The sequence below is a fragment of the Panthera uncia genome (assembly GCF_023721935.1).
Source record: "Panthera uncia isolate 11264 chromosome A3 unlocalized genomic scaffold, Puncia_PCG_1.0 HiC_scaffold_12, whole genome shotgun sequence".
Taxonomy (NCBI): domain Eukaryota; kingdom Metazoa; phylum Chordata; class Mammalia; order Carnivora; family Felidae; genus Panthera; species Panthera uncia.
In genome coordinates, this window is record NW_026057579.1 from 30,096,147 (window position 1) to 30,168,235 (window position 72,089).

Sequence of the window (72,089 nt, forward strand, 5' to 3'; positions counted from 1 at the left end):
TATTCTAACTTCTGGCAGTTTGAATTTATACATTTCAATTTAGGCTCAATTTTTATTCTGTATAGTATAAGATAGAAATACAGAATCTTTTTGTTTGTTTCTGGACCAAATTATATCAATTTCAATTACTAAAATGACCATCTTTTCAACACCATAGTGTCTCATTTTCATGTGTCAGGAGGTTGCTTGTATGTGAAGTTGTGAAATTGCTTCTTTGCTACTTTTCTGCATTTCATTGGTCTATTTGTCTATACTATCACGAATTCTAAAGAGTCTTAATTGCTAAAGCTTTATAATAAATCTTGATTTAAACTGGAGTAGGTCATCCAGTTTTGTTTTGCTTCTTGAAAATAGTTTAACTGGGGTGCCTGGGTGGCTCAGTCGGTTAAGCATCCAACTTCTGCTCAGGTCATGATCTCGCGGTCTGTGAGTTCGAGCTTCGCGTCGGGCTCTCTGCTGACAGCTCAGGGCCTGGAGCCTGTTTCTGATTCTGTGTCTCCCTCTCTCTCTGACCCTCCCCTATTCATGCTCTGTCTCTCTCTGTCTCAAAAATAAATAATAAACATTAAAAAAAAATAGTTTATGTAAGACCCTTCTAAATTAACTTTAGAAAAAGCATGTCAATTTCAACAAATACAACAGAAAATCATACTAGTTTTGATTTATAAAAAATTAAATTTGAGAAAAAAATGGCATCTTTCTAATCTCAAGTATTTTTATCCAATCAAAATGAATATCATGTATGTACATATATGTAAATGTATATATAGTTTTGTAGCTCTAATTACTTTAATGTTTTATATGTTTTAGTGTCAAGGTTTTAAAGATTTTTATTTATTTGATATTGTAAAACCATTTTGAAGTTCCATTTTCTAATTCTTATTGCTAGAATATACATGTAAACTTTTTGTTTATTTTTTTAGTTTTACAGAACTAGCATGCTAAATTCACTTAGTAATTTCTGGAGTTTGGCAGAAGATACTCTTGAATTTTTCTATATATAATCAAGGGATCTATGAATAATGAGAGTTTTCTTTCTTTCACTCAATTTTATACTTCTTTTTGCTCTATTACATTGGCCAGGACTTTTTGTAAAATATAAGTGGTGAGAGCAGATATGCTTATGGCACTGTCATTTCAGTGGATGATTTTGATAATTCATGGAAAAATACAAAATTAACAGTAAATTTTTAATTATCATAGTATAAATTCCCTTTTACATCTATATTGCTTTGAAACTATTGTGTGATTAATTTCATCAAATACTTTTTTGAATATATCAAAAATATCTTCTTTTTTATTCATATGTGATGAGTTATAGTGATTTTAAAAATGTTAAACCACCCACGGAATGCCAGGATTGCTCAGTTAAGCATCTGATTTCAGGTCAGGTCATGATCTCCTGGTTTGTGAGTTTGAGCCCTACATTGTGCTTTTCCTCTGTCAGTTCAGAGCCCGCTTCAGATCCTCTGTCCCCATCTATCTCTATCCCTCCCCTACTCGTGTTCTGTCTCTGTCTCTCAAAAATAGACATTAAATAGGGGTGCCTGGGTGGCTCAGTCTGTTAAGCGTCTGACTTTGGCTCAGGTCATAATGTTGCGGTCTGTGAGTTCGAGCCCCGCGTCGGGCTCTGTACGGACAGCTCAGAGACTGGATCCTGTTTCAGATTCTGTCTCCCTCTCTTTCTGACCCTCCCCTATTCATGCTCTGTCTCTCTCTGTTTCAAAAATAAATAAACATTAAGAAAAAAATTTTTAAATAAACATTAAATTTATAAAAAAGAGTTAAACCACTCTGGAATTTTTGGAATAAATTCCAATTGGCTGTAATATATAATCTTTTCATATATTTTATTAAAAGTATTTATATCTATGTTAAGATATTGTTCTGGAATTTTCCTCCGATGTTCTTGTCAGATTGTACTATGAAGAGTAACTTAACTTCATTAAAGGAATTAGGAAATGTTCTCATGTTTCCTTTTTTGTTTTGTTTTGTTTTCTAAAAGCATTTTTTATATTGGTGCTATTTCTTAACATTTAGGGAAATTCATTTAGAAACATGTGTGCATAAAATTTGAATTGTTTAGGGTATTAATGAATTTATTTTACATAGGACTATTTAGGTTTTCTGTTTTTTCTTAAGTCATTTTTTGTAAGTTTCCATTTTCAAGAAATGGGTATTTAATCTAAAAGTCAAATTTAGCCTTTAGATTTCATAATATTTTTTAATGTTTGTAAGATCTGTATTGATGATCCATTTTTAATTCCTGATATTGGAATTTATTTTTGTTGTAGGATTTTACTTTTTCTAATGAAAAATATGTGTATATGTGTGTGTGTATATATATATATATATCTGTGTGTATAAATATATATATATATGTATATATATAAAATCTGAAACCTAACTACAACAATTATCAAGTCATGATCAATCTTATTTTTTGTCAGTACTCTCACCCACTGACAGGACAAGGCCTATATTATTTTGGTTTAAATCATTATATGATTTCCTCTATAATATGTGTATGTGTATCTCTAAAAGCTGTGAATTCTTATTAAATATAACCAAATGATTATTTTGCTACTAAACAAAAACTAATGGCAATTTTTTTAATATCATCAAATCCATCCAGTTCTTTTTCTCAATTGTATTTTACATTTTTATAGTCTCTTTGTTCAAATCAGGGTCCCCAGATCTATACATAAAAATTAAAAATTGATTGGTATGACTCCTATAGATCTTTAAATGAATGGTTCTCACATCTTAATGTGTATCACCACTGAGCTAAAGGTTTTGCTCCTTCTCTTGCCTTTTCTCTATCCATTTCTGTACCTGATAAATTTCCCTTCTAATTCTAACATGTTACAAATATGAGATGCTCCCAAGTTCTAGACTGTAAGATATTTTTGGCAGGCTATTCCAGATATGAATCATTATGTTCTGATGGTCCACCAATCAGGAAGACTTCAGCCTCAGCCACTATACAACTCCTATTTGTCCCTCCCCACTCTTTGAATAAATGTTATTATTTTTTTTTGAGAGACAGAGTGTGAGTGGGGGAGGGGCAAAGAGTGAGGGAGACACAGAATCTGAAGCAGGTTCCAGACTCTGAGCAAGCTGTCAGCACAGAGCCTGATGCGGGGCTCGAACTCATGGACCGGAACGTGAGATCATGACCTGAGCCAAACTTGGATGCTTAACTGACTGAGCCACCCAGGTGCCCCTGTCCTTCTCCACTCACTCTTGATGAATGAGTGAAACTGTACACCTGTTAGAATTGACACATCCCCATACTGAATGTGTCCCCCTTGTTCTAGTCCTCTCTTCTGTCTATTGGTAAAATATACTTCTGTGGCATGTAATGCATATTGGGTTGTCTTATCACCTTGCTTCCCCTTGATGTACATCCACAGATGCATCTATCTTGTAGTATGTGTGTCCCTGAAGGGCAATGTGTGACTTGCTTTGTGTGGACCTCCAAGCTCTGTCAGAGCCAAATGTAGGGGATACTTAAATGGTAGTTAAGAGCCATATGTAGGGGATACTTAAAGGTGATAGTGGATCCATTTCACTTTCCATGTTTTAGGTCTTTGTATGCTATTGTATTTATTTGACCATTAGTTTTTTGTATATGCCCTACCTCCTCTCCTCCTTATTCTGACATTCAAGAAATTTCCAAGTCCTATCAATTTTATTTCTTAAATACTTTGCAAGACTCTTTTTTTTTTCTATCTTCATTGCCATCCTTTGATTGAAAGAAAGAAATGATTATCTTTCTGTGATTTTAAATTTAACATACAGGAGACTTACCCATTTTCCTAATCTTTAAAAGAAGAATCATTTGTTTTTGTGAATTTTCTGTCACTGTGGGAGTCAGTTGCATTGGGAATATTGACTGAATTTTGTTTTGGTGTTTATACTTTTTTTGTAGTCCTCACCTCTTAAGTTCAAGCTTATGACTTGCTGTTATGGACTGGATGTTTGTGTTTCCCCTAAAATTTATGTGTTAAAATCCTAACCTCCAATGTGATGGTATTAATTGGGGATCTTTGGGAGGTAATTAGGTCTTGAGGGTGGATGCATGAAGGGGACTAGTGCCTTTATAAAAGAGACCCCGGAGAACCTTCTCTCCCTCTCACTCCTGCGAAGATAGGAGAAAGACCTTTGCAACCCAGCTAAGGATCCTCCCCAGAACCCCACCGTGGTGGCAACCTGATTCTCATTTTCCATCCTCCAGAACCACGATAAATGTGTTATTTATAAGCCACCTAGTCCATGGCATTCTTAGAGAGCAGCCTGAATTAAGGCACTTTAAGGATAGAATATGGCAAAAATGTCACTGTGCCAATTCTTGCCTGAACTTTAAGAAGGCATACCTTTGTAAAGCTTCCATTTCTGAACCTAGAGAGCCATGTCTTGTAGAATTCTAGGTGAGACCATGTTAAGAGAAAATATGCAGGGCCTGTGTGGAGAGGAAGGGGCCCTGATTACTTGGGGGAGAACTGAAAATCCACACATGACCACAGCATAGCTCTTCGAGGTGGCCATCGACTATTTGAACTTTTCTAGTAGAGACATGAGACACAGGACTGAACCACTGCAGAATTTCCAGCCTTCGCAGGCCATTGGGATGAGAACAGGTAAATCCACTGCCCTACGTGAAATCTGGAGAAACCATAAAGCAATTGGTATTTTATAACATACTAAGTTTAGAGGGTAGTTTATTGCCTGGAAGAAGATAAAAATGAATCGAAATTGGTGCCGCAGGAACAAACTCAAAATACGAAGCTCTGGCTTTGGGATCCAGAAGCAGGTATGGGGCTAAAGAACCTTGAGGGAGGAGACTGTTAACTCGAGAAAGACCGTTATGATGTAATACCAGGTTAGTGAAACTGCCACGTATAGTTCCTTGGAAGGTGGAAAGTGTACCCAATGAGCTTGGGAATCTGGCTAAGGAAATTTTCAGGAAGAGGGGTCTATATTTTCTTCTCTATTTTGTCTATATGCTAAACAAAGCAAGATAAGGTCAAGGAAGAACCCATTGAGTTTTCATTCAAGTCTGTCTCCATACACTCTAATCTAAATGCAATATCTCAGGAGTTGTTGGTTTGAGAGGAATGGAGGTAAGCAATGGGAAGCCACTCGGGGAGAAATCACTGCACAACACAAAAGGATGGCTTTGGAAGTTAGGGTTTCCTAGCGTCGTCCTAACTTAATAATGAAAGGGACTTTAGAGGTCTTCTAGCCTTCTGGAAGCAGGTGCACTTTACACATATTTGACATGTTAGAAGCTACTCAGAGCAGAAGAATACATTGCCCGGGGTCACACAACCTGGCGAGGGGGAGGAGCTGGACATGAAATCTAGTTCTCCTGACATCCTTCTTGCCACACAGCATCGAAGCTTTCTTCCCTTTGCCAAGTGAGACAGGCTAGCAGTAGAGACATCTGAAGGCTTAACTGTCAAACTGCACCCAAGCTGCTTAGCAGTGTCATGGGGAGAAATAATCTAATGGGCTGAAATGAGGAGACGAAAATAGTTTTCAGCAGGCAGTATCAACTTACTTGGTATTTTTCTCCCCCTTTATTGTTACAGACCTGTTAATGGCAACTCTGAGAAGGTTCTTTTGTGAATCAGGTTAGGGCTACAGTTGTTCAAAAAGCTCATTAGCAATTTGTGAAGAGCAGCAAAACTCATTTTCCCTTAATGTGAAATCACTTCAGCCTGTCACTAGAGGAGAGGTTGTTGAAAAGTGAATTGACCACCTACAGATCCATTCTTAAAAAAAAGTCATCCAAATGTCTTGCCGTAATAAGGTACGTTCAACACTCAGTTAAGCCCTGGTTAATACAGTTTCTGAATTGAACTACTTTTCTCATTTGCCTACTGTGGACACCACAGGTAGACTTCATAAACCTAAGTTATCCATTCAAGAGCAGCAGAGCCTCCTGAACTCAGAATTTCATTAAAACAACAAAGAGATTTGTGGGAATGACCGAATTCACACGCTGGAACGAGAGATACACGGAGCGGACTGTACTCCGGTTTCTTCCGTAAATGAATAAGGTGACCAGAGTGGGTTTTGATCTCAATTCCTGGTTTCTTCCACCTTAAACAATGTTTATCACCCAGAGTGGCTGGTGGGATATCTCGTGCTGGGTGAGAAGATTTTGCTGTATTCTGTGTATGGTTCCTCATCTCCTGTTTTCTCACTCAGCATATCTGGATCTTTCTCCAGAGTCTTTCAGACTCCTAGTTTTCACACCAGTGCATTTGGCCAACGTTCAGCATTTAAGCATTAAGTCTTCATCTGATATTTTGTGCACTGGAAATTTCTGGCCATGTGTGTAATCCATTAATCCCAAGAGAGGCTGTATGGCACTTCAGCTTTCTGATTATTCTAGACATGAATATTATCTTCATTCTTTCTGCCAGATCATTGTTGTTCTGACTTCGGGCTTTTGTTTTTGTTTTGACTTTGGAAGCTTTATTTTTTTTAACCTCACGCAGACACATTTACCTGCCCCAAGACCTGGCCTGGCCACCCCTGGACTGCAGATCCACCCAAGAGCCTTTGACATGTGAGGGTTTCCATTTCCGTAGGTTGTCTTGGAACTTAAGTTAGTTTTCTAGGTATTGAAAGCGCTTGCCTTTGGTAAGTACCTGGTGAGGTCATCAGGTAAATTAAAGGACTTTTGAAAAAATTCCCATTAAACTAGTTTGTGTGTCCCCAGAGAAGAATGCTGCTTGTCATAGGCAGCTACTATATAAATCAATTTGGTCTTCATAAAGCAATAGCTGTATGAAATCGATTTATATAAAAATTATCATTAATGTGTTATAGAATAAAAATGCATATTTTTTAAAAGATTAATGAGATTTCAAAAGCCATTGTTTGAAATCAGCCTTTCACTCTTCTATCCACTAAGGAAATTTGATGAAAAAATAGGTATTGTTTTGTTATCGTGATTGTTCTATCAACAGGTTAAATTTTGAAAAGTTGTTAAATCCTGTTTCTGTCCAAAATACTATTGCTCATTGTTATATTTGAGTCATAGGATGATAGATTTAGCCCCCTTTTTTTGTGTCTTAGTTCATATCTATAAAACTTCATTTAGTTGAATGTTTCTGAGTGGAGTTGTATCAATCTACGAGTAGCTCACCAGTCTGTGTAATTGGACATGACTTAATACTCAGATGCTGTTACCTAAGATATTTATTCCAGTATGACCACTATTCCACTTTCTAGATATTTATTGAAGATGAAGCTAGTTGTCTTAGTCCATTTGGACTAATGAACAATGCAATGAACATGTGCCAAAGAGCAAAGGAGGAACTGAAAGTCTCTGCATCACCTCAGGAAATGTACATTTGTTCCAATCAGACCACTTTTTGCCTTACATGGGCATAGGCACCATCTGGGTAAGGTTGTATCCTCTGTGGTACTCAGCCAATGAGGAATCAGGGGAGGAATTTGGCACAGTAGGAGATACATTGTCTGTTGTGCTTGCCCCGAGTGTGTGCCTGTCAGTCAGACACCCCTTTTGTAAGAATGTTGATTAAAACCTCACTTCACTGTGCTCCTAGTCTCTGCGTCCCTCCTTTGATTGGGCCAGTGGATTTGTTTCTCACAGTGGTTATCTCATTTTATAGGTGAGGCACAGAAAAATCTTCCCTCACACAGTGTCAGGTCTGTTCTTATTAATGCATGAGGTCATGTTGATTACAATGAAAATACCATGTTATTGTAATCTAATGACTTCCAATCAATTTAATGGGATATAACAAATAGTTCCGAAGCCATCATTTGATCTCCGATTAGGTGAAGTGATCACAACACTTCCATGTAGTTTTAAAAAATTCCCAAAGGTGAAAAGTCAGAGCTTCTATTGTATTTCTTTTTATAACCATCTTCCCAAGAAATTGACTGGAAGAATAAGTTTTGTATGAAAAGTTCTTAACTCCCCAATCCACTGATTGAAGGATATCTGGAAGTTTATCAAATGTTGAGCATCAGTTAATTGGGAATTATACGGCATGTTTTCATAAATACTTGCAAAGAGTGAAGTGGATATATGTGAGGTCTATATCAGTACTTGGTCTTTGTTTTCAGAATTTGGGAGATTCACCTTCAGCTTCAGCCCCTGAATATTCTTCTTTATCATGCTATCTTGGTTGAGTGTTTTTTTCACTCTTTTTTTTTTTTTTTTTTTTTTTTGGATTTTGACAAAGTTCAATTCCATATTAAAAACTGGCTATGAGAGTTGCCTTCACTACTAAAGAGAAAGTTTAGTGGGTATTACTGACTCATCTGACTAAAATGAAAGCAGCAAGTTGAGATCAAAATAATAATCTTTCCTTAGCATGTTTGCATTTCGCTATGTAAGCATCTGAGTGTGAACCATATAATTAGTGCTATCCAAGACAGCTGTAAAGAATGAAATTTTAAGAGTGTAGGAACAATAGGATTCTCATCTTTGTATCATATCACATTCACTGGTGGCAGATCATAGTCCTATATCCACCATTGAATTAGTTTGAATGGTATGTGTTGTGCAAATACTCTGGGGTGGCCAAATGTCTAGATTAGGACAGTCAACAGAGTGAAAGGGGATTCTACTTCTGAATGAGGGTGGGTGGGGATTGTTATCATGTGGGATTAAGCCTATATGTTTACAAACCCAAATAATGTCTCTGATAGTCTGGAATAACCTCTGCTAAAAGGGTAAAAGTAGCTGAGGCAAGGGTTATAAATGGTTCATTGGTATTTATGGTTTTTAAAACCAGTGATTGATAGACTATAGCCCATGCACCAAATGTGATGGCCTGTCTTTCTGCTGACATTACAGCTAAGAATGTTTTATTTTGTTTTGCATTTCTAAAGGGTTGTTTAGAAAAACTTAGAAGAATATGCAGCTAAGACCACATGCAGAAATTGCGTTTACTATTTGTCCTTATAGAGGAAGTAGTCACCAATTCTAGGTTAAGACTAAGGAAGGAAGACCTGAGGACAACTTATGTCATTAACTAATACATTCAGGCCCTTACTGAGGGCATCACCAAGATCACTGCGACACATTGGGTCCTAGAAATTAATGAGATCCACTTTCTCTGGGACCTCAAAACCTAACTGAGAGATACCTGAAAAAGACAGCTGTTGTACATTTTGATACAGGCAGTGGTCAACTTAAGCACAGGAGGCAATGAGAGAAGGCATTTGTCTAACATGGGATGGTGATGAGGGACCAAAAGACTGGGTAAGGAAAAGCATCCAGCAGGAAAGAATCCTCACACAAAGCAAGTAGATTTCCTATCAAAAGGCCAAGGAATCCATTACATGAAGATCTTTGGTGATACCATCTGAAGGTAGAAAAACATCACACATATATAACATGCACCCATAGACACACACAAACCTACAGAGACCCTTTATCTTTTATTGCAGGACCATAGCCATGAATTGGGTACAATGATCCAAAACTCACATGTTTGTAAAAGTTGAATCCAAATGGTATCACTGGCCGATGAAACAAGGTTTCCTGTTCAAATGACTAAAGCTTTTTGGTAATATTTGTGGAGAAAACCTTTAGGATTTGTATTTGCCCTTGACAAAGGAGCTTCTGTAACAGTCTCTATTTTTAATAGTGTCTCCCCACCCCAGAATTTTTCTTTTTCTTCTTTGGGCATAAGCAATGGAGGTCCCTGTTTTAATTATCTCCTGGGTATTTACGTTTCAAAAACATACGATTTACATCCTCAAGGACCAGAGAAAGAATGGAAGTTTCTTCCTAAGAATTTTGGGGTATATTTCTCTGTCAGCAGTCTAGAGCGATTGCTATTTAACATTTTCCTTCGTAGCAGGGATTGTACAGCACGGGGCACCAGTTCCGTTTCACCATCCGTCACCATTCTGTGCCCCCTCTTTGTTTTCACTGTCCCAGGGATTCCATCTCTTAGTGTCCTGATCTGGCTTTGTCACAGACTCTTAGAGCTTAATCCATGGCAGCTTGAGCTCTTTTAGGTTTGCACAATAGCACAGGGTGTCTAGTTTATTCTGTTCTCCCACTTCATCTGCTAGCCCCAAACTAGCAGAACGGTGGGCATCACACATTGTTGTCTAATCTCCGCTCTTCTTCTGGCTTTTTAACCCAAGCCTCTAATTGGTATCAGTGGCGGCTGACTGCCTGCAGTAGAGGCCACCCCCTGCAGTGACCAGGCATTTCCCTTCCCTGCTGCCCTGTGCAGTTAAAGAGTGTGTTAGGCCCCGCTGGCATTTTCGTGGCATCCTGATATTCACATAGCCATCCCTAAGCATCTAACACATGGGCCACCCTTTTCTAGAGGCTGGTGCTAACTCAAGATTCCTTTCACTGCTGCTGCTCTCCCAAGACCCATTTCTTTGGTCTCCTGGCTGACCTGCCAATCGTTAGTTTGCAACTTTAGGAGTTCCCCTGGTGGCCTCCGGTACCCAGAGGGCAGGGAGAGACTGAAGGAAGAGGCAGACCACTCCAGATTGGTAGGTGCAGGGTTTAGTAAGCAAGGGAACTTCCGTACGAGGCTTGTCTTGAGAGCCATGGGTGGATGGCTACCCCTGCCCACCAGAATTTTAAAAGTTTATATTAGAGGCCTTCACGGGCTTCAGTCACATATGCAGTCCAGATGGTCTCAACAACACCTTATTCTCTCAAAACCATGTCCTTGGATCAGCTCTAGCTGTGAGAATGGTAGGTGGAATATGCTTTCCAAGGATAAGGAGGTGGGGGGAGGAGCCTTGATGGCCTGAGTCCAGTTTGAGGGTCAACCAGTGATCACATCCTCTCAGTGACCACCTCCAGCAACACCAAATCCTACTACCCAGAAAAAAGCCAAAATAGAAAACTACTTATACCTTGTCAAATGCTATGCCAAGAATTTCTCTACTTATGTAGAGATATATAAATGTATATATGTATGTACTTATGTATAGATATATAAATAGAATGGTAAGCTGATACAACTGATTATACATATTGGATTCTATATCACCCTACATATTTTTTTATTTTTAGAATACTTAATGGAATAAAATGAACCAGAAGTAAAATGACATTGTAAGTAAATTTCTATTCTATCAAGAGAGATTTTAGTCCAAAAACAGATTTCTAAATTAAGAGCAACAAAAACATAAGATGATAAATAAGGTAAGACTTTGGGATCCTTTTTTTTTATGATTTAGCTTTAAATGTTTCTCCTCAAGTCCCTACTTAATAGAAGGCATGATATTTTTACCTCTGTTCTCCATATGGATTGATATTTTTGGTTATGCTATAAAGCTTACATTGTCAACGCTTTAAAATGTTATTATCTAATTATAATTTACAAAGTTCTGTTTTAATTTTACTTCCGTATTTATAGAGTTCCTGGCATCATTCATTTTACTAAGTATTCATATTCTTGGTCTTTTAATTTCTGTCTGGCTTGGCTAGCTTTCATCATTCAGTAAGATTTTAAAGTGAAACTCATGGGTGTTTTATTCCATTCCATTTGCAAGACCACAGGACTGATTTCAGAATTATAGGGTTACATTTTTTCAGAATTTTGTAGTCATTGCTTCATTGCCTTTTGGTATCGAGTGTTGCTGTGGACAATCCACCCCAGAGGCAACAATTTTGACTGTTTCTTCCAAGAATGTATTAGACCTCCAACTGTTCTTATTGAATATTTTACTTTAGCAATTGTAGTTCGTAATTTTCAAAAACTCTCATTTCTCATAGCTTCCTCCTCCTTTGAGCTGTATATGATGCCAGATATTTTCTGTCTCTGAAGATAACTGCACATCACTTTTTGAAATTTTCTTCTGTTCCTCCCTTATATTGCATCTTTTATTATGAACTTACTCATAATTATTAAAGTTAGTGTCAACTCTTGTCTATCTATTCCTATTTGAGAGGGAAACCACAATGCTTGTTGGAAGGAGGATGTATGGGAGGTTATAAATCTGTTTGGTAAATTTCTCTGTGGAGAAGATCCTGGATGGTTTTAAATTTTAGTAACCATAGAGTCACCTGGGGGGCTCAGTGGGTTAAACATCTGACTCTTGATTTCGGCTCCAGTCGTGATCTCACAGTTGGTGGGTTAGAGCCCTGTGAGCAAAGCCTGCTTAGGATTCTCTCTCTCTCTCTCTCTCTCTCTCTCTCTCTCTCTCTCTCTGCCTCTCCCCCACTCATGTGCATGCACTTTCTCTCTCTGGCTCGAAATAAAATTTAAAAAGATAGTGACCGTAAATGTTAGTATTTTGGCGTTTCAGCTTTAGCATGGCGGTACAACGATCACCAGCAAATGGAAGTTATGAGGGTGGCATACAATTAGTGTCAGTAGAGTGGACCCTTCTTCTTCTCAGTCTGCATCTTGCTCTTGTGCTGTTTGACTTGTGTCCTCAAGGCTGGCACTTTCCTTGTCAAACTCCTCTAGAGAATACATACCCTATCCGTGGTTCCATAAAGAATAGGCCCTTGACTTCTTGAGGTGTGGATGGAAAATGGAAGATCGTTCCGTTTTCACACGAGTCCCCACCAGCTGCCGTAGTGCTGGTGTCTCATTCCTAAGTTGTATTGGTTCTGCAGAGTTTACTCACTTTTTCTTGCTCGTATCTGCAGACATTTGTAATTGTCCTCTGGTCCACAAATAAATTAAGAATTTTCTCATCGGCATTTGCCTCTCACAAATTAGACATTAAGTCTTCAGCTATCACTTTGCTGTGTTGTCTTCTTGTTTTCTGTGCTTTTTGGGGGAAGAAAGAGGCCCCCAAAGCTCCTTGCCATCTTAAAGACAGATACTCTTATTTGTTATGCTATTTTCAAACTCATGAACTTGAGGAACACTAAACTTCTTGATTTGTCATCTTTTTTTTCCGTTTTGTAATGTGTGGTAGGCAGAATTCTAAAATGACCTAGAAGATTCCTGCCCCCTAGTGTACATGTAATTCCCTTTCCTTGAGGCAGGGCAGGGCCTGTGAACACTGGATAGTCACTTGCAAGATTACGTTGTTCTGTAAGACTCTTTTGTAGCAGATCCAGAGAGTTTCTCTTGCTGGTTTTGAGTAAGTAAACATCCAGTTGTGTGTCAGGAGCTGAGACTGTCTCTGGCCAGCAAGGAGCAAGAAAACAGTGACCTCTGTCTTACAGCTCTAAGGAACTGAATTCTGCTAACACGGCATAAGAACCACAGCGCCACTCGAACCTTGATTGTGGCCCAGTGAAATTCTGAGCAAAGTGCCCGGTTAACTGATTCCTGGCCTCTTGATCCACAATAATAAGCCACTACCTTTGTGGTAATTTGTTACACAGCAATAGAAAAGGAATACTTGAGTTTGTATTTTTTTTTTTTTTTGAACCTTAATTGATGCTACAGCTCACATCAGGACTGTTTGTAATTTTATATATTGAACTCTGTGTGGCTTACTCATGTGACTTTCATCTCTGTAATGGTTAAATTCCATTTTATCTTTTTAAATACGCTATTGACTTCCTCAGTTGTCTGATACTTTCTGGTTTTGAACCTTATTTTTCTTCCAATTTGAATTGTTATGAAAGTACAGATATAGTATGTTTTCACTCATATATGGAATTTGAAAAACTTAACAGAAGACCATGGGGGAAGGGAAGAGGAAAAAATAGTTTCAGACAGAGAGGGAGGCAAACCATAAGAGACTCTTAAATACAGAGAACAAACTGAGGATTGATGGGGGAGGGAGGGAGAGAGGGGAAAATGGGTGACAGGCATTGAGGAAGGTACTTGTTGGGATGAGCACTGGGTGTTTTATGTAAGCAATGAATCATGGGAATCTACTCCTACAGCCAAGAGCATACTGTATACTCTGTATGTTAGCTAACTTGACAATAAATTATATTTAAAACAAACTATCTTTCTTTACCACCATGAGGGAGTGCTCCCTCACTGCTACCAACAACCATCCATCTCCCTGCCCCCTGCCCTCCCTGCCTCCAGTATTTCAGACTATATGTCTTATGACTTCTTCTGGATGTTTGCCTACCTTTAAATGGAGTCAACTATTTATTTTATCATTTTTTAAATGTTTATTTTTTTTGAGAGTGAGTGGGGGAGGGGCAGAGAGAGAAAGAGAATTTTAAGCAGGGTCTGGCAGTGCAGAGCCAGGGGCTCAAACTCATAAACCCTGAGATCATGACCTGAGCAGAAATCAAGAGTCAGATGCTTAACGAACTGAGCCACCCAGGTACCCCATGAAGTCAACTCTTTAAATAAAAATAATGTCTGAGTGGTAGGGAAGTGAGTTGTGAAACTCCAGAGCTATAATTCAGGTTTTGTTTTTGTGGTTTTGTTAGTTTTTATTAGCACAAAACAATATTGCCAAACTTAGTTCGCACCCATGAATATGTCTCATCTAAATCTTGACATTCAATTGTCTGATACATCCTGCATCCAACCAAAAAGATTTGTTGCTATGGACTAAAAGTACCATGAACTTAGCTATTTTTATTCTTTAGATACTATTATTCCCCCTACCCGGAGCCCTAAAATACTTGGTGGCTACATTAACGGTACTTAAAAATAATGTACTATTGTGGATTTTATTTCTAAGTTCGTCTTTAGTCTATCCTATAAATAGGAAACTCTTTGAAGCAGTTGAGGACTTCATACAAAAAATTCTGAAGGACAGACAGACTTTCTCTTATTTCCTTGGGCACACTGATTCATCCTTTTAGCTGATCTCTGAAGGAATCCCTAAAAAAGTACTTGTTATTATTTTTACCCACAGCAGCATAATTTAAATTCTGGTTTTATCGACTTGTAAAACAAATTTGTATAACCACAATGGGAAATGATCTTCCCAGTGGTATAGCTAAACTAATAAAGTAATTATGGCAGGGATGAGCAATTATAGCCCAAACAATGTAAACTCAATTCACATGTATAAAACCACAGAGGCAAGAAGAATGTAGATAAGATCAGAGAAGTAAGCCCCCCCCCCCCCCCCCCCGCTACGATTCTTGCTTTCACCTTCTCCTACAGACAGACATTATCTAACCACTTTCCCAGGAGCCCACCATGGAAATGCCTTCTTTCCAACTCATTGTGATTAAAGGTGTAACAATATTTTATGCAAAAACTGTTACTTGAAAAGGGGAAAAAAAAAGTTCTGGGACCAAGAGTAACTATTTGCTGCAGCAATATTTACAAATGATTTATAGATTTATTTACATAAAGTTTAATCAGTGAATATTTTATGTGGCTTTAGCTACACTTGTTTGGCTCACAAACTAAGCCAAACACCAAAGTTTAATCCATTTAACAACTTTCCACAAACATTTATTTCAGGACTCATATGTTTCAGGGACAGTATTAGTTGCTAGGGGTACACAGTAAATAAATCCCTGTCCCTGCCTGAAGAGTATGTGGTCTTTAAAGCTCAAGATAATAGAGTCACAGAGTGTTTTAGAATTAATTAATTTATTCATTATTTTATTCAATAATTATTTAGTACCTACTAAATCTATGTGCAAGCTACTGTCTACATTTTGGTTTATGCACACATTCTATGACTGGGCATATATGTTTCAAATATTCATTTTTAAAATAAACTTACATTTGTTTCATAATACCATATAAGGATTATTTACACCATTAATCTTTGAGTCCATCACTCTTATCCATACTTGGCCAGTATTTCCTCATAAAGGAAATAGGACATATTCCATTCTTGGTGAAAGTCTTGGCATCTTTTTGAAAGCTACTTCTATCCATGTCTTCCTTAAGACACAGCCCCTCCATCCCACCATCATGCTTACGTCCACGTACACCTTTCCATTGGGAATGATCTCTTCCTCTTCCAAATGCTCACAGCACTGTCTCTGTCTCTAAAAGTTGCCTTGTATTCGAGAGTGTTGTGCATAGACTGCGGCTGCCATTATTGTCAGTAACAACACAATGTCAACATCTGCCAGAGTCGAGACGTTGTGTTTCTCTAGCGAAGGGCTTGTATCTGATTATGTTCATGTTCCTAAAATTGGGACCATTTTCTGGTACACAATAAAACCCCATTAAATTCTTTTTGTGCATGTACTGTGTGTACGATTGAATTTTACAGTTGGATTTATGGTGCTTTTCAAAATCTTTCACCTACAAATTATATATTTCTTGTATATACTTAACAATGAAGTTGAAATGAACGAAAATGAATCTCCCCTGGGGCGCCTGGGTGTCTCAGTCAGTTAAGCCTCTGACTTCGGCTCAGGTCATGATCTCACGTTTGTGAGTTCAAGCCCCACGTTGGGCTCTGTGCTGACAGCTCAGAGCCTGGAGCCTCCTTGGGTTCTGTGTCTCCCTCTCTCTCTGCCCCTCCCCCCCCAAAAAATAAATAAACATTAAAAAAAATTAAAGAAAAAAGAAAGTGATTATCCCTTAAATTGGCCTTTAGTTCTTCTCAGAGAGAAGGTATTTGATTATAGATGAGACTTACCTAATACGGCATTTTTGGAGCATGGAAATCATGAGGGTGCGTAGTCATTATAATTTCATTTTATGTTATCACAATTCTTTCTTCTTCATCTATTCTGATGCTGAACCCCTCTCGTGTAATTTTCAGCTCTGTGACTTGTGTTTGGTGCTTTCTTACATTGTCTCCTTGTGAAGGTCTCACTGTGTTCACTTCTTCTTCTCCCCAGTTCGGTGAGCATTATTTTGAACTCTTTAGTAGGGAAATCACTGATCTCTGTTTCATTAACATCCCTCCCCTCTCTGAGATTTTATCTTGTTCTTTCATTTGTAACCTATTCCTTTGTGTCCTCGTTTTGTTTGACTCTCTGTGTTGGTTTCCTTGTGGCAGATGAAACAAGCCGCCTATCCTTGGACAGTGTTCAAGCAGGCTCCTAGGGGGAATGTATTAAATTAGATGCCTGTCCCTCAGGCTAACAAACACTGTAATATAAGCAGGTGTGCCTTTTTCATGTTAAGTCTGGGTGCTACTGTCTACTTCTGAGCCTGGCCCTGGGACAAGGAGGTCTGAGTGTACAGTGCTTTAAAGGATGGTTTCTCAGATCACTACAGTCTTGTGGAACTCAGGACATAAGCCCTGTTTGTTTTCAAAATTAGGTGTTTTGGGGGCTTGTATCTCAGGTGTGGGTCTTAAAAGTTGGGGTGCCTGATATGAATTCTAAACCTTTAATTTCTAACGGGGAAGCTCTGGATTTCGAGTTCCTTCCCAACTGTGGGTTGTTGCACTGGGGGTGGGGTTTATCCCAGCCCCTTCTACCTGCTTTGATGTGGTTTTCTTCTTGTTTGCCTGATATGTGGTCATCGCTCAGAAGCCTTTAGGTGTTTTTGTTTTTCTTACTAAGAGGAAATTGTTCCATATGTAGCTGTGGACACACTGTGTACACAGGAGGAGGAGTCAAGTTCAGAATCTTGTATCACCATCTTAAAACATTCTCCAAAAAAAAAAAGTCATTATATAGTACTTTAAGAATCTAGAAAAATGTTAGCGTAGAATGGCTTCATAATTTTATTTAATTTTTTTAATTAAATTAAAAAAAAAATTTTCATGTTTAATTATTTTTGAGACAAGGCGAGAGACCGTGCAAGCGGCAGAGGGGCAGACAGAGGGAGACACAGAATCTGAAGCAGGCTCCAGGCTCCGAGCTGTCAGCACAGAGCCCTACGTGGGGCTCGAACTCATGAACTGCGAGATCATGACCTGAGCTGAAGTCAGACGCTCAACCGAGCCACCCAGGCACGCCCATTTCATAATTTTAAAGTTAATGAGTAACTTTAGCATTATTAGCATATAATAATTAGCATTATTTATAGACTTCCCACCCACAATATTACTTAGCATAAATATAGGTACATTAAAGCAAACCTAAAATCCATGCTAATATTCTTTCTCTGCATAATTTAATATAAACTATTGGATGCAAAAAGGTTAATTTTAAAGCAGAGTCATAGACTATTAGAGCTGAAACAGATCCTGGAGATCAATCCATGTAGAAAATTCTTCTGCGGCTACTAAAGAAAAACAATGGCTCAGGGAGTTTCACAATGAAATAAAGTGACAAAGTAATGAACATCATACAGTAATCCACTGAACTCTTGGTTCATAGTTTACTGGTCCAAAATATCATTATGGTACATAAAGCTGTGGACATTTAATGCCTCCCTAGCCGTCCCAGGCTTTCTCAATCTTATTATGGTGTCTCTTTTTAAAAACAAAGATACAAATTTTGTTTAAAGTCGTAAATTAAAAAAGCAAACTTTGAGAAGAAATCAGTGTAATGGAATTTTAGAAAGAAACACTTGCAAGAATTTTATAAAAAATTATATATGGTTGATCACATGCTACCAATGGGGAAGTTAGACTCACATTTTTCAGCATATTTTCCTTCCCCAGGAAACATGGAACTCTATATTCATGAAAATATCTTTTATAACACATTGAGTGGCAATTATTTTTTTATATAGTGATACTATACATCCTACAGACAGAATTTTTCCCCACTGACAAAGATGATTGATCCCTAGGATTATGGAGGGCTCTCCACTCTACAGCTCATTCTTTTCCTCTAATTTAGATCATTTACTAAAAACAAAATTAGAGTACCACTTTAAGTTGAATCAACCTTGGTATTAGCCACCATTTTTTAAAATAAAGTAACATTTCTTCTACCAAATTTTCAGTGTAATTATCTCAAATTTGTTTCAGATCTAGGTTTTTTACAAAAGAGTTTTTTTTTTTAAGTTTTTCAAACATGTAATTCGGTATATTCCTTTAAACTATAAATTCCATCATTTACTTTGAAATCGGAAAAATGACTTGTTGAAGGTCTTCTCGTTTTTCTTAATAATTTTGATATCACACAGTATGAATGTTATCAGTTTCTTAATTGATGAAAGGTCGTTATTGGGATTATTTATCATATAAACTCCAGCGTTTTTAACTCCAGCCTTTTTAATTTTATCATATAAACTCCAGCGTTTATGTTTTCATCTAAATTTTCCTGGGCCGAAAATCTCCGCTTTTCATATTTTCTGGATCTTTTACATAAATGCTATTAATCTCAGAAAGCTACTTGACATCATTGTGTGACACATACTAGACATTGATCACACTATGGAATCTGCACATCAATCGTTACAGTACATGCAGATATACTTAATTTCCCTTGATTTTTTTTTTTTAAATAATGTTTATTTATTTTTGAGAGAGAGACAGAGTGTGAGCGGAGGAGGAGCAGAGAGAGAGGGAGACACAGAATCCGAAGCGGGCTCCGGGCTCTGAGCTGTCAACACAAAGCCCGAGGCGAGGCTCGAACTCACCAACCGTGAGATCATGACCTGACCTGAAGTCGGACGCTTACCGAGACACCCAGGCACCCCTCTTGATTTTTTTTTTTTTTTTGCCACTCTCTTCAACTAATTGAAACAAGCCAACAGAAAAGAAAATGAAAAATTATGATAGTGCATTCTGCTCAATTTCTAGAGCAATAAAACGTGATGGTGTTTCTTTATTAATAATTTTAAGATCCTTTTATATGCAGTCACTGTAATATGATCAAGGAAACAGTCTGTCCATCCTCAAAAATTCAGTCTTTTGTTAACAAAAAATATATATATGTAGATAATCTGTATGTGTGTATAATATAGACTGATTCTTCGCGGTGTTGGGCCAAATATAAATTACCTGAGCTTAAATTATCTTGGCTCCCGGTTTGCATGGTCTCGTTGAATATATCCTCACAAATGGAAGAGAATATGTAAGCACAGCAACAAAGCAAAGTTCAGAGCTTAGGTCCCATTTTTGAATTGCGTTATAGTATATTTGTGTTTAAAATGGTTTCAGTTTTAGAAGCAACGTCTATTTTGTGAACTGCAATTATAAAATCTATATATTTTAGCAATTTGAGTATAGGTAACAAAATATGTGTGACACGAATCTAGTAAACATGTCATCTTTATAAATTATTCTCCCTCTTCTATTTGTTTTCTAAACAATCTATTTTGTTTAGTCTCCCAATCTATTTTATTTTAGTTTATTTTCTTGAGTTTAGATAGATTGATTGATTGATTGATTGATTTTACTAAAGTTTGTTTATTTGGAGAGAGAGAAAGCGCGAGTCAGGGAGGAGCACAGAGAAAGGGAGAGAAGGAGACAGGGACAATTCCAAGCAGGGTCCACGCTGTCAGCACAGAGCAGCTCGGGACTTGATCTCATGGACCAGGAGATCATGGCCTGGGCCAAAGTCAGACGCTTAACTGACTGACCCACCCAGGTGCTCCTGCAGTTTGTTGTTTGTTTTTTTTTAAAGGGAAATTTTGATTATGGGAATATGGAAGAAAAGATTCTTTGAGGTACCCTACACACATATTTTTCAATACTTCTTTTTTTTTTAAGCTTGAAAGACATAAAGAATCTTTAGCGACAAAAATAATTGAGTTGAAACTGAAATGAGAAGGAAGCACAAGTTAGATCAGGGAGTTTGGCTGAAAAAATACTTATTATTAGCATTATAATCTGTAAACTAAGCCTTTAGACAGCTATAAGTTCTAACAGCTGTAGCTGAAAATCCCAAGTGAATCCAGGGACACAGGAAAAGAATAAAATGTTTTAGTTCAGGGTGACAGTGTTGTCCCCATATTAGATGAATAGATCTTCTGTTTAAATTTATATTGAATAACATGTTCAAACAGGCAAGGGTATTTTTAGAGGAACAAAAACAAAACATAATTAACACCAAATGACCAATAGCTTTAGTAAGCAAAGGGCAAGAGTTAGGAATAATCTGAAACTGATTAAAGTAATAATTGAAATAGCTACATAAAATACAAAGATGAAAATGTAAGAATGCGAGAAATCTATTGAAAATAGCAAATGGGTGTTTAAAAGCAACCATATGCAAATTTAGAAATGAATAGATATTTTGATAAAATTTTAGTATCTGAATCATTATTATGGGAAAACAATACAGAAAAAATAGACAATGGAAACAAAATCTGCTTCCTTGAAAATATCACCAAAAGTGATAAACCTCTAGGCCGCTCTCCCTCCCACCCCCTGCCCCATGAAGATGACAGATCTCAGAAATGAAAGACTGGGCATTATTGTTGATTCCATGGGTATTAAATGAATCATAAAAATAACGAAAGAGAATGAAGGAATACTATGAACAAAATTAAGCTCATAAATTCTGTAGAGGAAATGGGTCAATTATTTGAGACACACTACTGAAATTCACATCAAGAGAAATTATTTGGCTTGAAAAAATATAAATATATGAATCAGTAATAAGAGCCTTCCAAAAAAGAAAACCTGAGAGTCAGAAGTTCTTACTGGTGAACATCTGTGGTCTGAATGCTTGTGTCCTTGAAAAATGTATACATTGACACCTAAACCTCAAGGTGATAGAACAATTTTAATAGGGAATGTGATCTTTGAAGTGACCATACAATTGTGCAAAGACAGTTTCTTAAAACAGAAAGGCTTTCCCTGTATTTAATTAGCAAACTTCAGAATAGTTGGCCTCCATTGTAAAAAATAGTAGCTAACAATTACATAGCACTTATTATGGACGCCATATGATTCTATGTAACTCATCCATCCCAACAATTACCACAGAAGATAGGTAACTGAAATTATCCATGGTTTGCAAATGAGGAAACTGAGTCACAGGGAATTTTTTTTTTTTTTTTGATTTGCACAATTAGGAAATGGAAGAGCTTGGGTACAGAGTTGGGCAGATGGATCCCAAGTCCAATTCTTAACTACCACAGAAAGGATGGGGCTATACAGAAAGACAGAGAAAACCAAGAAAGCTAGGTTTTATTGTTTTTTTTTTTAAGTTTCTTTATTTTGAGAGAGAGAGAGAGAGAGAGAGCATGTGTGAGCCAGGAGCGGGCAGAGAGAGAAGGCAAGAGAGAATCCCAAGCAGGCTCTGTGCTGTCAGCACAGAGCCCAACCTGGGACTCAAACTCAGAAATGCGAGATCATGACCTGAGCTGAAATCAGGAGCTGGATGCTTAACCAACGGAGCTACCCAGGCACCCTGAAAGCTATGTCTTTATACATGTGAACTGATACGTGTAATTCTGGCCCCAGTATATTACTTTCTAGTAACTTCACTGAAGAAGGTACATTTTCCTTGATCCTCTTGGTACACCATCTTGGCTTTATTCTGTAACTTTGAGATGTAGGTTAGCAGTACTGTTTAGTTTTAAATATTTTTTTCTGTTTCCTTTTTTCACTTTTTTAGTACATTGTTTAAAAATTTGTATTTAATTTCCAAAAAGTATAAATATTTTGCTTTTCTCATCGTTCCTTTTAAATGGCCAGTGAACTCTGGCTTCCCAAGTATGGTCATATGGATCCATGGTATATTACTTTGATAGTTCTGGGTTTATGTAATGCATCTTGACCACAAGAATACTCTTTTATGTGTTTGATAGCTGCTAAATATTCATTAACTTATGTGTAAACTAACTTTTCTGTTATTTTTCTGGCTTTGCTTAGAAATGAGCAAATCTAGCATGTGTTCTGTCATTTAAAAAGCAGAGAGTGAATATCTTTTTGTTGCCTTCAAACAAGTGACTGACAACTTAAGGCAGGTATAAAATTCTCAGAACACAGTTTTTTCTTTTAAATCTCTGTATATGTTGCTAAAATCTGGCATCTAATTTTACGACCAGTTTTTCATCCTTTATATACATAGTCTCGTGATGCTTGCAGTTTCTTAATGTCAAGACAGTCTTTCTGGTGTTTTTTTTTTGTTTGTTTGTTTGATTTTTACACGGAAGAGTCTTTTCATTAAAAAAAAATCTATGCAGGGTGCCTGGATGACCCAGTCGGTTGAACATCTGATTTAGGCTCAGGTCATGATCTCACAGTTCAGAGGCGTTAAGCCCTGTATTGGGATCTGTGCTGACAGTGTGGAACCTGCTTGGGATTCTCTCAATCTCTGTCTCTCTGTCTCTGTCTCTCTCTCTCTCTTTCTTTCTCTACTCCTCCCCCATTCATGCTTTTTTTTCTCTCTCTCTCAAAATAAATAAATTCACTTAAAAAAAAATCTATGTATTTTCTTTCTGTTTGAAATGTCAACAACTGAGAGTAACATGTTCATATTTCCAAAATCAGCTGGTTTTTTGGAAGTTTCTTCTTACCTTTTACTAGATTATTGCAAAAAAAAACCTCTTGAGTATTGCTCAGATATCAGTTGTGTATTAATTAGGTATGTTGGCAATGTAACATAGATTGACCCAATTCATGCTATTTCACATTTTTTCACTTATATTTTTATGATATAAATATTATCAAATATTATCACCTGAACTTTCTTATTTGGTTTTACCTGGTATATCATTGCTTTACTGTTTTTATTTAATTGTGTGTGTGTTTGTATGTGTGTGTGTGTGTGTGTGTGTGTGTATGTATAAAATGTTCTTTTAGTGGTACCTACTGAAGTCAGTACAGAATTTCAGTTTTAAATTGACCAGCTTTGTCAAATGTTCCCAGGCTCTCCAGTCAATGTAATAGGAAACAGGGTAGCAGAAAGTCAATATTGCAGGAAACAGTCAATAACTAATTAGATTTGGATCTATCAGTTTAGTGACTGCCTTTTACTTGAGCTAAGAATAGGCCTTTCCTGATGTTGAGATTGGCCATTTGTACATATTTCCTTAAATCGAAAAATTGAGTGCATAGTTAGCTTGATTCAATCCTTCCTAAATGACAATATGAGCTAAAGCATAACAGGACTATGGCACAGCAAACATTAAGCATGTTGGAAGCAGCAAGGTCACCCTTGCACAGAACGGAGTAATACCAGCTGTACTGTTCCATTAGGGACTTTGAAGAACCTTGGGAAACTGAACTGGAATTAGCCAAATACGTTTCTATTCTCTGTGGCCATACTGATTAAGCTGAATTTTGAGCTTCGTGGTTAAATAAATTGGAAGGTAAGTCTAACTTTCAAATAGACAGTGTGCATTTGGCCTCATTCGTGTTTCAGTCTAATTATCCTCTTTATACTAGGCACTCAGCCAAGAAAATTGGCCTATTAATCTGGGTGTGAATAAAAAAGTAAAAGAACTAGGGGTGCCTGGGTGGCTCAGTCGGTTAAGTGTCCGGCTTTGGCTCAGGTCATGATCTCATGGTTTGTGAGTTCGAGCCCCGCGTCTGGCTCTGTGCTGACGCTCAGAGCCTGGATCCTGCCTTGGATTCTGTGTCTCCCTCTCTCTCTGCCCCCTCCCCCGCTTGTGCTCTGTCTCTCAAAAATAAATTAAAAAATGTAAAAAAAAATTTTTTTTAAAGTAAAAAGAACTAACACTGTTGCCGTGCTTCTCCATTTACCTCCTACTCACAATTCTGTATCACTTAGATCCCCTCATACTCCGGAAATTCTTGGTCTCAAGAGTGAGGTAACTAACCACAGATACGTGTTTGATGAGGTCTCGGACACAATAACTTTGCAGTACTCAATCCCCTAGTAGGTGTCTTTTGAAAGGGGAGGCACACTGGAGGAGTTGTGAGTTGATTTTAAGCATTAGATGTGTGGCAAGGGGTATATGCATGCACGGTGAGAAACAAATGATTCTGATGGTAAAAGAGACTTTTTTTCAGAACTGTCATTCAAAAACACTTAGGGTAACCTGGGTGGCTCAGTCGGTGAAGTGTCTGACTTAGGCTCAGGTCATGATCTCAGGGTTCATGAGTTTGAGCCCCGCATCGTGCTCTCTGCTGTCAGTGCGGATCCCACTTGGAATCTTCTGTCCCCCTCTCTCTGCCCCTCCCCTGCACATGCCCACTCTCTCTCTCTCTCTCTCTCTCTCTCTCTCGCTCTCTCAAAAATAACATTGAAAAAAAATCTTTTGTGTGTGTGTCTGTGTGCACTATCAATAAAGAGAACTCCAGCTTTCTCTTGACTTGTGTTAATATGTGTATTAGTTTTCTATTGCTGCCTCAGCAAATCACAAGTTTAGTACTTTAATGCAACATCCACTTATTTCACAGTTCTATAGGTCAGAATTTCAGAGGTAACACGGCTCAGCTGGTTCTCTGCTTTGGGTTTCACTAGGTCAAAGTCCAGCTGTCAGCAGAACCGTGTTTCTTTTTTAAAGATTCTGGAGATGAGTCTGCTTCTAAGCTCATTCAAACTTAGGCCCTCTTTCCATTGCAATTGTTGATGGGTTGTTCTCTTCCCTGGAAGCACCTGCAGGGTTTTTTTTTTTTGTTTTTTTTTTTTGGCTTGTGGCTTTCTTCTTCCATCTTAAAAAGAACTTTCCAACAGTTGAGAGTCCAGTTCTCTGCTTCAAGTCTCTCGGACCACCGCTTCCACATCTCCCCTCTCTCCATCTTCCACTCTCTTTTCTACTTACCCAAGGGCTCACAGGACTACCTTGGGCCCACACTAGTATCCAGGGTGTTCCTCTGTTTGAAGGTCAGCGGATTAGCAAGGCTCATAGTGGCATCTAGATCAGCGTTTGAATAATTAGAGGGTGGGAATCGTGGGTGGCTGGGGGATCTTTAAAATGCTGCCTCTCTTAGTATGATACATTTTAATCCTTCCTTTCAAATGACTTGTGACTTTATATTTAAAGCGGTTATGCTTTATGAAATATAGAGTGGGTCTCTTTTGTTTTTGTCTGTTTTATAATCAGTGAAAAATCTTTTAATTGAGGTGCTTAAACCATTAGTGTTTACTGTGATATTGATAAGGCTTTGTTTAAATCTATCATTTTGCTATTTGTTTTTTCTTGGGCCCATATATTTTTATTTCAACTTTTCCTCTCTTTCTTCTTTCTTTTGAATTAATGATGTGTTTTTATTATTTCATTTTATCTTTTATTCTTTTTTGATTGGGATTGCATTGAATGTGTAGATTACTTTGGATAGTATTGACGTTTTAACAATATTTGTTCTCCTAATCCATGAGCATGGAATGTTTTTCTCTTTTTTTTCTTTAATACATGTCGAGCCATTATTTTAAAAAATATTTTCTTCACCTGTCTTTTCTAGAATGCTTGAAGATTTTCCATTGCTCACTGGTCTTTTTTTTTTTCACCTTTTTTCCCCCATATATAGTTTAGATTGTTTTGCCTTCATTTCTTTTTATGTGATGTCTAGGCTACTTTTAATCCCACCCATATTTATTACTCTCACACAGTATAATTTTCATCTCTCAACGTATAACGTTTATCTTTTCTATCTTCTGTAACATTTATATGCCTACTTAGCTTTCTTAAGCATATGGAATATGGTTATAATAATAGTTTTGATTTATTTGCCCAGTATGCCTAACATGTATTAGATATGGGACCATTTCAATCAATTGATTCTTCTCCTTATTATAATTCACATTTTCCTACCTTTTTTGCCTGCCTGGTAATTTTTAACTGGATACATACATATATTATAAATTATCATTGTAAATAGAACGCTGGATTTTGTGCTTGCCCATGAAAATTCTTGAAATTGTCAAATCTAGCCACTGCGATTCACTTTTGAACTTGATTTCTTCAACTCCGAGAGTCAGGTGAATTCTGCCTGGGTTCCTCTTCTCTGTGCTGTGGTCTTCTGTGTGCTTTGAGAACTCTCTTAAGGCCATAAGCTAAGGGGTTTATGAGCCTGACTTCATTTGTTTCCCATCTTATGGGGAAGATCAGTGTTCTGTACTGCTCATTTGCTAGCATCTTGAAAACTATTGTGCCCTATATTTTTGTCTGTGTGTGTTTTTCTAAGTGGCTAAATTAGATCCCTATTATCTTTATCTTGCCTGGAAGTGGAATTCCACAATCCTTTTAGTGTTTAGCATTAGTTAAAATCCTGAAATGTTAAAGTTTTTCTTTTTCCTTGTGCCTCAAGTTTTAACATTCCCCAAATTTATTTTTGTTAATGATGTGAGGCAGGAATCTTAAGGTGATTTTTCCCTATGAATAAGCAGCCATCAGATCACATTTATTGAATATTCTGTTCTCATTACACTGGCACCTGATATTTTATAGCCAACTTAAATCCACAATACTCATCTATTATTCCATTATATTCTTTTAGTACATTTAAGGGAGGTGTTGTCCTAGTAAGTTTATCTTCTTCTTAAAATAGCTGAGGAAATTAAGGATCATCACAGTTAATTTCTTGTCCAAGATTATACTGAATTAAGTGACTGAATTGGGAATATAATTCATACGAAAGAGCTCTGACTGAGACATTTGTTACTCCATTAATCTCTGCACTCAATTCCCCTAATCTGGTTGATGAAGTGGTTTCCATCTTAATGTAAAACTATTTAAAAGTGTGATTGGCTCTTAAAAGCAGGAAACACTCCTTTGATCAAGGAAATTTACTTCTAAGCCTTATATTTATTGCATTGTGCTGTATTTTTCTCATGTCCTCATTTCCCATCCTCAGTATATTGTGTCCCTTTATTGAATGCCATCAAATTATACCTGAATAATTCTGTCACTTGTATCACTCAGTTCTCTGCTATGGTTATGGCTGCTGCTTTTAGTTTTTTTTTTTTTTTTTTTTTTTAACGTTTATTTATTTTTGAGACAGAGAGAGACAGAGCATGAGCAGGGGAGGGGCGGAGAGAGAGAGGGAGACACAGAATCCAAAGCAGGCTCCAGGCTCCGAGCTGTCAGCACAGAGCCCGACGCGGGGCTCGAACTCACGGACCGCGAGATCATGACCTGAGCCGAAGTCGGCCGCTTAACCGACTGAGCCACCCAGGCGCCCCAACCACTTTTTAGAAGTTATAAACAAAATCTGGATTTTTAGATTTTTATGACATCTATGTGTGTACGCTCTACACTAGCATGTGTAACTGTTCATGTCCATCTGTATATGTTCACGTATACGAATGGCAAAAGGCATATCAAACACGTGCAAATAAATAACAATAAACACCAGGGCAATGATGCGAGATATAGGAACACCCTATTCTGTGCCATTTTCTGGATGTGACATGTTTAAACATTAACTCTGTTTATGCATTTTGATCTCATTGGGCAAGCGTTATTTTTCTATTTTAGATATGCAGATCTCAGAAACACGGGCGCCTGGGTGCCTCAGTCAGTTAAGTGTCTGCCTCTTGATTTCGGCTCGGGTTGTGACCTCACAGTTTGTGAGATGGAGCCTTGCATCAGGCTCTGCACTGACAGTGCAGAGCCTGCTTGGGAGGCTTGGGATTCTCTCTCTCCCTCTCTCTCTGCCCCTCCGCTGCTCGTGCTCGCTCTCCCTCTCTCACAAATAAATAAATAATAAGAAAAAAAAAAACCATTAACATTTCTGATGTCGTGCAGCCAGAAAATGCTGTCGTAGAGACTCGAATTTAATGTTACTGGGCTCTGCAACCCGTGCTGTTATTACTCTGCCCTCAAAGGCCATAGAGCGTTATTGCATCTCAACAAGATATAAAGTACTATTAGGTATAAAGCCGTAATAGGAAGTGCAGTTCGTGACCCAATTCACTGAAGCCTTTGGTAGTTTCCTCTCATATTGTATGCTAGAGCTAAAGCACGTTATCTGCACTCTCGGATGGCATCATCTTTTCAACAACTGTTAGCATTTTTATTTTTCTACCTCTCTATGCTCCGTATAATAAATGAGTTGGATTAGAAAGATGAGCCCATCTGGAGAAAGGCATACAGATCTAATTCTGACATTATCTCCCAAGAACAAATGTTTCCATGTTTCCTTACACTATCAAAACAAACACTCGAAAAAAGAATGTGGCTGATCTTGAATCGCCGTCTTAGTGATTAAATCTTAGACATGAGTGAGTAGTGATATGCCACCAGAGCGGGGACACTGAAAAACTACCAGGGAGGGAATGCCTCGGGTGGGGAAATTATTGAGAAGCCCTCCTATAGGTAGAATCATAGAAAGACCTGGAATATTTGGGCAGGTTGTTGACTCGTGGGAGATATTAAATATACTTTCAAATCTCTGGCTGTCCTGTGGATAAGAAAATACTGTGTGTTGTGTCATTCCTTAAATCTCACGTGAAGAGACTATAGGAAGCAAATGTTAATATAATATTATAAAGAGTGGTGAGCTGTCCCTGTTACTCGAGATGGGCAAATAGACCTTGGATAACCAAAAGTCAATCAGAATCATATACCCAAGATTCTTTACTTTATAAAGGACTGAGTTGATAAGTGTTTTAGGTCCCTTTCTAACTCTGGTATTCTGTGAGTTTAAAGATAAGAGACTTCACCACTTCGTTTTTTCCCCATATCCATCCACAAATTGCAAGATAAGAATGTATCTCTAGTCTGGGGGTCGATTGGGTCACCTTCAAATTAAATCCTGAAAGTTCCCTGAACTTTCAACACATGATGGTTCTGAATCACCTGGAAATTACCTTCCAGTATTCTCGGCATGGATACGACAGGCTTGTATGTTAGTTGTCTTGGCAAATGTAAGACAAAGTGGTGTGGAGAAAGGAGAATCATAATTTTGGCCTGTAGTCTTAGAATAGAAACTAATAGCTAGTTAAAGAAACTATGAGGCACTCTGACTTTTTTAGAAATAATTTTCTTTGAGACCTTTTTCTTTTCCTTTCTTTGCTCTTTTCTTTGCTCTTTTCTTCTTTACCTTTCACACACATTATTCAGTCTATTACAATGTTTTCTTTCTTCAGAATCTTTCCATTGCCTCTCATCATTTAGATACTTACAACTTGGATTTCAGAAGATGTTCTTACTTTCCACAGTTTGACTCTCCTCTGTCTCTAGGGACTCGGATTGTATTCTGTTTTTATTTTCTTATTTTTTTTCTGGCTACTTTGAGTAAAGACCTCACCCAATAGAGTTCCATTACAGGCACACCTTCCTTTTGTAAGGGGCACTTGTCACATCTATCCTGAACCTCATGTGATAAAGACAAGATAATATGCATTGATTTAAGGGTAGATGAAATAAAGTTTACAAAGATTTGACGTATACCTGGCATTGGAAGTATACTTCAAATATATTAGAGGTCTACTCCAATGGATCTTAAGTTCCCTGAAAATGGGGCAAGCCTTATATTTGCATTCTTAATACCTTGGTTTGAATTTCTCCAGGAGAATTTCAGAGTTCTGACAATCATCCCTCAAAAGAATCTTTGCTGTGTTCCAAAGGCAAAGTGAAATGATAAAGAACATCCACTGAGTTTATGGTATAAAGGGGTGACTTTTTTGGAATAGTTACAAAGGGCAGACAGAACCTTCACTTATTTGTTTTCTGAATTGATTTTCTAATAAGCACAGAGAATACAATTTTGTCTATGTCTGGCTGTGTGTCTACCTACCTATCGTCGTCTTTCTATCCTTTCACCAAAGAGCGGGAAGAATTGGAGAACCAGGTGGATCTTGGAGACCATGCTGGGAACAAGGGCAGAGCAGATTCCTCTGCTCCACTATTCGATTTGACTTGGTAGTAAAATTATTCAAAAGAAGTTGGTAAACTTTTATGCAGCTTAGTTCAAATTCCTGAACTTGGAGGCCGGGAGGGGAGTTGGGATGAATAGATAGAATGTGAATGTGAACTTTAACATTCATTTGGGATTAGTAGCACAATGAGAACCAGAAACCTAACGTTGGTGTCCAAAAATGCTGGTGTAACCGTGATCTGACCTGATATTGAAAAATAAATGCTCTATTCCGCGGGTTGTTAATTGGGATTATAAAAGATAGGTATTCTCCTTTCTAGGTTGTAGGGACAAACCTAAGCCAGGAATTAGGTGTCAGCCCTAACATGAAAGAATACAAAGCAATGACTGACTGTGCATGTAAGCAAGAGAAAAGACTGATTCGTCTTACATAAAGCGTGATGCACAGGAGAGGGAGAAAGGCAGAGGGGGCACATTTTCCATCTTAAGAAGACAACAGTAATTTGGAATCCAGCCACCGTGGAATACACTAGTCTTCACATACTGCTTGCCTTAGTTATGAATGATTCGGGAGCTGAATGGAGCTTAACTCAAAAGATACAGATTTCAGTGGATATAGCTGGAAAAGGTAGGATCTAGTAGTACAGTTACTAAGCTCAAGTGAACGATTCAACTCGTAGATGTGAGCTAATCATTTTGGAGACGATAATCAGAACACTTTTTTTTTTTAAGTTTATTTATTTGCTTTGAAAAAGAGAGAGTGAGCTGGAGAGGGGGAGGGGGGACGCGGGGCTGGGGGGAGAGAGAGAGAGAGAGAGAGGGAAGGAAGGAGGGGCAAAATCCCAAGCAGACTCCACACTGCCAAGTGTGGAGCCTGATTCAGGGCTTGAACTCATGAACTGGGACATCATGACCTAACCCGAAATCCAGAGTCGGTCGCTTAACTGACTGAGCCACCCAGGCACCCCTCTCAGATTAAGTATTATAGTCTCTGAAATTCGGGATGCCTGGGTGACTCAGTCTGTTGAGCGTCTGACTCTAGATTTTGGCTCAGGTCATGATCCCAGGGTTGTGGGATTGAGCCCCAAATTGAGCTTGGGATTCTCCCTCCCTCTCCCTTTCTCTCCCTCTCTCTCCCTCTCTCCCTCCCTGCCTGCCTCTCTCTCTCTCTCTCTCTCTCTCTCTCTCTCTCGCTCCCTCTCCCCCATCCCTCCCTATTCCCCCCTCTTTCTCCCTGTCTCCCCTCCTATCAAAAATAAATAACTTTAAAAAAAGCTTTACTATTTAGATATTTAAAAAAAACAATCTTAGAAATGAATGTTTTCAGCAAGAAGTAAAAACCCACCTTAGTCCAAATATTACATAAAAGTATAGATCATGTAGTATAGACCCAGAATAGGACAACAGGATACTAAGTGGCTTAAATTTTTAAAAAATGTTTACTTATTTTTGAGAGACAGAGCCTGAGCGGGGAAGGGGCAGAGAGAGAAGGAGACAGAATCCAAAGCAGACTCCAGGCATCCAGCTGTTAGCACAGAGCCCGATGCGGGGCTCAAATGCATGAAACATGAGATCATGACCTGAGCCAAAGTCGGACACTTAACTGACCGAACCACCCAGGTACCCCTAAGTGTTTTTGAATGAAAATGGAGAGAAACATAATAGACTGCTCCAGGGAGGACTTTCACCAATGCCCTAGTACTTAGTGAAGAGTAATTAACAGTTAACATCATACCAAATATATATAATTGTTGTGAATTTTTCTTTATTCTAGTGTTCTGTCTTACTTTACTACATATCCAGAGCTAAGAAGCAGATAAAACATAAATTTTAAGGGGATATAAGGAATCTATACAAAGTTGGTTTCAGAGTTTTCAAGGACTGTCTCAAATAAGGATAAGTAAATATACAAATACATGAAGGGCTGGATTGGTCCATCCTCCCTGTTATTATATTCAGAGCAACAGTTCCTATTTTCAGAATACGGGTTTGTCTAGAAAATGACCTGGGGGCAGGAGGGGAGAAGACAGAGACGGGCCTATTCTAGCTCCTTAATTTTGTGACCAAAAATGAATAAACCTCTTTTATCCTTATGTTCTTTAAAAACGAAAGAAAAGAGAAACAAAAAGGCCTACCCCCTAGCTCCCTGAGTCGGTGTGAGATCGATAGATAATAGGTAGATATACACTGTGGCTGTGACGTGTGCGTGCACACTCTCGTGAGATCTGCGTTTGGCACCTACAATAGTTACGAAGGTGCCTGGTACCCTGTGGCAAACCACCTGTGCCTGACATCTAGCTAATCTTTTAAACGTTTGTTGTTCTTACTTTCCTATCTCTGCCTCTTTAAAAAATACTTGATTTCCCAGTTCTTCCTCCCTAGTCAACGATTTCATTGTGAAAAGGAGAAAGAATAAGACTAAGAAAGTTCCACCTCCTTTTAACCATTTAAAAACATTCGTTATTGTACCCGCAAACCATGTCCCGTGTCTGTGTTGAAAACACAGACCCGTGAATACCCACGTTTCATCACTTTTGGTATTTTGCCAGCGGATAGTGTAGTGTCTTATTATGAGCCATAAGATTGCCAGCAATTTTGAGATTAAAAACATGGACCTTATAAATTGGGCTGCATAAAAACTCGCACAGCCAATGAGTTACAACTTCCCCTGGTGGTAAATATCTGAGATTGAGTGAGAAAGTAAGACACGAGAGACTCACCAATTAAAACATCTTTAAATGTTGACATTGAAAGAGCTTTTAGAGAATAACTAATGCAATTAATTGCCTTTATTGTCACCATTTTCTTTAGAAAGCTGATGCAGCATAAGGAAGGAACTGCAAGCTGAATTCAGAACGATGTACATTTGACCCTGGCTTCCACTACGTGCCAGAAGTTTGACTTTGGACAAATCATTTACCCCTCCGATTTTCAAATCTCTCACATGTAGAAAATGAAGCCTAATTTTAAGGCTGTTATGAAGATTATTAATCATTAGCTTGGTCTGGGCACAGTGACAGACTGGCTTTCCTTATTAGTCATGGAGCTATGACTTGGGTGGTGGTAGTTAAACAAACCCTTACTATTTATAGTTTCTGAAGCTCTTTTCATAAATAATACCTAATTTATAAGCTTTTCAGTAAAAGGCAAGATAGCAGGGGCTCACCTTTCTTGATTGCTTGTTACAGATAGACGCTGCACTAATAACCTTACATCCAGTGCCCCATTTTATTCTAAAAACATCTCTTTGGTATAGGCATTATGATCATCATTCTGATAATGGTCTGGGAGAGATTAAATTCGTCACCGGAGGTTACTGGAAAGTGGCAAGCCAAAATTCGACCTCTCATTTCTGACATTTCTGAGTTCATAAGCACCGAACAATACTATTTGCTGAAAAAAACTTGATTGAATTAAACTAGAAGTCTCATGTAGATGACACTGCGTTTGGGCGACCTGAGTGATATTTGTATTTCTTCCTGTGTAATGGGAAGATTTTGAGACTCAAATATTTTCGTAGTGTGCAATGACCTTCTGGAATTTGGAAGCTGCGAAAGATCATCTTGTCTACTCTATTTTTAACATCATATTCATCATCAGGTTTAGGAAGGCATATAAAAGAACTTTACTGTGACTATATATAGTCTGAGAGGTATAGCTGAATATAAATTTAGTAAGAAATATACATTTGCAGGGGTGCCTGGGTGGCTCGGTCAGTTAAGCCTCTGATTTTGGCTCAGGTCATGATCTCATGGTTCGTGGGTTCAAGCCCCACGTTGGCTTTGTCTTGATAGCTCAGAGACTGGAACTTGTTTTGGATTCTGCCTCTCCCTCTCCCTGCCCCTACCCCCTTGCTCGCTCTCTCTCTCAAAAATAACATTAAAAAAAAAATATATATATATATATATATACATATATATATATATACATTTGCAAATATTAGGTTAAACAGTTTTTCTAAGTGTTTCTTAAATTGTTTTCTAATAAAAATAGCTGGTTTTCATCATGATACATGGCTATGAATAAAGAAGTTACTTAATTTGAATTTCAATCTTTAAGCTTGTGATTCACTGAATTGCAATTCACTGACTTTGCATTTTCAAGTGCAAAGTGCTGGTTCATAAAAAAAGACTGTTGCATAACTGATACCATTGCACAATACATATTAAATTGTGATTATAATTTTAGTCGCATTTTAGTTGCCAGTGTAATACATATTTTGTGGATGTGTTTCTTATGGCTAATTTTATAGTGTTTTATGCAATTTTCTGCTCTGCAAAGACTACATGAAACAAGGAAACTTCCTTGCTTCAAAATTCAATTTTTAAAATATATGTATTGATTTTCAATGTCCATGGGGAGGTTGCTCAGGGAGCAAACTCTTGAGACGGAGATTAGTGTGCAGTCTACTGGGGAATACTCTAGGGAATACTCAGCAGCTGCAGGAGGGAGGGAATGGTTTCTACTCTTTCTTGGCAGAAGGAGAAGGGTTCTGTGAAATAGTAACAGCGAGGATTCAAGAAAGGTTACAGGAACGCTAAAGCTAAGAGAGCCTTGCAGAATTTTGCTGAATTGGGGCAAGGTGACTGGCCTTTTCTGTCTCTCTCAACCAGTCATTGAACGTAGGCCGTCTTTAGAAAGGAATGAATCATGGCCTTTGTGAGGTTGTTCTCCTCTGTGGAGGGCAATTACCCAGAGGGAGCAGCTGATTGGAGATGCTCAGAGCGCCAATGGAGGTAGCCTCAGTTGCCAGCGTTCCTTGGAAATTACTGTAGCTGAAGAGGCCCAACCTGTCCTAGGCCAGGATACATTCCACGTGGCCTACACCCCCTGATGTGGGGGTATGAAAACCTGACCCTTTGCTATGGAATTGTATAATGCCCAATTTATGTATTAAAACCTTAAGTCCCCATATGTCTGTATTAGAGATGGGCCCTCTAAGAAAGTGTTTAATGAGGTTCAGTGAGGTCATAAGGGCAAAGCCCTGCTCCAGTACAACTGGCACACTCATAAAAGAGGAGGAAACACCAGACCCGACTCTTTCTCTGCCATATGAGGACAAAGTGAGGAGGTAGACTTCTTTGAGGCAGGAAGAGCACTCGCACGAGAAACTGAACCTTGCTGGAACCTTGATCTTTGACTTTTCATCCCCCCGAACTGTAAGACCACACATCTCCATTGTTCAGTCCCTCTAGGTTTGGTATTGATTGCTGTGGCAGCTTAAGCAGACTAGGGCACCCTTTCATTCTAAAAAGCGAGAGTTCTGTTTTCCAGGGAACCCAAATTTTGATGATTGGAGCTAAGAGGGATATAAGAAAGCAGCCACAGGGATGGAATTTAGAGCTCGATCATTTGCCACCAGCTGGTAAGGAGGACCACACTGCAAGTGGTAAGTAAAGCACCGTTCACCTTTGGCACACAGTGGCAATGCAACTGTTGAACTTCCCCTCTGGAGAACTGAGATGCTATAACAATGGAAAGAAATCCATTGGCTGGTATGATTTCTCAAGGATTTGAGAAATATGGATGAAATAGTAACTACAGTTTCAATGGAATCAGATGACTGTTGCTAAGGGGGGAAAAAAGGTAATAAAAAGTTGATCAATTAATTGGAAATTCAAAGCTAAATGTTAAACTTGGAAGCCTTCCTTCATATCATGTAAAAGGAGTCCTCATCTCCTGTGGTGATAGGACAGAAAAAGCTTGGGGACCAGAACTTAAGAGTAGGTGAGCCCACAAGAAGTTTCAACTATTAATACGGGCCAGTTTGCTATGCCAAGGTCAAGAAGCTGCTTAAGATGGAATGGAATCTTTACATACAAGAGGGAAACATCAGGGGGGATTCTCCTGAAAATAATGTAATCCCAGTTTACTTGGGACCCTGTCTAATGCTCTGGCAAGAGGGAAAATAGAATCACGTAGAAATTCAGTGGTGGTTTTGCTCTGCATGCCAGGATTGATGGTAGGAGATTCTTCCGTAGAACAACTATCGACAATGGGTGTGATGGGACCACCACAGCAATAGAGGACAGGACCTATCACTCATCATCAGAAGACTGGTGGTCACAGTTATCACAATGAGTGGCAGAATTGAGTGGCCTGACCTTCAAAGAGTTAGAGATGGTTAATAAAATAAGGCACAAAATATATGGGCAATCAAAAAATACAAGTCAATCTGTACAATCGAAAGAAATCAAGAGTAGTCAAGAGGCTGAAGGCCATTACCCCAATAAAAACTTAATATGCCTTTCTCCGTGTCAAAATTTGAGCTTTCAGACTCAGATTAAAGAGACTAAGTCACCAGGAAGAGAGGGAGTATAAAACATTGCAAGGGTACCTGGCATTGCTTCCAAGTCCTTGTCTGCAGGGAGTATGGCCTTTTACTTGATTAACTGGACACTAGGTGAAGGGGAATCCTCCAAACTTGTCAGTACTGTTGAACACAGGAAGAAAGTTGACAAAAATATCATCAGGGTCAGTCTATTAGAGAGGGAGCATTTTTGGGGTCAAGTCATAAATGAAGTACTTCCCCATGTTTGGCTTGTACTGTGTCCATTTGAATTCTAGGCTCGCCCTTTGGTCATTCATACAATCTCCAAGTCAACATGCTTGTTCATTAGCACAAGCACCAAAATCGTTGCTTAGTCTTTGGGATTAGAGCTGAGATATTAGGAAAGGCCAAATGGAAGCCTCTACACTGGTCTTCTCTATTTTAAGCATGATAAAAAATGAAAAACAGCCTCACATCTCAGGTTTCATGGCAGGGATTAGTATCACCTTGAAAGATCTCACAGATTCAAGAGTTGTTTTCGCTTATATCTCCATGAATTTCAACAATACTTGGGGGAATAAAAGGGAAACTGGAGAATACTAGAAGATTCCCGCAGATGCAACCAGGTGGTAATTAGTAGCTCCAATTACTGCTCCTGTGCCAGATGTCGCATCCTGACTGGAGAGGGTTAAAAGGACCTTTGATACATACACTGCAGCCATTGATGTGGCAAAGGGTTCCGTCCCTATCAGAAAAGATTAAAACCAGTTTGCATTCACATCACTGGCAATTGTATACATTTTAAATTTTGTCACAGAGGTTTGTTAAACATCCTGAGTTCTCCCACAATATAGTCCCAAGGGATCTGGACTATCTTGGTAGTTCCTTAACAAAGGGGTGTGCTTTATCGGTGAAATCCTATTATTTGGACAAAATGAGCAAGAAATGGCTAGCATTTTGGAAGTCTTGGGAAACAGTTTCTCTAAAGGGTGAGAGAGAAAATACTTCAGTGCCTGCCACATACGTAAAATCTTAAGTGAGTTCAGGGGCCAGGAACATGCTAGAATATCATCCAAAGACAACTAGTTGCACCTTGTACATCTCACGAGGAGGAAGGAGACCCTATTACTCTCAGTTTCTGAGGCAGAATATTACATTTCTCTGGGAGTACTGTTTTGACCCGTATACTGGGTGACACAAAAATTTGCCAGCTTTGAAAGGAGCTCAAAGGAGGACGAGGTTTGCAGTAGGTGCAGGCTGTGGTGTAAATAGCCCTGATGCTTGACCCATGTGACCCAGCAGATGCTATGATAGTACCAACCCCATTCATGGGAAAAGATGTTTTGAATAGTTTATTATAAGCACCGATGGGAGAATCATAATGCGCCCTACTAAGGTTTTGGAACAAGACCGCGACAAGTGCATCAGGGATTATACACATTTGAAAAACAGCTCTTGGCGTGCAGTCAGGCTCCTGCTGTCAGTAAGAGAGTGAACATGAGTCATCAAATGACTGTGCAGATGTAAATGCCCATCATAGGCTGGATTGCGTGAGACCAGCCAAGTCATAAGATCGGGGGATCCTGGCAACCAGCTGGATAAAATGACACAGCTACTGGACTTCAGGCAGTCCATCTTGACCACCCCAGTGTTAGTACAATGCACTTATAAATTAAGTAGCCGTGGAGGCAGAGATAGAGGCTTTATATGGGTCCGGGAATATGAACTCCCACTTACCAAGACTGATGAGCTACCATTGTCACCAAATACCCAAACGGCCTGGAGCAGAGAACAACTCTTGAGTCCCCACTATGGTATTATCCTTCAGAAAGACCAACAGGTTTCCAGCCAGTTATTCATACAAGGCATTTTCTATCTTAGAAGAACCAGCGTTTTCTATATTCTGGGCATGCTTTCGCCTTTCTTATCCTTCAGGCCTCAGCACCACGATCCAAGGACTTAATAGAACCTTTTTTTTTTTTTTTCTTTTTTCTTTTTTTTTTTTTTTTCAGTTGTGTGTGAGCCTGCGTGATATCACATTAGTCCAAAGATGCATTCTATAGCCAAGGAGGTGAGGGAGTGGGCCCATAACTTGAATTCTACTGGTTGGATCACAAAGCATACTACACAGAACCTGGTAGCCTGGTGGCAAGTTGGATGAGGCACTTGAAACCTTATGTGAAAAGCATCGGTTTATAAGCAAAACTTTATGAGAAGGGGCAATATCTCCCTGGGTGCAGTACATTCTTTGTTTTGTTTTTTCCAGCTCTTTTGAGAACGGACGACAAAAATTATATGTAGTTAATGCCATGTTTTGACATAGGTATACATTGATTACCGTCATTACGTAATATTACGCCAGGCTTCTGTGTGTTGTGAGATCTTGAGATCTACTCTCTTGGCAAATTCCGAGTATAAACTACATTATTGTGTTATTAGCAGTGTGGGGAGAAATGGTTCATAGATTCAGGTCATTGGTATGAGTGTGACGTAGAAGCTGTATTTCTAGGTATTTATAATGAAGTTCTTCTGATACTAAGCAAAACACACATCCGTGTAATTGATTTCCTTGGTAATGAAGTAAGGTGAAGGAGAGTATCACAGTAATCTTATTAAGAGTTCCACTTTGGGAAGGGGTTCATTGTGGCAATCCTGTTACGATTTCAGAGCTGTAAGGGGTCTTGGAATTGTGCGGTACAATCTCAGTATTTCACATAGTAGGAGACAGACCCAGAGAAATCACGGGGGTGCTTTCCTCACTTCCAGGGCAGTGCTATTTCCTCTCCTCTCCCTTGTTCCACAAGAAAATACACAGTGGCCAGCTGCTCAGCCGACTGAGGCTGTTTTTCTTAACATTGAATCTGGTTCCAATCAATCTGGATTTTTGAGTTGTTCTGTGATTGAGCTTTTTTATTGACTCGAAGGAGAAACCCATTGTACTCAGCTGCTACCTTTTATCAGCAACAGCTTATCTTACTTTCCTGGCTCTCTAAATACCTCATCAATAGTTAATGTCCTTTCCAGATTGCTCCATAAAACAGGCGAGGTTTTATAAGAAAAGTTGTTCAATATGTGTCCAAACCAAACGTTAGATCCTTTGGTTTTGTATGAGTGGGTTTGTTTTTTCTGCAAACACGTCGAGATGACAGTCTCGAAGAATTTTCATCCTCCTTACACTTTAGAGATGACCCCTTCTTCCCCGCCTCGTTGCTTCTCCTCGTGTGGACCAGTAGGTGTATGAAGCTGGGTGTTGTTATGGGGCTGTGCCTCTCTTCGTTGTGAGTGAAGGAATTGCACACACTGAACAGGATTAGTTATGCATCTTGTTGTTGCCAGGCACGATGCACACATGCGCGATTTTACTGAACCCTCATAACAAATGTGAAAAGACTTAAACAGTCCAAATAATGTTACAGGTGGAAAGACCCACAGAGAAGTTTAAGGAATTTTACAGAGAAATGGTAAATCTGGTTCCTTCATTGTATCCAGAGTGAACACTCATTTATTGAACACTTATAACGTATAAGACAGTTTGCTAGTTACCAAAGACATAGGTAAGTAAATGTGTGTCGCTGTCCTTAGAGAAAATGTACTCACTTATTTGAGGCAGACTCTTAATCTGTTAGAGTAAGGTGATGACAGAGATGAGAACATGAGCTTTATTGAAATATTAGTTAAGAACACACAAGGATTTTAAATGGAAAGGCCTGGAGTCAGTGACTTCATGGGAGCCAAAGTGAGATTTGTAGGATAGGTTGGTTATCAGCCCATGAGATGCCACTGAGGGAAAATATGATAAGGATTTTAAATGAAGGAGCCTATTGTGATAGTTGAACGGAAGAGTTTCACTGGAAATTTAAGAATTTGTGAAGCAGGGAGAGGATGGGAGCTGAAGTAGGGCACTGAACCAGAGGATCGTGGTGGGTGTTTCTCTGTTGCCTATGTTTTCAGAAGAAGAAGATCTTTATGGGCCCCTGAGAAGGAACAATGGGCAATGGGAGGCAGAGGGTAGCAGCTAATAGAGCACATAATGCGTAAGGTAAGTTTGTTGTTGTTGTTGTTGTTGTTGTTGTTGTTGCTTTTTTTGTGAAGGTGAGGTAATAAATGACCCAGAGCACAGGTCTCGGTGGGAAGAATAGATCTCTCTCCCTCTGCTAGGATAAAAGGAGGGGGCAGATGCAAATCCCTGCCAGATATGAGGAAATCAGAGAAAAGTCTACTTGATATAAGAAAGGGAGAATGCTGGGTAGGACATTTGGAGAGATTACATAATTTGAAGAAGTAGGTTGAGGGAACAGAAGAACGAACTTATCAGAAAAGAAAAAGAGTCAGGCTGTGGGAGTCTGTCAGTGTTTGAGAAAGACCAGGGACTTTTAATGGCAACAAGCAGTGTGGTTATGCAATGGTTTTCTCGAGATGCTCACTACTGAGGGATCTGTGGGGTAGATAGAACATTTTAGGTATTTCGATGAAAGGGGAAACAAAAAGGAAAGTAACAAAACAAAAAAGGAGGGAAGTAAAAGCAACTATAGTAAACTAAGTAAAGACATGGAGATACACTGGTTAGAATATTGGGTTTATGTCAAACTCACGGAGCTATAAAAAAAAAAAGAAGACAAGCTGTGAATAAGCTATGATCTACCCTGCGGAAGAAGGGTCCTTCTTCCACGAGTAAGGAGTCTCAAGCAAATTTGTGGTTTAAAAAAAGGTAAGCCGCTGGATATGGTGTCGTAGTGTAGACCTTTGCGGATAATCCTTGTCAGCTACGCACCTTGGGCATGGACCTCCAGCGAGAGGACGTGGGGGAAGCCGTGTAGGGCAAAAGGTTTCAATCACATTAAAACACAAATATGGTATTTGGAGTTGGAAAATAAAGGAAGAGGAGATCAGAGTTTTTACAGTTTCAGAGTTCGAGTGGCTTAGGTGATAGGATTGAGCCCAGAAAAATGAGTGGAGAAAGCGGAGATGAGCAGAATGTTGTTCATTCCTTGACCTGTAAGACCAGGGCCTTAAATGGGCCTTCCGACATTATTTTGTTGGTAGAAAGGAATCAACTCCTTTAAGCTATTCCAATTCTCATCCTCCTCTATAAAATTTGGGTTTGCATGATATCTATGATTAGTTTTAGCTTTAAACATAGTTTGGCATTATGAACACTATTCAAGTCTCATTCTAATCTATATGCACCCAAAGATATTTCAGTTTTACTCAATCCCTGAAATTCCTCAGACCAAAACATGGATAGATGTATATAATTCTGTCACTTAATTGCCTTCATTGGCTTATAGAGGAAAATTAGGAGATTTGGGGGGAGGGGGGAAGAACTTTAGCATATTTATATTTGTAAGAGTCAGGCAGTGGTAAGTGCTTTGTAGTTATTTTCACTATATCGTTGAAATCACACATATTTGTTGTTTCTTATATTTATGTCTTTTTTTTTAAGTTTATTTTGAGAGAGAGAAGGAGAGGTAGAGAATGCATGGGGAGAGGGGCAGAGAGAGAGAGAGAGAGAGAGAGAGAGAGAGAGAGAGAATCTCAAGCAGGCTCCATCCTGTCAGTTCAGAGCCTAATGCGGGGCTCGCATTCACGAACTGTGAGATCATGATCTGAGCCGAAATCAAGAGCCAGACTCTTAAACAACTGAGTCACCCAGGCACCTCAACTTCTATAAGTCTTTAATATAAAGTTTGAGGAGTTAATGTGAAGAGCCTTTAAAACAGTACCAACAAAATGATTCATGAGCACTAAAAAATTGAGGGAGAACAACTGAGGTGTTTTTTTTGTTTGGTTTTGTTCTAAAGAAGCAATTACATCAACCTTAAGAGCCAAAACTTCAGGTTTTATGGCTTTATTAAATTCTAATTATTGAGAATAAAGCTTGCAAACAAGAAGACATTGAACATTCTCGCTACAAAAGCAAGTAAGAAGTTGAATAAATTTAATTTTGTGAGCCCAAATGATATTGAGGGTTTCATTTTGGAATTCTATAATTGCATTTCGAAATGTATTGACTGTTAGAAAGAATCATCTGACCGAACTCTAATTCTTAGCAGTCAAGTTTATATTCTGTACAGGTGTAAAATGAAAAAGCCAGTGATTTTTCAATATTTAATTCGGTAAGACGTTTAAGAAATCGCAGATGCAACGCATTCAACAAGCTTTGTTTGATAAACATATATTTCAAAGAAAGATACACTGAATAGAAGCAGAAGTATCTTGTGAACATATTTCTTATAAAGTCATAGACCCGAGATTATCTTCTTTTAATACAGTTTGCTTGGAACTTACCAATTGTCTCAACACTTACATAAATAATATTTTCTCAATTTGGAATTTGGTCTTCAGAGGAGAGTAAGCTGAAGGAGGAAAAAAATATTTTTTCAATTAAGTGCAACTTGTAAGAAGAATGCAATGTTATGAGAAACACAATACTAAAACCGTATAGGAAAAAATGTGCCTTTCTCAATAAGATACCAATAATGTGCAATTAATAATGACAGATATGACTAAAAAACTGATTATAATATGTTGAACATGTTCCAAGATTATTACTCTTGTATTACTCAGTGTCTAAATATTGGAAAGTTTATTTGTTTAATTTGCTTTATTGTGGATACATTTTTAAATTTAAAGTTAGTTTAAAAATATAATTTGGATAAAGCTATTTTTATGTTCAAAATAATAACACCAGTTTATCAATAATTGAATCATTTAAAAAATTGAGATGTAATTGACATAACGTGGGGCATACAACATAGTGATTTAGTAAGAGCATCATTTTAATTGTTTTCATTACCCTTTACTTTCTCAAAATGTCCTAGTTTTTGAAAAAATTGTATGGTCATCCTACTCTATTTTGGCCTTGAGGAGCTTAGGAGAGGCAATAGGGAATCATTGAAAAGCTCTTTGGAGGGTATTGCTTAACTTTTGTACCTGGAGAGATAAATGCAATCTGTGCGTGCAGAAAAGGAAGAAAATGGGGTCAGACTGTTCAGGAATTATGACAGGAATGTGTGGTCTTACTTTTTTTCTTAAAAATGGCACAAGAAGGACATCCTAAGGAATTAAAAAAAAAAAAAAGTTAAAAATATACCTCAGAGAAGCATCCTAATATATCTTGGTTTTGGGGTTTTTTTTTCCTCTGAAAATTTTTAGAGACCCTTTTGGGTTTTTTTTTTGTTTTTTTGACTGAAAACCATCTAGATTTTTTTTTTTTTTAGTGGATGTTGCAAATAAATTATCACTGGGCAAAGGAAAGTATTCTAGCTATGCTTCCCTCTATTCTGAACTTGGGAAGTGAGAGCATAGTGAATTTTAATAAATTGAACAATTTCAAATCAACAGGGAATAGCATTTTTTTTTAATATATGAAATTTATTGTCAAATTGGTTTCCATACAACACCCAGTGCTCATCAACAGGGAATAGCGTTTTAAAGGAATATTTTTATAATGGAAAGAATCCTTCCGAGGTGCAAATTACAACTCATAACGTGTTTTGTAAATTCCGATTTATAAATTTTTACCTAGCAGAGGCAGGGTGTCAGTACTCAAAGATGAATATCTTTCCAGAATCTATTTTAAAAAAATCACGTATGCAGGAAAAAGGAATGAATGTTAATTCATTACTTTAGAGTCACTCACAGGGGTCTGAGCAGGTAGTGTTAAGGGAAACTGCTCATTCCGAGGGGGGGATAATAATGAATAAGGCATAAGATGTATCCTTCATTGGTTCGCAAAATAAACAAGGAAGTAGACTTACCTACGCTTCTATGCAAAGTACCATAAAATGTTTTGAGTAAGTTCAAGCATAGACAGAAGGGAAGAGAGAAGGAATTAATATCATCAAAATCATTTATTTTGAATATGAAAGAGTCTCATGGAGAACATAGCATATAAGTAGGGTTGCCAGATAAAATACAGGAGGCACAATTAAATTCAAATCAAATGAATTCAAATAAAATGAATGATGTTTTAGTATAAGTGTGCTCCATACGACGAGTTACTTGTACTAAAAGTTGGTTGTTTATCTGGTTTTTGAATCTAACTAGATATCCTCCATATTTTTTTTGCTAAATCTGTCAACCTTAAATGTAAACTAGGCTTTGGAAAAGAAAAACTTTCAAAATTAATAGCTTCGTTTATGTGGCATCTCCTGTGACATGTGGCAGACGGTCATGTGCGTTATGTCATATAATTCTCAGCATAATGTAATATTATGTTTTAAACTCCATTTACTAAATGATAAAAAGCAGTATAGATCCAAAGGAAATCAATCAACATCTTAAGAAGGTATTTGACACATCATTTTTATAGTGGTCTTTTTATGATTCTTTGTATGGTTTCAGCTATAATGTCTATTTTGTGTCTTTCTTTTCATTTATAATTTCATTGAGTTCTCTTTTTTCTTTGTTTACCCAAGTTTGTCCATTTTTAATTTTTTTCAAAATACCCACTCTTTTGTTGACTTTTTCTATTCCCTTTTTACTCTTCATTCCATTTCTCCTACTCTTGCATAGGTTTTTTCCTTTCTTCTAAACTTGAGCTTTATTTTTTCTTTTTATATTTCCTTGAGGTATAGTGTTATTTTTGAAGATCTTTTTTTCTCAGTGTAAGAATTTATCACTATAAAATCCCCTCTTCGAACTGCTTTTTACTACATCGCATAATTTTCGTTATGTTGTATTTCCATTTTTGTTTTCTTAAGATAATTTTTAATTTCCCTTTTGATTGCTTCCTTGACCCACTGATCATAAACATGTTGAACTCTGACATATTTGTGAATTTTCCACTTTTTCTCCTGTGTTTATAAGTTTGATGCCACTATGGTCAGAAAAATGCTTTGTATGATTTAAGTCTTCTCAAATTTTTTAAGACTTGTTTTGTGCTTCACTATATGATCTGTCTTGGAGAATGTTCCATGTGTACTTGAGAAAAAATACGTATTCTGTTGTCAGAAGCAATATTCTGCAGATGTCTGTTGAGTTCATTTGGTCTAAAATATAATTCAGGTCCAGTGTTTCCTTATTAATTTGTTTCTTTGGGGGGATGTTCGTGATAGTTTGTCTGTTGATGAACTTGTGGTATTCAAGTTGTTGAACTGCTGTCAGTTTCTCCCTTCAGTTTTATTTGCCTTATATATTTAAGTTCTGTAATGTTGGATGCATATATATTTATAATTTTTACATTTTCCACGAATTTATCCATTTACCGTTATATAGGAACCTTCTTTCTCTCTTGTAACCAGTTTTGACTTAGTATGTTTGCCTGAAATAAGTACTTTTTTGACTGCCATTTACATGGAAGCTATCTTCCTTCCCTTCATTTTCACTCTGTGTGTCATTAGAACTAACGTGGGTCAATTACAGGTACCATATTGTTAGATTTGGTTTTGTTTTGTTTAATTGGATAACTTAATCAACTTTATGCTTAATGTAAATAGTAGTAGCTAGAGACTTGCAATTGCCATTTTGATGGGTTTTTTTTTTTTTTTTCTAGTCCTTTTCTTTCTTCTTGTCCGGTTGTTTTCCTTTATAATCCATTTTGAAGTGGTATGCTTCAATTTCCCATTATCTTTTGTGTATCTCAGAGAGGTTTTGTTTTCTTTGTAGTTGTCATGAAACTTACATAAAACATCTTATAATAGTCTGTTTTAAACTGATAACCGTTTACCTTCAACTCTGGCCTCTTCCTTCTCTTCACTTATATTTTATGCTATTGACATCATACTTGACATCTTTTTAGGTTTTGCAACCACTAACAAGCTATTGTAGCCAGTTATTTTTAGTGCTGTTGCCTTTTAACTTTTATACTAGAAGTAGGTGATTCACTCACCACCCTTAGAGTATTAGAGTTTTCTGAATTTGACTTTTATTTATCTCTACCAGTGAATTTTTACTTTTTATATTTTACTGTCATTTCATTCCAAATTGAAGAAACTCTTTTAGCATTTCTTATAAGGTGATGAGCTTTCTAACTCCCTTAGCTTTTGTTTATATGGAAATGTATTTTTCTTTCCATTTCTGAAGGACAGTTTTGCCAGGTATGGCATTCTTAGTTGGCAGGTTTTTGTTTTTGTTGTTATTTTTTTTCCCCAATGCTTTGAATATACCTTCTCACGCCTGTTGGCTTACAAAGCTTTTGCTGAGAAACAGAATGAAAGCCTCATGGATGAGGGTCCTTTGTGTATTACAAGTCATTTTTTTTTCGTGCTGCTTTCAAAATTCTCTCTTTGTCTTTGATTTTTAACATCTTAATTATAAGGTATTTTTTAGTAATCTTTTTTGGGGTTGTTCTTAAGGTCCTTTGAGCTTCATGTACCTGGATGTTTATACTTTTTCCGAGATTTAGGCATTCTTCAGCTATTATTTCTTTAAATAAAAGTCTTCCCCTTTTTCTCTCTCTTTTTCTTCTGGGACTCTTATGATATGAATGTTTGTTCACTTAATGTTTTTCTGTAATTCACAAGTAATTCACAAAAGCTTTCTTTACTCTTTTTTATTCATCTTTTTTGTTCCTCTAATTTCAAATGGTTTTTGAGTTTGCTAAATCTTTCTTCTGCATAATTGAGTCTGCTGTTCAAGTTCTTTATTGAATTTTCCAGTTCTGTCATTGCCTTCTTCAGTTCTAGGATTTCTTTTGGTTCTTTTTATGATTTGTATTTATTTATTAAACTTTTCTTTTTGTTCCTGCATTGTTTTCCTAATTTCATTAAGGTGTTTATATGTCTCCTGCATTTCGTTGAGCTGCTTTAAGTTGGTTATTTTGAATTCTCGGTTGGGTAGTTCATAGATCAGTATGTCTTTGGGGTCAGTTACTAGAGCTTTCTTAGACTCCTTTGTTGGTGTCATATTTGCCTGATTCTTTGTGGTCCATGTATACTTCTAATTGTCTATGAAGGGGCAAACCTCTTTCAGTCTTCACAGACCAGTTTTGGCAAGTAAAAATACTTTCTTTGGTCAGTTACTGGACTAATGAGATCATCTTCAGGATCAAAGTTGTGCTTGCACGGAACCACGTTGTGAGGGTATTGCTGGGCCTACAGTTAGGTTTGTGGTCAGGGAACTATAACCAGGGGCTCAGGCAAGCATGATTCCTCTCTGGTTATTGGCTGGAAAGTACTGACCTTGTTCAGTAGGATGGTACTAGGACAAAGGTCTACTTTAGATTCCACAGTTGAGTCTTCAGATAGTAGGCCTGTCCCCAAGTTCATGGATAGGTGTGACTCCCACTAAGCCCTCAAAGGACTCCTGCCATGTCACTGGGTATATCCCTGTGTGGGCAGGACTAGTCCCAGAATGTGGCTGAGAAGGGCTAGAACTGAATCTCAGGGCTGCTTTAAGGGCCACAGTCTAGACTGAGGTCTGTAGACCTGACTCTTGAGGCATGGATGGGTATGTTTCCTGTCAGGTCTCTGGCTTGACCAGGCATGCTCCCTGACCGTGGGTATGAAGGGCTTGAGCTGAATTATAGGGTTGTTTCAGTACTTACTGTTAGACCAACTTTGGTAGGCTTACCTTCAGGGTAAGCTGTGTCGTCTTATGGAAGACACAGGGATGGCTGTGTCTTCTGATGGATCTATGGGTAGACAGAACTGCTCGTGGACTGCAGGTGGAAGGCTTTGGAGCTGAGTCACAGGGACATTTTGGGATCTACTAACAGACAAAGTTTGGTTGGCTTGACCCCAGGAGCACTGAAGTCATGTCTCCTGAAGAGATCCTGGTGGGCTTGCAAGACTGCTTATGGACTGTAATTTGGAGTGGCTACTGTCAGGTGTAGGATTGTTTCAGGATCTTTGGGGACAATCATGGGTGTGTCTCCTACTGGGGCCCTGAACCACCAGTACAACTTGTGGACCGTGGCTTGTAGGGGCTAGAACTCAGTTATGGGGCCATTTTAGAATCTGTAATCAGCTTGATTTTGACAGTCTTGCCTCCAAGAGCTCCCAGACCAAAGCCAACAAGGGAGTAAGGGCCAGGTCACCGTCCACTTTAGAGCCCACACCTGGGATTGAGGTCTGTGTGCCTATTACCAAGTCATTTGCAGGTGTGACTCCTCTTGGGTCCCTTGGTATATGGTTCTACTGGCTGGACCAAGGGCAAAGGGGGCTGTAGCCAAGTTCATGGGTACAGAGATGTTTCTGGGTCTGTAGCTGGGACCAGTGGCAGTGAGTCCACTACCTGGCATGAGACTGCCTTCGCATAACGGCCCTCCTAAGTTTTAGACTCCATGCCAAAGTTTCATAATCTCCTACCTGGATGCCAGAGCTCCTTCAAAGGTGCTTTTGTCTGCGGATGGCTCCCAAATTGTTGCTGATGGTGGAATACAAGCAGGGAACGTCCTGTTCTGCATCTTGCTGAGGCAAGGTTGAAGGAAGATGATTTTTAATAAGCTAAAACAGCTAGGGATTTTAAACTCATGGGGGGAAAAAAACACCTCTTGGAATGAGTCATATCTATGCAATATATGTATAGTTTTGGGTTTATAAACTTATAATTGTTTATATATTGATAAACTTACAACATCAGAACTCAAATATTTTAGTCTATTTAAGAGATCATTTTGAAGTTGTTTTCTGTAGAATCCTTTGGGATGAACGCTATCAAATATTTAGAGGGGACAGATTGAATCTGTGCTCTTTTCAAATATATCTGGAATTGTAGTCAAAGTAATCCTTACATTTGGTAACCTCGAAAGAGGGAGGAGTGTCTTCGTAAATGAAAACGGAACAATGCCCTAATTACATGCCTGTCACACACAGAGCTGTTTGTTTATTCTAGCTAATGAAAACTGTTTACTAGATTCTAGTAGTCTATGTTGAAACATATAAATAATGCAAATCAAATGAAAATATGAATTACCTAAGGTTATTAACTAATAAGAATGAATGCATTTCCATCATAACAAAGATCTATCAGTAGGATACAAGGACAGGCTCTCTAGATCACTATGCAAATAGAACCAGGGAACTTTGAAATAATTTAACTTTTTAACATGTTTCATCTAGAATTTCATCTTAGGCCCCTACTGAAGGTAACCGCTAGCTTATATGGTGTCTTTGCATAATAACATAGAACAAAAAACGTACCAATTTTAAGTAGGTATTTTCAGACATGGACACACTCTTGCCAAATCATCCCAGGGAAACGCTTGACAAGAGATACATGGGTTGAGTTTGGATAGGTCCCCTTCACCCTCATGACCAAGCCCTCTTGCAGAAGCCACCACCTGTATAATTTCATTAGTTGGCCAGGACTCACTGCGTCTAAAGCTTCCATTGATAAGACCTTCTCTATTCCAATGGAAGCAGATTAGAGGGGATGGGTGGCAGTGTATAGGTACGGAGAGATAGCGTTCGCTTACCAAAAAGCCACACTCGGAAAGGCATACTCACACCCACAGACATACACCACACAAATTGTGACTTGGCATCAATAAAAGTCAATTTTCACATGGCAATTTTCAAGTGACAGCAGGGACAGAATTGACAGGAAGGCAGGCTAGCAAAGCAAAGGTGGCAGTATTGGAAATGCGAGTTGATTAGCACTTTGAGGAGCATTTTAGCGGTGGAGAGAGAGAAGGGTTTAACAGCACCGCATCTCTCTTATTATGATTGCTTTCTTGAAATCCTCTTAACCCAGAGTAAAGTGGATTGCGAAATGATCCCCTGCTACTCACCAGAATAATATTGCTCTGGTGCTACACGTACCCTTGAAAGCAGGAGTATTTAGGATTCAGACTTGCAGATGAAGGCGGGAAAAAAAGAGAAGACTGCATATGTAAAGAATTGGTGACACATTCAGAAAATGGCCACCAATAATTTACGCTGTGATTTAGAAACTTGTATTTACCAATTAAAAACATTTCTTTTCAAAGTAATTTCTGAATGGAATTAGTGTAGAAGAGTAAGCTAAAGGTGCTGTAAGTTCCAAATGATTTCTTGACATGGTTATTATATAAAATTAAGAGGAGCAAAGCTGGGGCTCCTGCGTGACTCAGTTGAGCATCTGACTTCGGCTCAGGTCATGATGTCATGGTTCATGAGTTCGAGCCCCGCGTCAGGCTCTGCGCTGACAGCTCAGAGCCCGGATCCTGCTTTGGATTCTGTGTCTCCCTCTCTGCCTGCCCTTCCCCTGCTCACACTCTATCTCTCCCTCAAAAATAAATAAACATTTTTTTTTTTTTAAGTAGCAAAGCAAGACATTCGCGGAAAACAAAACAGAACTATTAACATGACCAGAAATGGCAAGCTTCTTAAGAAAAGGAACATAATTTATTTTTCTCCATCCCGTATTAAGTCTCTTTTTCTCTAATCACTGTCTTCTGTTGAAATAAACTGTTCCCAGGAACAATTGACAATGCAGTCGATACAACCAGAGGGAGGAGGAAGTCAGAGTGGGGATCAGGGTTATCAGACAGGATTGCGAGGCACACCAGAGCCTGCAGAATGTGTGCTGACCCTCAGCCATGTCCATCACTTGTCCTGCCGGGATGAAACCAATCAGCAGAAGTTAATTCCTTCTTGATCCCCACGCAGGGGTTTTATTGTGCCTCTTACAACTGCAGCATCATGGCAGAGAGAAGGGCACTCACCTTTTCCGATGACCTTTGGAGGAAAAGCTTGATAAATGTGCACCTGAAGCTCACAATGATAAATCAACCAATCCCTGACTTGATTAATAGTACATTCTGTAGTCTCTTGATGGCTCATAATTGCCCGTTGAGAAAAATGATGGAATAATTTTGGCAATACACAAATTTAGAATGCAACTTCCTGAAGTGAACTGCTTTATAAAAAATGATGACAAATTGATTTTAGAAAAGGAAGAGCCTAATGAGAGTGTAGGCAAGTCTATGACATCCAGTTCAATACAGCTCTGCAAATATTGAATGCCAACTGGTTTCAGCACACAGATGCTTCAAGTTCCTTGACCCCATGGACAATATGCCATGGACTTGAGGTTACGAATCACTGATAGGAGAAACCGTCATATCTGAAAACCAATCTCGATGTTGAGGTCCACTCCCTAGGATAAAGGTAAATGTAGTGAGTGTACCCCAAATGAAAAACCCCAATAGGTACTCTCCAGTATCCGGTAATCTATTCTCCAAATTTGAGAACACAGAAACCATTACTTTTTTTTTTTGCTATGGTGACCGTTTAAGTACTAAATAAAATACATTAAATAAGAGGTTAGTAGCATAGATATGTTAGATATATAATTGGAAGTAAACAACTGGGCGCAGTATATCTTTGCAGTCTGAACACCATGGTATCTTCCAGGCCGGCAAGATAATTTGTATTGAAAAATAGGATCTACTTAAACATAATTTGGAAGGTCTTCAGTGGTCATTATTGTTTTCGTGGAAGACTTGTGCCCATAAGAATCTAAAAAAGACTATTCTGAATTTGGTGTTGTCCATGATGGCTCCAACATCTGGTGATAATGTGTCCGGTCTGATGGGCAGCACTTTTCCCAGGAAAAGAAATGAATGCATTTGTCCATGTATTCATGTAAGCAATACACATGTCATGAGCCAGGCATGAAAAGGAAATCGGGGAGAATCAGAATAAGGCCTGAGTCTTGCCTTCAATGGGCCTGATTCACCTTATTGCGGGGAAGAGGATCAAGTTGACCAATGATTATATTGGTAGCATAGAAGTATACCAGGCTACCCTGGGAAAGCAGAGGAGATCTATCTAAATTAGACTTGCTGAGCCCAATTTCAAGTTATAAAAGATGAGCAAGAGTTACCTACGTGAAAATGAGGGGAAGAACAATCAGAGATGGGACGGTATGGTATGTAGCTTTGTCAGCCCCATCGGTCCTGCCGACATGCTTGAACGGGCTCCTCTTAAGCACATCCAGCCTCCTTGTTCTGATGCAGAATTCACTAACTCGTGTTTTTGTCCATCAGTTTGTCACTCAGCAATGCTTCCAAAATGTGGTTGGGGTGTCAGTCTATGAACTGTTAATGGACAGTGATGAGAAGGAAGAAATCAATAATGTTTAAGATTTTAATAACTGTTTGCGTTACTGTGATATTCAAGCACCTGATCAGTGGTCTTGTCTCCTTGAATGGGATATGGACAAAAGTGATCCATAGTCTATTGTCTTAGGTTGAATTTTGCCCCTCCCACCCCACCCCAAAAAGAAACATCAGGTCTTTACCTCAGTATCCATACCTACATCTTTGTGGATTTAATTAAAATGAGGTTATTAGGCTGGGCCCTACTTTAATGTGATTGGTGTCCTTACAAGAAGAGGTAAAATTGAACACAGCTGTACCCAGCGAATGCCATTGGAAGGCAAACTCAGGGAGAACGGAGCTAAAAGAGACCAGGGAGAATTCCTCTTTACAAGGTGTAAGAGGTAACATGGCCCTCCCGACACCATGATTTTGGACTTCTAGCCTCCATAACTGTAGGACAGTACAGGAAACTAATATAGCTATGAATTGAGAAGTAAAAAAATACAATCACTAGTCCATTGTCACAGATATTTGTAAAGTTCCGCCCTAGAGCAGAGGAAAAATTAAATCGGCAGTGGCACAGTCAGGGGCCGTATATAACCCAGAGATAAGCAGAGTCTAAAGAAAATTAATGAAAGCAGCGGAATCAGATAGTCATTAGAACTGAACTCCTCAAGCAAGTGGGAGCAAAGCAGAGAAGGTGCCAATCTGCCTGGGAATATTGATTCTCCGTGAGAAATGCTTTACCCTGCCCCCTCCTGGTCCTACACATTTCTAAAAGTAATTTAATTTTACGCAGGACATCTGGGTATTTTGAGAAATGTTTGGGAGAAGAATACATGAAAAAATGGGAGCTCACAACTCTAAAATGTGAATCTTAGGGACACCTAGGTGGCTCAGTCAGTTAAGTGTCTGACTTTGGCTCAGGTCATGATCTCATGGTTCATGAGTTCGAGCCCCGCATCGGGCTCTGCACTGGGACTGCGGAGCCTGCTTGAGATTCTCGCTCTCTCCTCTCTCTTGGCCCCAACCCCACTCATGCTCGCTCGCTCGCTCTCTCTCTCTCTCTCTCTCTCACTCACGTGCTCTCTCTCTCTCTCTCTCTGTCTCTCAAAATAAGTAAATAAACTTAAAAAAAATAATAAGGGCACCGGGGTGGCTCAATCGGTTAAGTGTCTGACTTCAGCTCAGGTCATGATCTCACAGTTTGTGAGTTTGAGCCCTGCGTCGGGCTCTGTGCTGACACCTCAGAGCCTGGAGCCTGCTCTGGATTCTGTGTCTCCTCTCTCTGCCCCTCTCTTGCTAGCACTCTATCCTTCTCTCTCATAAAATAAACAAACATTAAAAATTAAAAAAAATAAAAGTAAAATGTGAATTTTAAAAATAGTTATATTGTGGGGGATAAAAGAAGTCACACACTTCACTACTGGACACCATGCCAAATTCCAAATCCTTAGACATTCCCATTGATCACAATGGTAAGTGATATTAATTTCCTCATTTCACCAGGAGAGTAGATGAGCAACTTGCCCAAGGTAAACCATCAAGTCATGGGACAGCCAAGTTCAAAACCCAGATTTCTTTGATGCTAGGGTTCTTGTTTCTCACCATATTCCTTTGTTACTTCCCCAGAAAAAGTTAAGCGAAGCACTTTCTACCTGCTAGTGAGGCTTGAGAATTTGTATCTATGCAAACATATAGACCATTATTAGCCGCTCAATAAATGCACGGCACAGTAACAGATAACTTTCTTCTATCAATTCTAACGAATACTCCATTATTAACCCCATTCTACAGATGGAGAAATAAATTCTGGTTATTTTGACAGTTTGAGAACTGAAAGAGAAAGAATTTAAACAGGAGAGATTCCACCATGCAACTCCCTTCCACATCCCTAATTTTTTTTCCCCCCAGTACTAGGGTTGGGGGTCCAAGACTGAAGGCACAACTGTTGAATCTCTCTGGAGGCCTTGTCTCATGGAATAGGATGGTTTTTGCATCTGTTATTTCCTTGTCAGTACTTCAGGCATATGATGTAGTTTGATGATGTTTAGAAGAAAGGACATGGGTATGATATGGGTATTTTTCCCTCAAACTGATGAATTCTAGTTTAATTCCATCCACACTATCTCCTCTGTGTAGAGACTGATTGTTTACAAAATAAGATCATAAGTAAAAAAAAAAAAAAAATCCAGCAACCGAGAATTAGTTTGGGGATTCTGAATAATAAAAGACATTTTTAGAGAATCAAAATATTATCGTACTTACGATTGTAGGCCCCAGAGATAGTATTCCTAGGTTCAAATCCTGGGTATATTTGCTACCAGCTGTAATCTTGGGATAGTCATTTAACCAGTTTGTGTCTCAATGTTATTATCTGTAAAATGGGGATAATGTCTACCCCTTTGGATACGGCAATGCTGGCATATAGTTCACGTTTTATAAATATTTGCTAATATTCAGAGCCGCTCTCAGATATCAGTGGAAATGGATGGTGGTGAAACCATGATATAATTTGTAGTAAAAATGAAAGGAACCCATCCAACAATTTGTTTGTCTTCGTTGCATCTGCTACAAATATTTGTATCCTTTACCTCCTCCTAACTGATCACCCCAGAAAACCAAAGCAGCTCAGTTATGTGGGTTTCTTGAAGGAAGAGCTGTATCGCTGTGTTTAGTCCGGCTCCTATCTTCACAAAAACATTTTCTACTCCACCTTCTCTAGGTTTTCCACCACTTGCACCTGCTGTGACACCAGATAGTGGTGCCTATTTTAAGAACTGGGGGTCAGGAGATCCAAGTGCTGTTTTTATTGTACACGTTTCTGTAGCCACTATCATTCCATCAGCATGTTTCCTTGTGTGGAAATCGGGCTGGTCCATCCCTTCCCTGCTTATTTCAGTGAGTTTTTATGAAGACAGAAGTGAAATTACTTTGAAAAATGTGCAATAATAAACAGAGTAGATAAACCCAGGGAATCTATTTATTTAGTCATAAAGACCAAAAGAATGCAGTTTTGCTCTAAATAAAATGATGTGTGTGAAAATTGGGTGGTTTGAGCAAAACAGAATGAATTTTAAAATGCATCTTAAAGGACACATAATGCAACATGTACCACTCTGAGCATCTCCCTATGATAGCTACCACATCGCCATTATTTTAAGATAGAGGATGGAGAGATTTTTTTTGGAAGTTATTTTTTATGAATAAGTGTACAACAAATGGTCAAATCTCTAATAGTGTATTTGTCCAACAATTAACAAATTTGAAGGGCCTACTTTCTACAAGGCAATAAGAAAATAAAGTAGAGGGAAGGGGATAGATACACTGCAAGAAAAAAAAATGAGGTCACAAGCACAGAGCAAGGTTCTTAGCATTTATCTTCTAGATCCTTAAAACGATACTAAGACACAGATTTTATTTCATTTCTGCAAACAAAGATGCAAAATCAGAGGAGTCGTACAACTTGCTTAGAGTCACAGAGCTAATTCCAAGCAGAGGCTGGATTCAAACCTGGGTTTGTAGAGGCAAATCCAGTACTATTCCATCTCTTGCCATGGGGCCAGGCATCATGGACTCTTCTGGCTGGAGAAGAGTTGATCATAAAATAACCTCAATAGTGCAACTGCTGTCTAAACAGCCAAGTACTTGAAAGGCCTTAAGGGCTTTGTAAATAGCAAAAATAAATAAGAAATATGAAGTGTTATTAATGATAAGGGCAAGGATGGGCAAGAGTCCTCGTAGGAATGGCCAGACATGCCAGAAATGCTGGGCTTTGAAATATAGCATGGAAGTCGGGTAGGATAACTAAAGATCGGGGGAAATTTTCAAACATTTCCCACAGGATTTAGAGGCATAGAAGTGGGACAGATCAGAATGTTCAAGTGATGGCTTACTTGATGACATATTATGTGAGGTTTAATTGAAACTTGCAGTCAAAGCTATGGCAAGAATTTTGCTTTTATGCTTTTTCTCTGTATAGAAATCACGAGTCAGCAAAAATGAGTGATCTCACATTTGTATCAACTTATTGGAGTTTTTCCATCTAAGACCCTGGTTTTCTGCCTCAGTGAGTAAGCAGTTGGAGCCTGAAATGGAAAAGGTGCTCTTCTTTCTCATGCAACATACTATAATGATGGGATGCTCTTAATAGTCCAATCAGAAAGGTCACTGGAGTTATTGAAGTCATCCTTTCAGAGACCACTGGATTTAAGTTTAGAAAAATTGAATCCAAGCTTCAGTCCCAACAAGTATACTATATGTTTGACCCCGAATAAGTCCCTTAGCATTCACATTTTTTCTAGCTTAAAGAAAATGCTACCACCAATAATAATAACTAATACTCATTCAACACATATTTCATAGCAGGAATTGGCAAACTAAGACCCATAGGCTGAATCTTGCCCTTTTGTTTTTGCAAATATATGTATACACACACACACACACACACACATATATTTTACTTGCAGAAGCACATTAATTTTCCTATTATCTATTGCTGTTTTCATGCTATGGTAACAGATTTGAGTAGTCGTTATAGATATGACATCACCTGCAATAGTATTCGTATTTCCTAATAGTAAGGCATTTACTATCTGGCTCTTTACAGAAAACGCTGGCCAGCCTCTATAGTGCATAACCGATTTATTCCTTACGAGAACACCATGAGGTAGTTACTGTTGATATTTACATTTTACACACGAGGAGCCTGAAGCACAGAGATGTTTAGTTACATGGGCACAGTTGCAAAGCCGTGGCATGGAAAAGTTGGCATTAAAATAGCTACAGCATTAAAATCCAGGGACACTATTGTCATATGGGGGAAAGCACATTGGAAAGCAGGGGAGGTTCATGAATGGGCTCTCAAGAGGCAGTGTGCCCCTAAAATTCAATTCTCGAGACCCCCGACAGCAGGTTTCAAACTCCAGCTTCTCCACGTTGGTCCTTGTAACTTTGTGCCAACTGCTTACACGGAATCTCTGTTACCTTGTCTATACATCAGGGTAGTTACACTCACCTTGCAAGATTTTGCCATGAGCATTAAAACAGGTCAATGCAAGACTCTTCGTAAGGCGTGGTGCCTTGTGAGTGATAAGGTAAGGCTTTCACTGGCTTTGTTTTCACAATGCTTTGACCTGCCTCCGTTATAATATTGAATATTTAATATTTCATTTCATTTCCTTGCCTAACTTCCTTTCTCTTTCACTACACTGTGAGCCTCTTCAGAGGGCAGGCACACTGTTCATTTGCTTCTGGGCCTCCAGATTTTTGCCCTGGGTTTGGCACAAAGGGGTCCGTAAATATTCATGACGCGATGACCTACAGGTTTCTAAAGCACTAAGGCAGTAGATCTTGTCACACTCATTCCTTGCTGGGCCACATTAGAGAGGAAGAAAGAATGTTCTTTTCCCATTTTAATATTTTGGGGATGTAAAGAATGATGCTTCATTTGTTGGTACTGCATTACAGTTAGGCCTGGGATTTATCGTTACATTGGGCGACCCGCTTATTACGGCCATTTTTATTCCTTCTTGGAAGAATCAATTAGGTGATCCAGATGAAACATGTGTCTGATATTGGATTCAGAAACATTCCATACTATTTCTTTAAAGTTCCTTCTAAATCACCCAGGAACGTGCGACCAGTCAAAATGCTTCATTTGCTGAACTCTGATTCTTTTCACCGGGGAAGAAATTGAAACATGCTAAAGGTCGTTGGACGGTTCTGTAGTCCTTCCCCTGAGAACATTTCCTAAAACGGTGTCTCCTCTATCACCACAGTGTGCTTAATTCACTTTAGAGTGCTTGCTTTTTCGTATGCCCTGAGGCCTTAGGCCAATATGTATTTTCTGGTCCACGGAACATCTGTCAGGTCTCAGCCATGCTTCCATCTGTGAAATGGGAGTCGTGATTTCTCCCTCACAGATTTATTAGGAAGACGAATTGAAATTGCAAATGCGAAGCAACTGGGAAGCTGCCTGGAAAATTATAGTTCCCATTATATGAAGATTCACTTTTGCTTTTTTTTATTTATTTTTTTAATTCAGGGATGAACATTGAGGATTAGTTTGTTACTTACATAGCTTATTCTTTCCACGGAAACCAGACTGATGACAAAAGAAGACAGACCAGGCCAAATAAAGGCTACTTTAGATTTTATTTAACGCATCTAGTGTGTGTGTGTGTGTGTGTGTGTGTGTGTGTGCGCGCGCGCGCGCCTGCGCAATTATACATGCATGTTAATGTCACTCACATCTTTCTCAGATTAGGCTGCTTTTGTGCAAATCCTCACTCTAATATCTGATGGTTACTAGCATTATGATCGCAGTTGCTATTAAGGAAAATTATGTAATAAGCACTCAGTAGTTGTTATCCCTTAGGTTATTGATATATTTACAGAGTTACTGACTCTCTTAAGCTGACACATTTTTCCTTTTCTTTTTTTGGCTGTTTTCCATCCTTTTCAATCTCCTTTCAAAAATGTTTATTTGTACCCTGTATCCATCAAGCACTGTGGAGATAGAATGATTGTATAATTTTACCTCAAGAGATAGAGAAGTTACTTACCTCAAATATGTGTGGACAATAGAAGTAAGTATAGATTTAAAAAATGAATCATGATAGAGACTGGTTAGTAGATAAAACATTTTTTTTCTTAGGTATAGAAAAAGCAATGATAACATAGAGGAAGCAATTAAATAATTTGGCAGAATATGGGAGGACTTCAAAATTTCAAGACTTTTGATCTGAGGCTTAAAAGTTGAAAAATTCTTGGGGCGCCTGGGTGGCTCAGTCAGTTAAGCGTCTGACTTCTGCTCAGGTCATGATCTTATGGTTCAGGAGTTTGAGCCCCACATTAGGCTCTGTGCTGACAGCTGGGAGCCTGGAGTCCCCTTTGGATTCTGTGTCTCCATCTCTCTCTGGCTCTCCCCTACTCGCACTCTGTTTCTGTCTCACTCTCTGTCTCTCAAAAATAATTAAACGTTAAAAAATTTAAAAAGAAGTTGAAAAATTCTTTTCTCAGATTTACAAACTTGAATATGGAATTCTGAGCAGAGGGAAAAACGTAAGAAAAATCTAAGCTGTGTGAGAAATACTATTATGTTTTTGAACAAGTAGTGGGTTATTGCTGTAAAATAACAGATTGGGAGTTAAACGGCAAGGGTTAGTACTAATCAGGTAAACAAGATAGCTATTTGTCAAATCAGTGAACTTAAGGCTTGATCCTGTTAAGGGAGAGCTGTGTCATAACTTTAGGCAGTGTTGTGATACGATTATATTTGCATGATTGAAAGATGATTTCAACAACAGGAAGTTTGGTAACACGTATTTGGACGATGTATGAATTAAAAACAGGGTGATTGGTTTTGAGATTTTTGCAGTAATCTAGGTGAGAGTCAATGACATCCAGGAGGAGATCATGACAAATGGACTAGGAGAATACATACCTCTAATGCCAGAGCTTTGTGTGTGTTTTTAATGAGCCAATATTAATAGAACCTATTGTCTAATTAGATGCTGGGAATTATGAAAAGAAGGCAAATAAAATGACTTCCTGACTTCTGACTACCCTAAAATGTCCCAATGCCCTTATTACATTGTGCTGTACATGTAAGGGTGTTCATCCTACTGTTCTATCTATAAGCTAGTCAGAGTGCTTAGAATGCATTTGTTGATCAATAAATGCTTGTTGAATGAATCAGTGGTGAAATGTACAGATCTGAATAATAGAGAATAGAGAGTAGATTTATGAGAGGTAGATAGATGTCAATGTTGGAAATCTTTGAAGTGTCTATGGCTCTATCTGTGTCTAGCAAATGCTTCTATGCCTGAATGAAGAGGTCCTGAAAGAACTGGACTGGAGCTATGGGGTCATAAACCCCAGTAAATTTAAGATACAGATATAAAGGAGATCATTTCAGGAGAGAGATCATTTCAGGAGATTCTTTTCATAGTCAAACTGTCCCACTAACCTGTCTTTACCCTTCTAACTCTTCTTTCCTTCTGTGTCCCTTTCTACTTCATTCTTTACCCAAAGACCAGTATTGATCTGGAGTAGACCACTGTTTAAACAGAATAGAGCACTCCAACTATTCTTTTGGTGATGACTGGTCTTTTTGAGCCCAGCCCCCTACTTTGAAATGCTTTGCAAAGTGAGATTCATGAGAAAAGGTCAACTTTCTGCATCCTGTTTATCAGGAGTAATACCAAAGATCCTACCCACTTAAGTAAAAAAATGAATCCCATAGATCTTTTTTAAACTTCCTTAGTATTCTTTTTCTTTTTTGAGCATAGTTTACACACAATGTTACATTACTCTCGGGTGTACAATATAGTGATTCAGCAAGTTGGTACATTATGCTGTGTTCTCCACAAATATAGCTACCCATCTGTCCCGATGCGACACTATTACAATGTCATTATGCTATTACAATATCATTGACCATGTCTTTCATTCCCATGACTTATTCATTCCATAACTGGAAGCCTGTTTCTCCCACTCCCTTAACTGCCTTAATCTTAACTCTTCCGCCATGTAAGACCATGCATGGCAACTTTCCTTAGGAATTAGGATGTGATGATTTACGATGAAATTTCTGCATCATCAATACATTTAATTAAAGCCAAAATTAATGCTTCGTGCAATTATTTCTGATATACTTCTTTCTGGTCAAAGGTACTGAAAAATTAAACTAGTCACTTATAGTACTTTAAGAACACATGCACTGTTCATCATTTCATTCAATGAATATTCAATATTGTTAGTTTTATGAGGCATGATAACTCTATTCTAACTAAGCCAGTGAGACTGCCCCACCCAATTTAAAACCACATTTATTCCTAGGACTCATAATTGTGAAATCTAGGAAAATTGCACTGAAATAGTTAAAATAGAAATAGAATATTTAGCATCTTCAAAGTACTGCACAAACATTTATTCATTTTTATCATGAGCCTCACTATAACACTATGACTAATAGGAGAAGAATTGCTTCCTATTGTAGGTAACTTTGAGAGTATAGTCAATCATTTGCCTAATTCATATAGTTGATAACTGTTGGGCCTTAAACTTGAACAAACCCAAGTTCTATATTCTGTTCTTTTCATTCATCATGCAGCTCCTTAGTAGAGATAACTTGTCTATTGGGAATTATTACAGATGATTATTAACTGGAAATGCCATTTGGCTGCTCTGATAATGTTTAATCACAAATTTAAATTCATGACTTATTTTACTGTGTTGATATTCCTAAAACTTTTGATGAATGTGTCTAACTTCATTGCATTGATGTAATTTGACATGAAGTACATATTCGAGTTCTAAAATCAGCAAAGTGTAGCAGAATTTCAGTGAGAAATTGAGAAAAGTTTGAGAGGAATCGCCAGTCGTATGCAACACTAAGCAATTTGGGGTGCAAACGAGACACTCTGAATTGGCCTAAGGAAAGCAGTTCATCTGAAAATCTGTCCTGCTTTTCAAGAAAAATACAGAACAGCTCAGGAAACAGAGTTTGGGAATCTACTGCCTGGTTCTTTCACCTTTCATTCAAGTCTATTAATTTCAAAAACAACTTCTAAAAAGTTGATTTAATCATAACGTTATAATTTTTCCTGCAAGAAAAATGACTGCTAAACTTGGTTTTAAATAAATAATGCACTTCCGGGGTGCCTGGGTGGCTCAGTCGGTTAAGTGTCCAACATCGGCTCAGGTCATGATCTTGCAGTTCGTGAGTTCACCCCCATATCAGGCTCTCTGCTGACAGTGGGGAGCCTGCTTGGGATTCCTTCTCTCCCTCGCTCTCTCTGCCCCTCCTCCACTTGTGCATGCTCTCTCTCTCTCAAAAATAAACATTGAGGGCGCCTGGGTGGCTCAGTCGGTTGGGTGTCTGACTTTGGCTCAGGTCATGATCTCACGGTCCGTGAGTTCGAGCCCCGCGTCGGGCTCTGTGCTGACAGCTCAGAGCCTGGAGCCTGTTTCAGATTCTGTGTCTCCCTCTCTCTCTGACCCTCCCCTGCTCATGCTGTGTCTCTCTCTGTCTCAAAAATAAATAAAATGTTAAAAAAAAAATTAAAAAAATAAAAATAAAAAATAAACATTGAAAACTTAATAAATAAAGTACTTATAAAATGTAGATATGTAAACTTTGTATCCTGAACTTAGAGTAAAAAGATCATGCCTCATATTTTTATAGCAACTACCGCAGGACCACAGCATGTGGCAATTGGTAGATACTGAAAATGCTTAATGAATGATGTCATACTGTTGTATTTCTGGAGCAACCACTTTCCCATTCTCCCTATATGTACATTCCCTCTCAAACACAGTATTACTCAATTGAATCAATGAAAGCCAATGCACAATGCACAGATTTAGCTAAAAGTTCATATGCAGTTTACCTAAATAAGCAATCCCCGTATGGTATTGAAAATGCCCAGTGGAGGTGTACAGAGAAATCGGGAAACATCCATAAGCATGTGTAGCTTCCAATCTCGTGTTAACCTAGCAAAATATGTGTGATGAAGACTAAGGAAAATCTAAGAACGTACTTGGGCTCTTTTACTGTTATGAATGATCACATTCATTTTTCAAAAAGCATTATTTTCGAGAATGATGGGTACTATTGATAACAGAAAAAGCCTACTCTTAATGGCTACCTCAAGAAAGAAAGAATGGCTAAAAATTGAGGTCAGTGCACAGGAGGAAAATGAAACCCAGAGAGAGAATGAATGAAACATAGTGGAAATACCCAAACTGTAATGATGGGATTCATCTCTCTGGATTGTACTTTCCTTATCTGCAGTATATTTTTGAGATCTATTTCTGATCTGCTTTCCCTATGAAACAGTGATTTTTCTGAAACCATCCATCCTTGTGGTATGTTTTCAGGATGGGAGTGCTTCAAGATATAGGAAGATCTACTCTGGTACAATGATTTTCATGTTAAGTATTTGATATGAGAGCCTGTGCGGTAAGGACTTTAACTTTGCCCCAAAAGAGATCTGGCCTTTGCCCTTGTCTCTTTGTTTGCCTGGGGGCCTTGCAATAGACAGATAGTAGTGGTGTGGTGTAGAGTTGAGGGTGGGGTGGGTCACCTGGGTGGCTCAGTAGGTTAAATGACTGACTGCAGCTCAGGTCATGATCTCACACACTGTGAGTTTAGCCCTGCATCAGGCTCTATGCTGACAGCTCAGAGCCTGGAGCCTGCTTTGAATTCTGTGTCTCCCTCTCTCTCTGCCCTCCCTCACTCATTCTCTCTCTCCCTCTCCCTCCCTCCCCTTGCCCTCCCGCAGAAATAAATAAATAAACATTAAAAAAGAGTTGGGGGTGGGTATGCCAGAAAGACCAACAGTAAGATTTGGGGGGGGTTGGTACTTTGAGTAATGCAGTATCAGTCAATCTAGAAATTGAGATCAACCACATTGACATCCAATCAGTCATGCCTGCATAATGAATCACAGTGAAAATTCTGAAAACGAGGCTCAGGTGAACTTCCCTAGTTGTCAAAACTCTATCTCCTCACACATCAGTGCCAGGAGAGCAACCAGAGATGATAGCTGAAGTTCTGTGTTTGGTACTTCTCCTGAACTCTGCTCCATGGGTCTCTTTCTTTGGCCGATCTTAATCTGTATCCTTCTCTTATAATAAACCACAACTGAGTATTATAGCTTTCCCTCAGTTCTAGGAGTCTTTGGAGTGAATTATCAAACCCAACATAGTTTTGGGAGACTTTTGAACTTGCAGGTGGTTTCAGAAGTGAGAGTGGTCTTCTATGGACTACTGTGGTCCCTCTTTGTAGTTGGCCAGTTCTCACAGTTGGCTTAAACTTTTGCGGGACGATGATAAAAAGAGCCATTTTTGAATTTACTCCTATGCAAATCAGTAATTTCTTAACACTGACCATCTGGAAGGTCCAATACTTTAGGTTGTGGGTGATATAAAGAAGAATAAAAATTAATAGTAGTGCTCTAGGATCTCAAAATTCAGCGAAAGAGACAAGCATATCCTTCAGTTTTAATGGAAGACATGACGTAGCATGATGTGTTGAAAGAGAAAAACAGAGAAGGGAAAAGCAGCCCCTGACCACAGAGAGAGCTGGTTTGGCACAGACCTTGGTGCTGCTAGAAACTGGCCGGCCGCTCTCAACTCAGCCATACTTTCCTTCTGTTGTATATGAATAGATTCATAGGACAGTGACATCAAACAAGACCACCCTGTGGCACGATGAGAAGACAAAAACAAGATTATTCTATAATCATTTCTGAATAAGGACAAAAGCAGGAACACTATGCAAAACCCCTGAATGACCAAACATCCCCTTTCATGCCTAACGTGAGCAATGCTGCTCTTTGCTTGCTTTTTAAAGATTATAGCTTTAGATTTGTTTTATTCCTCATGCCTTTAAGATAAGATGAACAAAGATGAATAAGCATAAAGTAACCCCTGATTCCAGAACATACCCACTTAAGAGCAAAACTCTTCTTTCTGAAACCCACCCCCAAATCTCATACTTGCCCAAACCCTTAATAAGTCCCTTTAGCTTTCTTTTACCAAGAAGCCTACTTTTCCAGTGGTGCACCCTCCCCTCCATTGCCACAAGCCAGTAAATCCAACTTTATTGGACTGTGTATAGCTGTGTTCCTGGCAGTCTGTGATGGGCAAGCAGCAAAGCTGTGGTATGTGCATGGTTTTTGAAGGAAAGAGGTCAGAATTGGAACGATGCCTTCTAGTTTTAGTAAAACTGCGGTTGCTATAGTACTTGTGATTTCTGAATGGGGGGACTTGGCAAAGCCCACATAAGAGGTTAGTGACTGAACTTACAACTATGGTCTTCTGTCTTCCAGATCCGTGCTCCTTGGGTGATACCATTCCATTTATTTATTTTCCTTACACGTTATGTTATGTTATTATATTTTTGTTTTATTTTCATTTTACTTTATTAAGCTTATTTATTTTTGAGAGAGAGAGAGAGTACATGAGGAGCATGAGTAGGGGAGGGGTAGAAAGAGAGAGAGAATCCATAGCAGGATCCATGCTGTCAGCACAGAGCCCAATGGGGGTCTCAATCTCACGAACGGTGAGGTCATGACCTGAGCCAAACTCAGAAGTCAGATACTTAACCCACTGAGCCTCCCAGGTGCCCGTATTTTCTTTTTCTTTTTCTTTTTCTTTTTCTTTTTCTTTTTCTTTTTCTTTTTCTTTTTCTTTTTTTTTCTTTTTCTTTTTTTCCTTTTTTTCTTTTTTCTTTTCTTTTCTTTTCTTTTCTTTTCTTCCTTTTTTATTTTAATATGAAATGTATTGTCAAATTGGTTTCCATGCAACACCCAGTGCTCATCCCAACAGGTGCCCTCCTCAATACCCATCACCCACCCTCCCCTCCCTCCCACCCCCCATCAACCCTCAGTTTATTCTCAGTTTTTAAGAGTCTCTTATGGTTTGCCTCCTCCCTCTCTGTAACTTTGTTTTGTTTTTCCCCTTCCCCTCCCCCATGGTCTTCTGTTAAGTTTCTCAGGATCCACATAAGAGTGAAAAAGACAATACAGGTTAGAACCAGAATAAAATTTAAGGCAACTTAAAATGCTATAATGTTCAGTAAACAAATACGTCATTAAATGAAATTCAAGAAACCCCTAAGACTTCTTGATTGCAAAGTAGACATTTAAGGCTACTGCTGGTATTTAATCAGAATTTCACACCTGGAAGGATAGCATATCTGAGCTTTAGTCCTGTTTCAAACTATGTAGTTACTTTATCATACCAAACCAGAGGATGGTGTTTTATGTTTTCCACAATTGAAGATTTTATATAATATACATGTGTGAAACATGTATGTACAGGTATCATAGGTACATATATATCCACGAATGCATATGTGGTTGAATACATACACATATAAAATTGCTCATGTATATCTTTCAAATTTGTTAACAGTAAAAATGGCATTGTTTCTGGTTTTCTTTTTTTTTTTTTTCTTTTTTTTCTTTTTTTTTTTATTTTTGGGACAGAGAGAGACAGAGCATGAACGGGGGAGGGGCAGAGAGAGAGGGAGACACAGAATCGGAAACAGGCTCCAGGCTCCGAGCCATCAGCCCAGAGCCTGACGCGGGGCTCGAACTCACAGACCGCGAGATCGTGACCTGGCTGAAGTCGGACGCCTAACCGACTGCGCCACCCAGGCGCCCCATGTTTCTGGTTTTCTTATCCTGTGACTGTGTTCTCAGTATGAAAACAAACCACATTAAAGGCTATTTTTAATAAAAATATGTATGTTTGTCAAATGTCGTTCTATCAATATATTAGATGAAAAAGGGGGTCAGTAATCAAATACATGAAGGCAATGCTAGGTCGTTTAACAGAATAGTTCTCAGTCTTTAGTTTGTTAATGTCAATTGTGAATATCGAGAACCAGAGCAAATGCAGAATGCTTTCATAAAGTATCTGACACTTGTTTCTACACCCCCTCTCCCTGCCAGGAGGCTTGGTGTGAGATTAGTAGTTTTCAGAACAGAATTTGAAACGTATCGACTACCTTATTTCCGGTATTTGCTTATTTGTTATTTTCCTTTTCTTTCACAAATATTTACTCGGTGCTCATCATGGGAGGCTTTCTGTGGGAAGTTGGGGAGAGGGCAAATGGTGATATAAAAATGAAACACGCCAAGTTCTCGATCTGCAGGAATTCATAATCTAATTGGGCTAAAGGCATGAAAAAAATGCCATATATGTCCTTAGTATACACAATTAGAATTTAGATGAGGGAGAAACTGACATTTTCCCTATTGTATTTAATTTCTGCTGCATAGCAGAACCTTTTGATACTTTTCTTCAAGAAAGTTTGTTTGATTTACCTCCAAATACTACTGCTAATAATAATTAGCGCATTTGAGAAATCACTTGGTGCATGACACTGTGCAATGCAATTTGCATATAGTGTCTCATTAATTCACAAAACACTTTAGGATATAGATTCTACAGAAAAGGAATCTTAGACTTTGAAATTGAATTTTGCTAAGTACTATGGTTTGTAAACAAAAGAGCTAAAAACTGTCAGCCTTAAAACCTGTGTTCTTTTTTTACATTTTTTTTTTATTTATTGAGAGAGAGAATGTGTGAGTGGGGGTGGGGGGAAGAGAGAGAGAGAATCCCAGACACCATCAGCACAGACCCCCATGCAGAGCTCGAGCTCACAAACCACAAGATCATGACCTGAGCCGAAATCTAGAGTCAGACACTTAACTGACAGAGCCACTCAGGTGCCCCTTAAAACCTATAATCATGATCCTGGAAATATATGATTCATTCAACTTTACATTCCCGTAAAAATTTACCCTTAATCATTCAAATCTTATCATTCAATTCAAGATTTAGATGATCATGGGCATCAGGGATCAGGTAGCATAAAGACAGAAGATATTATAAGTTATGAATATTCTTTGCTGTCATAATTATGAGAAAAAATCATTTCCCCACATTTACATTCTCTTAGATCCTAAATAAATCTAATTATTATCTAATAGTGAAATTATCCCTTTTTAAGCCTAGGAACATTTTATAAAATTTGAATACCGCTACATTAATTTGCATGCCACATTAATTTGGACTATTTTAATCAATAATTTTAAAGCAAAATGGATTGCATGAAGTTGGGAAATACTCACTGAAAGCTATAATAAATGGCAAAGACCTAATAGGTCACCTAAACCAACTGAATGGTGCAGCCAAATGAGAAAGAAAAGTTAGGGAGATAATAGTTCTTCACTATCTTGAATTTCATGAAATCGAAAAATAAGCATTAAGCAAAAGTTTCATTTAGTATTGCACTATCTAGGTTTCACTATTAATGTGGCCAGGGTTTTTTGTTTGTTTGGTTGGTTGGTTGGTTTTTAATGGGAATATGATAGAGTTCAAAGTCCACAAAACTAGAGACGAAAGAGAAGACTCTCTTTTCAGTCTTGTCCCTGTTACTAACTTTAAAATGAGCTAAGTTACTAACTTGCATCCGTAAACCTCTCCCTGTAGGTAGTGTGACTGGAAGGACGAAGGGAAGAATATTGTCTAGCTGCTGTTTGTCAGTATTTGACCCGCATCCCTCTAGGATTCGCTAGGATTCATGGGAATACTGTTAAGAGTAGTGTGATAAATCAGGAAAGAGACTTAGACAGCAGTAGTAATGGTGAGAAGTAGTAGGATTCTGAATATGTTTCAGAGTTAGAGCTGACAGGACTTTTTTGATGCCTTTAATAAGAGGGAAAAACACATTATGATGACCACGAGAGATTTCACTTGAGCAGTGGGTAGGATAAATTGGCCTTTCCTGAGATGGGAAAAAAATTTGATAAATGCCGCTTTGGAGTGAGGGAAGGAATTAAGAGTTTGGTTTTTAATATAGCCCTTTTAAAAGGACTTTTAGATTTCCAAATAGAATGCTTCAGTAAGCAGTAAATATGCGTGTTTTGAATGATACGCTTCCAAAATTATATATAAATCAAAATAACCCTGGGGTTTATGGAGTCACATGATAAAACACTTAGAACGTAATTGATTCAAGCATATTAAACAAGTATAATAAGATTATGAGAATATGAAAATTACAAATAGAGGTTAATAAAAGCTTAGGATGAAATACATCAAAACAGTAAGAGCTTTTACAGTAGAAGTGTTGTTGTTGTTTTTCTGTTTTCTGTAACGTAACACTCTGCCAATTTAAAACCAACAAATTACGCCTTACATGATCCACTACATTTTCTCCCTAACTAACCTCTCTCTCTCTTCTCTCATTTGTTTTTGCCCAGTTCTGATATAACCCATGTGGAAGTAAAGTAATATTTTCAAAAGGGGGGGAAATCTGATCGTGTCTTCCAGCCCAACACTTCAACACATTACTCTAGATAACCCTTTCAACTGCTCTCGTATCAACCAAAATCTTTTACATCGTGAAAATCCCCTTCATCCGTCCCCTGCCTTCTGACTCCATGCATCTTCCTACCTCTCCGCTCTTGTTAACTCTGCTTTCATTGACCCTTTTCTATTCCTATAGTGCTTCAAGGACCAGCTTCCCCTTCTCAAGGATCCTGAACCCGACGTCTATATGTGCTTCTCCTTCATGCTTTATCCTACTGTTAACTTTCATGTCCTCCATATCTTGTCTTGGAGTCTTTCCTTCACTATATACTCTAAATTGGTGTTCACGCTTCGTGTACAACATCCGGTGTCACTCTCCACTCTTATTTTCCAGATCTTACTAAGGTTATGACTAAGCAATCACTTATGGAATAATTTACATGAGTACTGTTTACCTTGTGGGATGATCAGGCCCCATGGTGGGGGTAAATATCTCATTCACTCTTTCAGATGTAGCACGTAGTAGAGTACTTTGCAGGTAATAAGTGCACAATGGCATGTGATACACATGCAAGAAAAAGAAGAAACTCCTGTTTCAATACAACGCCAAGAACAGATAGATGAGAGAGGGAAGAGCTATAGAGGTAAGGTACGGGTGGAGATCTCCCAGATGTCTTTGTCCAACAGAGGAGATGGGAATTATGTCAGGATGTGTCCACCATTACGTTGCTTGAAGTCACCCTAAGAATGAACAGTGAGAACAATCACTTTACGTTTTGATGTTTCTATTGGTCCTAATTTAGTCCTGGGATTTGAAGCTTTTAGAAAACATGTATATCTTTACTGCTTTTATTAAAGCTGCTTCGTTAGATATGCTTGGGGAGGAAAGAAAATTCATGGGAATTGTGTGGTGCAAGGATCACACATTCCAGACTCAGTTTTTGTTTGCATCAGGATCATGAATTTGCTGATATTGGAAAACTCATATTACCTTAATTTTGGCTTGTCTTATCTGCAAAATGAAGAGGATGGGCGTTAACCAGAACTCTCAAATTCTTTTAAAATTAAAATACCGTGATTTTAATTGTTTTTAGCTCCTGTACGGTCAACTTTAATATCTGGCATTCCGGATGTTATTGCTGTTTTTTCCAGTAGTTAATTAGTTCTAGTTACTTCTAGTCTTATTTTCATCATGATCTGAATAGAAGTGTCTAAATAAAGGAGTATAAAACAATCTGTTAATATGCCTGTGGAAGTATAAAAAAGTTCACAGGTATGGTTTGATGGATAGGATGATTAGTGAATTAAAAGGGAATTGAAGGGATTTTCATTAAAATGACATTAATATCTATGAATGTGTTTGAATCTATTGCATAAGCACTTATTAATATTGCTATCCACTTAAAAGGGGAGTGAATAGGATTAATAATCCAAAGATAGTTTAATAATGTTGAATTTTGTAAGAGTGAAGCAAATAGAGAAATAGGAAATGTAGATATGACGTAAGAAATTATAGGAAGAATTAGGAAATTTTATAAATTGCCAAAGCAAAACTTGCATTGGACTAAGTTAAAAAGACAGAAGGGACTTTATTCGAGGCTGTGGCAATAGGGGGGAAAGAGCAGAATGCAGTCTTCGCTCAGCTGGAACAAAGCGGTGGGGGGAGTTTTTAGGTGGGGTGGGGGCGGGGGGGAAATCATAGGTGACCTTTGTTTGCTTACTGGTGTTATCTAAAGGAAAAGTAAACTTTTTCCTATTTTCATGATAGGAGGTTGTTGTACAATTCAAGCAAGTCTCCAAGGCAGTCAGGCTCTGACCCTGCCATGGGAGACAGGGGAGCCACCTTCTTTGATGCCTACATTTAAAAAAAATAATTATGTTTATTACTTTGCTTTTGAGAGAGGGAGACAGAGTGCGAGTGGGGGAGGGACAGAGAGAGGGAGACACAGAATGTGAAGCAGGCTTCAGGCTCTGAGCTGTCAGCACAGAGCCCGACACGGAGCTCGGACTCCTGAACCGTGAGATCATGACCTGAGCCGCAGTCGGATGCTTCAGCAACTGAGCCACCCAGGTGCCCCAATGACTACATTTTAAAGAGATGGCTCTCAGGCCCTTGAGAGAGACAGACCTCGGGGCACAAAACTGGCAAGAGAGTTTTTAAAAGATTTACATCTCAAAGGGACAGAGAATTTTCAGTGCCCCGTTTTCTAAAGTAAATGATCCAGGAAAAGGGAGGGGAGGTATCTCTGTGCTTACACCAGGGGAATCCATAGGAGAAGGGGTGAGAAGGGAGGTCAGTGGCCCAGAGGCACAAAGAAGGCAGGTCTAAAGTTAATCAATCTGAAGGGAACTTAAAGCTGTCCTGGTTAGGATTTGTGACTGAGGGGGGACTGTGGGGAACAGGTGGTTTTATTTTACATGAGGCTGATATAATAAAATGTATCAGTGTTAATAGTGATAGATTCAGGAAATACAGAAACCACTGTGTGTGATCTATTGAGTACTGAAAACGTTAATCATTTTAAGGTGCCATTTAATGCATACAGAAGGCAACCTTTTTGAACACTTCCAAACCAGTGGGATTTTAAAGGGGTAAGTAGACACCATTGAAAGCTCATTGTTGACAAAATG